The following is a 68,066-nucleotide window of genomic DNA, read 5'->3' on the forward strand; positions in this document are numbered from 1 at the left end:
AAGCTCGATTCGAGCTAGAACCCTCAAATATTTAAATTTTATATTTTAATTTGAATTGTAATTTTTTAGATTCAGATTCGGTCTACATCGACCATGAATCTTGTTTTAATATTTATAATATATATGATTTTTATTTTTATGTCCAAACCTTAATATTGAGTCTATCTACTAATCTTCATATTCAGAAATCTCTAATCCCTCATCTCACAGCCTGACCTCATTCAAGATAAGTATATATTGTTGAATTTGAATATATCGTGTTGATTGATACTTAGATGATTGTGTATTTTCATAATATTTTGACTTATTTTAAAGTATATTGTATTTTTTAATTGATTATGATGTAAAAAAAATATTTTTGAATGATTATAGGAAAGTCTAAACAATTATTAGAGTGTTTATTTGATTTAAGATTTATTTTAGAAGATGAAAAAAATATGAATCCTGGTTTGAAGCCGAAACCCTACGAATTCAAGCGAAACCCTATGAATTTTATGAATCTAGATTTAGATTTGATTTATGTGGACTATGAATTTGAAGCGAGTTGAGAGTGAAGTGAAAATTAAGTAAACGCAGCAAATTGTGATCGGTGGTGCAACACGTTAGTTGCAGTTGGCGTTGCCGTTGCTGCTCCCCAAATTGATCCCAACTAGAATTTGGAGTGCAGGGCATTTTGGTAATTTGAGAAAGCTCCAGCTAATATAAGCATGACATACGCTGACTTCACCCTTACGGACATGCTGTCTTTCGTCCACTTTATCCCCAATTTACCCCTCCTACCGTCCATCATTTACCAATTCATCTCTTGGATTAATACTAATCAAAAAGGTTTTGTTTTTGACGAAATAGACACACATAGGTGATTGGTTATTTTAACCGCTGCGGTAATTCCAATAGAGGAAGCAAACCTTTCGGAAGAGGAAAACAAGCCATGTTATTGTGTTGGTCCAACTTTTGTTTATTGTATGCGTCAAAGTAAGTGAGGGAGAGAGATTGAGTCTTGTTCACGCCACCCAAATGCTATTTTTCATTTTACATTAATTTTATTCCCCCATTACTATAAAGAAGCCCAACTTTCCCCCTTACCTCTTAACACACCCTCTCTCTTGTTCTTGTGGCTTCTTCACCTCCTAGCCATACATAAACATATTTGCATGTGATGTGTGCATGAACTCTGAAATCAAGAGATGGAAAAAGTGAAGGTGGTGAAAAATGGGGTGTTGAGACTGCCACCTGGGTTCCGGTTTCACCCGACTGACGAAGAGCTGGTGGTACAATACTTGAAGCGCAAGGTGCTCTCCTACCCCGTCCCTGCTTCCATCATCCCCGAAGTCGATGTGTGCAAGTCCGACCCCTGGGATTTACCAGGTAATTGAATCATTAATTAATCTCCACAATTACAATTAATTGGGCTAATACATGATGGATACATGTAGGCGATTCGGAGCAGGAGAGGTACTTCTTCAGCACCAAACAAGTCAAGTACCCCAACGGCAACCGCTCCAACCGCGCCACCGTCTCCGGCTACTGGAAAGCAACCGGTTTGGACAAGCAATCGTGGGTACGAGGAGCCACCAGGTTGTCGGGATGAAGAAAACCCTCGTCTTCTACAGAGGCAAGCCGCCCAAGGGCTGCCGAACTGATTGGATCATGCATGAATACCGCCTCACTACCAAGGTCTGCTTCACTCAATTCCATCAATTACTACCCTTAATTTACCAACTAATATTTCTACTCTGTCTGCCACCAGGAAACCTGGGTTCTCTGCAGAATATTCTTCAAGAGGAGGGGCGCCCCTCCGCCGCCACCGGTATTCTACGATTTCATGGCCAACTCCAGCTCCGCCTCCGCCGCCAGCGGGATTACTCAGATTTCTTCATCGGAGGATCGCGAAGAAGAAAGCAGTAGCTGCAATAGTTTTCCCTCCACTTCTACAAGGAAGCAGTGTGTATAGAGTGCTACTAAACTTAGATTTTTTTTTTTTTTAATCAAATAACCAATATCATTAATGCTACGTCTCTGTTTTCTTGCACTCCTTCGTCATTATTTGTGTTTCAAATTAAGCCACTAAACTAAACCGGTCATAATCTTTTGCGGGGTTTCAACTGTTTCACCATGCAAAAAAGCAAAACATGATTCAAGAAAGTTATGTGAAAGCAGAGGATGGGCAAAAGTTAAAGATGGGAAGAAAAGTGGAGCATGTGCAAACACGAAATCTAGCTTACATAGATTCAACTTTTTCGTTTTTCTTTAAAATAAAGGGGAAAAAAATAGACAAGTATTTTTTTACCTAGCACGAGAATAAGAACATAATCTTTGCAAGATCGGTACATATATGAGCATGGCATGGGATTCCTTGGAACCTAAAAAAGGCAATTTTTACAAGAATCGAGTTCCCCAGCAAAGAAATTGAATATTGATAATGCTATGAATTTGGGATTTGGAAATCCTAGTACCCGAATCACAAGCAACGAAATTAGGCTTCTTTTCTTGGGGGAACAGAAATAACTAAACTTTGAAAACAGAAGAACAGTAGGTGAGTAGAGTCTTAAAATTAGTGGAAATTCTTCACAAGCAGGCAAGGCAATCATCTCCCACAAGTTATTTCATTATCTAATCACTTTGATTGGCTAAGCCAACCTTTATTTCAATTCTTTGGGCCATCTATGCTACAAAGCCATATCTGATTGGACACAAACAATTAAAAATCAGTAGTATATATATTATACATGTGTGCGCCTAATGGATTTGTTGAAAAATTAGCACAAATTTAGCAAAATGATTCTCCAACATCTTCCAACTACTATAATAAAACTTGACTACTTCATTCTTAATTATAAAAATCGGACCTAATTAAGCACGGAAAAAAGTATATATATTAATGAATTGAATACAATAGTCTAGTGTGTTACGTACAAGCATCGGACATGCAAGGTCCTCCCCAGTAGTAGTTGACTCACCCTTCAGCATGCGCATATACCAAATATTTTTCTACAACTACTAGTATATGTATATCAGCCCTAATCACACAAGAAGAAGAATATTATTTATAAACTATAAGAAAACAGAAAAAATCATGATTTAAATATTTTACACTGTCGATAGCTATCATTCAATACTAGCTTAATGTTATGTGATGATTTGAGAAAGGCATACCCATATCCATATGATTGATGAGATCATGCAAAGGAAAATAGAAATAATCCAATTGAGTGACAAGTGGATGCTGGAGGGATTATGGGCGGCATATAGTACAATTAAGAGTGATAATTGTCCAGAATTATTAACCTAATTGCAACAAGGGAAGAAACATCTACAAAAAGGGCAAATTTTGAAAAATATAAAAAACACATAGAAACAGAACACTAAAGTATTAAAATTGCCGACCAAACTTCCTTGTGACTGTGGTACAAAATTATCTAAGGCCTGTTGGAGTTCTTCACGTCACCCTTTCTATAAGTTTATATCACTTTTCCATACACATTTCGTTTTCATGTCATGTCTCACAGAAAAGATGGAAGGCAAAGGTGGCATTTTTATTACAAATTCTCCGCATAACATTTTCTATTCTTTCTCTACAAAGTATAAAAATCAAATTGTAATTGATGGAATTCACAATTGATAATCAAATTCAGGAAAAATACTAGTACCATTTTATATCCCATGTTTGAATTTTTCTCAAAATTGTACCTTGAGCATGCGAAATTGCAAAGTAATACTCATACAAGTGTTGTTTAAGATTCTACTATACTTGTGAAAAAAGAGTCACTTTTCTTTTCTTGCAGCGTCAATTCTAACCAATCTGATCATCAATCGCCGGAATTGAGACCCCTTTACTTGAACTACAAAGCCCTTTAACCAATTTGACACTGCAGAGTTAGAAATTCGCAAGTGTTCAAGGTGATGAGTTGAGAAATTATATTGGGGATTTTGCATCTCTAGAAAAAAGAAAGAAAGTCGACTTTAGTAAAGTATTTGGGGGGTATAAAATAGTATTTTACCATAATAATATAATTACTAGAAAAATCGTACGGCTGACTAATTATGTGTGACGTGGACAGGGGGTTAGTGGTGGGGCACAAACACAAAGAAAAAAAAATAGTAGTATTAGCAATTTAGCATGAGCATACTAGGTGGATGGAGAGAGGGGCAATTTGGTGAATGAGAGGGATGAAGTTGCAGACAAGGAATGTGAACAATTTGCCAATTATGCAAGTTGAACAATTCAACGAGGCACCACTTGCAGTGTTTTTTGTTTGCACAAAAATATAAGTAAGTATTTTGAGAAGGTTGCTTAGAATCTCTGCAACAGAGACATCTCATTTCTTTAGCCACATTCAAATAAAACGGCCTCTTCATAAATATACAAGTCTACCCAAAGCAAATACTATAAAAGCTGTAGGCCCCCTCTTCATTTCAACTGAAGGATTTCACACGCTGCCTACCTATACCAACCAAGATGATGGGACTATTACTCATCACAGCTTCCCACAATCACAGCCAGATAATTGGATAATATCTTCAAACACTTCTACCTATATGTTTTCCACCACCATATCTGGACCCAAACAACAAATAATAATAATATTACAATCATACCACCGGATACGGGTTCAATCCCGACATAGTTAACCAGCTTCAATATCATAAAAGCGTAGTTAAGAAATTGGACCAGCATATACTAATCATAATCAACATCTCGCTATATTTTTCTGGCATAGAACTGGAAAAGATAGATGATTATCTGCAGCAGGACGGCTAAGGACCGCATAATTAGGTCAACATTATCACACTGAAAAAAAGACATGGATTGAGCGTAGAAACAATAGCTAAGAATGGTTTCCTACATCAGTGATGAAGAAACATGAATTTAGATTCGTAAAATCTCAGCGTTAACATCAGTATCCAGGAAAGAAAGGGACTGGTACCGAATTAAGCTTTCAGTCGTTTTATATCCATCAGCACCAACTTTGTCATCTCTAAGACGGACCACTTATTCAATTGGATAATAAACTTTTCTTCTTCCTGTGAGTGTAAGTGCAATATATTATCCCTTATTGAATCCTCAAATCTAAAGATTGCTTCAGCTAAAGGAGTATCTTATAGTAAAGTCCTAGCAGTCAATGCACAAAGGAATCACGACATTCTTAGAAAAGGCAACCCGATTAAATAGATACCACCTTAGTGGAAGATAATGAGAACCTACAAGTACATCTAGAGACCACAGGGATGCTACTGTGAAGGAGTATAGGAGCAAGAACCATCAAGGGCTACTCTTAACGTTTCTTTTGTAAATTACACATACACTTGGAGTGTAAACAAATTTGGATGTGATGAGCTATATAATAAACAAGAGTAGCTGTAGAATTAATGGTTGCAAGTCAAAACAAGACCCAAGGAGACAGATGTAAAATTCTACAAGCTGGTGCACATTGTTGACTTAAACTAACCTATAAAAGGAAAAACCAAGAATATCAAAACATTAGTTATGCGGTTGAGGCACAAAGATGGCAAAACGAATAAGTATTATATATTGCCGCATTACTTTTCCTAGTCCCCTTGTCATGCTTGCTTAGAGCCCTTACTCATTTCGTCTAACCTTGGGGGCTTTGGTTATCCTTGGCAATATTTCCACTACCTTCAGCCCGTGATACTTCCTGGGGAGGTGTCTCAGCGCATGCCCGCAAAACAGCTTCATTCTGAAAAGAAGATACTCAAATTAAGACTTAACACGAGCAACATACCGGTCTACCCCCAAAACCTTAAGAACGAAACAAAGAAAGAAAATCAGAACTCAAATTTACTGCAAAATACAAGCCATAACTTAGTTCCTACAGATCAAATAGGAGATTAATTATTTATTGTTCAGTGTTTAAATGAATGGTACTGAGCTTCATGTGACGCCAGTAGGGTATTTGATAGGAAAGATAAACTTTCCTTTTCTCTGTGCAGGAAAAATGAAGAAGCAGCCAGAAGTTAAATAGAGAACCTGATATTCTGGGACCGTACTTTATTTGTTTCCATACATATGTTATTAGAATCTGAATGATGTGTGGGTGTCGATTTCCTCGCCCACCCTTGTTAACTCTATTCAGAGTCACGTAGTGTCAGTTGCAGGATGTAGCAGAATTAGCATAGTTGCTCGGGCAGGCCTAGCCTGTAAAGTCAGTGTTTTCTTCTTGGGCAGAGGGTTCTTTTTAACCTTTCTGAGGATTTCCTTTGTTTCAGTTATTGATTCTGTTACTTTGAACTTCCAGTAATACCAAATGAGAGTTTAGTGTTCTTCTTTCACTGTTACTCTGTCACTAGTGCTTCTCAAGTTTATTCAAACTTGAATAGTACCAGTAGACTTCAGGCAGAGACTACTAAAGCTCAATTTGCCAACTTCTGAACATACCCAAGCACAAACATGAGATCAAAGGTTTAAGCAAAATGCTTAACTTAGCTAAGTTAAATTTCACTCAGGACAAGTACCAGGCAACATTACACATGGAACAATATACATGATTTATGCATAAAGCAGTTGGACTATAGAAAAATTTTAAGTTTAGTACAAGAAGTCCATTACAAAGCCAACTAGAGTGCATTAAATGTTTTATGGAATCAAGAAAATAAGATATGTAAGTTATTAGAAAAGGATCAAATGCTGGAAGTGGCTCATGAATCAATAGGGAGGCTGTAGACCCCCCACTCGATGCTAAAAAAATGGAAAAAATGTCAGTCCCATTTATATTTTTGTTATACTGAAATTGATTTCCATAGTTTGTATGACATTTCACCTCAACTGTGTCTTCCGTATGGAACTTCACCCTCACAAGTCCCAACTGGTGGAACAAGCTAGGAAAATTCAAAATATAATAACTGATATACAATCACTAGGTAAATAGTTCTCATGCTATAGATAATCATAATAATCACTATCGCCAGTACTATTGTAGCTATTATCGTCACTGTTGTGTTATGTAAAGATGGGAAAGCACAACCAGTTCTTGAAGTTTCCTAATTGTCTTTCAATAGTAAGCTTCATGGATGCTATGGGAGATCTGTTTTCTTTCAGTGGTAAGTTAATAGACTTTCAACAAACAGTGGTGACGAGCAGGACTTAGTTTTCAAATATCCCCAAAAGCATTGTTGTAATCACATCAAAGTGACAATAAGGTAAAAATCAACCTTATCACGAGTTTAATCAATCTGACGAACAGCTAGAATATAATTACACTCCCTACAGTTGAGTTTTTAATGGCCAAATACAGTCAGCATATAATGCCAAACGTCCATGATCATGCTAGTATGAAACAAAACACTCAATCTACAAACTCATATCTTCAATTTGAATGTCTATTATTGCAACAGCTAGTGACGTAGTTCACTCAATCTGAAATCTAATAACAGCAGACGAAAATATACACCAAATCTCAGAAGCTAAAGAAAATACTAGCAGATGATTATTATATAAAGAAAACTGCGCTACGAAATCTTATTTAAAGACTTTCACCAAACAGCTCGTGTGCATCATAAAATTAGTTCAATCACTAAAAGAGCATTCCTTTCTTCAAGAAAATACAAAACTAATCGAAAAACCATCCGTGAATTCTTTCGCAACAGCTCATTTAACGGTTAATTTGCTTCAATTAAAAGGGGGGGGGGGGGGGGGTAACTAGTTGGACCTGCCAAACGCGACGAAGGCGTTTCTTAGCATTGGCTTTACGGGTGGAAGTGAGCTTTATTCTCTTCCATAGAAGGCCGGGGGAATTGTGTTTCTTCACGAGCTCCAGCACTCTGGTTCCACAGAATGCACCCCACGCCGTCGCCATAGTTTCTTCTTTTGCACAAAACGAAAGAAATTTTTGGCTCTGGGAGAGAAAATTATTTGTGCACAGTAATAGGCTTCTCATTCGTGTTAATGATTTTTTATGGGCCCGGCCCAATGCCTTAGCGATTATCTTCTTTTTGGATTATTAGCGTCAAAAATTTGATATATATATATATATAGAGAAGGGTTCAACAGAGAAGGTAAATATTGTGGAGAATAGAGAATTCGTAAAATAAAAACGAATAGATCTATAATTTTAATGAACATATCAATGTACCACATGAACAATAATTTGCCAAGGGTTCGAATCCTGCTGGTGCCGAGTTTTTCTTTATTTTTACTAAATACGACTGTTCATTACTTAAGCTGATCTGTTCGTAAAATGAATAGATTTGTTCATAATGAATAAAAAGATAATTCTCTATTGAACTCAACCCTATATATATATATAGGGTGTGGTTCTAGAGAGAACTACATTATTTGTGAGAACGGGAGAACCATCAAATCTAATGCATTCACTGTAAAAATTAATGCATTCGCTGTTAAAATTAATGCACTAAAAAATTTTTAAAAAATGCTCCCTCCAGGATTCGAACCCAGGTTCTATATTCATCCAACAAGATGATGCATCCACCGTAGATCTTGATGATCGAATGGCTGAAAATGGTTCTCCGTTCTTTTTTTATTTATGGTTCTTTCTTGAACCTCTCCCTATATATATTTATATATAGGGGTGGGCTACCGTGAGAGCACATCTTAAAATAAGAAATAAGAGCAATTTTTAATGTATGAATTTTATGTAGAATACGTATGAATTCGTTGTATAAAGATATGAATTGTGAAAAATAATTTTTTGCTACCTTTGGGATTAGAACTGAGGACTATAAATCCATCCAACAGGATTATGAATCAACTGTAGATCTTGATGATCTAAGGGCTGAAAATGATTCTTATTTTATATTTTAAGAAAAGCTCTTATTTTAGCCCTTCCCTATATATATATATGGCCGCGCTCCATTGAGACCCCTATTTTTCGTGTAATATGAGGACAATGAATAAGACATATAATACTAATGAGCAAAACGTATATCTAACGAACAAGATGTATATACTGATGAAAAATAAAATTTAAAAATTTGTAATGAATAAGACATATATACTGATGAACAATGCAATATATACTGATGAATAATAAAATTTAAAATATTCTGCTTCCTCTAGGATTCGAACCCTGCGAAAAAAAATCTTCCTCCAGATACAATGTCAGTCATAAAATTGATAAAATAAACGCACCAGATCGTGCTTCATGTTACACGAAAATTATGTGGTCTCATTGGAGCGGCCCCCTATATATATAGGTGGGGTTAATATAGAAACCCCCCTTAAGATGAAAACTAGAAACCTAATCTAAACCATTGATTTTAAAAAAACAGAGGGCTGAGATTAAACTACAAATGCACAATTTAATTACTAATTTAAATGTAATTAAAATTCAAATGGTAGAAATGTAATACAGTAATTAATTATTTTTCACGTTCTTCTATTCCAAATTCAGTTTCACTTTAAAACTTTTATCTAGGGTTTAAAACTAGAGGAGTCATTTGTGCACCTAAATCCGCCGATTGGGAGAATTGGACGCCGATCGAAGTTTTCGGCGGTAGAATTGATTGAGGGAAAGTTTGGTCCGACGTTTGTGCAATTAAGGCGGCGATTTAGGGAGAAATGGAGAAAGGGGCGCCGTCGATCTGTAGCAGGCGGCTACGTCTGTGCAATTTGACGTCGGACTGTGCATCTCGACGGTTGCGGCGGCGATTTCTGGGCAGCGGCTTTGAAAACCAGACATCCGCGGCTGCAAATCGAACCAGACGTTGATAGATTCGAGGTGTCGTTGAAAGCTCGGCGATCGAGGTATTTTTGTCTGTCGATCTCTGAAATCAGGCAAGCGCGGCGAGTAATGTTTGAATGGTATTATGTGTATTCATGTTATGTGTAATCATGCAAGCAAGGATGAGTAATTCATGTTATGTGTATTCTTCTTTCAATCTGGAGAAGTAATGTTTGAATGGTATTATGTGTATTATTCTTTTCTTTTAGTTGTATTCAATTGCTCAAAAAATCTTCATTTGCAGGCAATTCATCAAATTAAAAAGAGGAAAGAACTCATTTTTAGAAAAAAGTCTTTGTGTTAGATAACTAATTTCATTCGATTGCTTAAGAAATTTCACACATTTCTATGGTGAGATTGCTGAAATTTTTGAAGTTACAGTATAGTTGCATAGATGCTTGCATTAGTTGACATGTAAGTTCATAGGAGTTTAAAATTATTTAAGGTCATTATCTTAGGGCTATTTGCAAAAATAGGCCACTATTTTTCGGACTTGCAAAAATAGATCAATTATTTTAGTTTTTTGTATTTTGAGGCTATATGTGTACCCAATCAGGTTATTTTGGGCCACATTTTGGCCCCAAAAAGTGGCCTATAAATGCTGAATTGAGCTCAAATGTGGCCTAAAAATGCCAAAAACTAAAATAATGGCCTATTTTTGCAAGTCCGAAAAATAGTAGCCTATTTTTGCAAATAGCCCTAAAATAATGGGCCTAAATAATTTTAAACTCAAGTTCATAGATATGGTTTCCTAATTTTTGTAGCTTAAAATTTGATAATAATTTTGTTGTTTTACAGTTAAATACGCCTTGCATAAAGAAAGCATCTGCTAAATTGGTTAATCGATGGCTTCCAGATGATACATATTAATTTATAATCAATTAGTATGTTGAAATATGTTAATTAATTTATTTATTTTTGGTAGATGACAATGGGGATCGACTTGAAGAGTTTTACAATATTTTAGAAGATAAGGTTGCTGAAAGTATTGTAAAAAGACGTTTGAAAGGTAAAATAAAAACGATTTTATATGTTATTTTTTAGATGAATTTTATTTTTGCTCCATAATATGCATTTACATTGGGTTACAAAACAGATGGAAGTGGCTCAAAAAAACAAAGGAAATTATGATGCAAGGAATGAGCGAATTGAAAGTGATGATGCTTAAGGTAGAATACAAAATTGAACTATGTTTTATGTGTTTTTATTATTTCTGTGCATTTCATTTTAAATGTTTTATGTGGTGCAGTTAACGCGGCTACAATTATCGATGATTGTGTGCAAGCCAATACAACAAAAAATAAAGGAAAGGAAAAGGCACTAACTTCTTTTGAAGACACACTACGTAAGATCTTAGACACAACATATAATTTTTTTAATAAATAATATTGAAATAATGATACTTATTTGTTGAAACTTTAGAATTTTCAGATAATGAGCCGAGAGTTATAAATGCTAAAAAGGGGCTGTCCGTAAGATCATGGACGCATTGTGCATTGATGATGATGATTTTGTTGAAGATGGTTTAAATAATAAGAAAGAGAATGAAAATGTTGGGAAAGAAGCTACTGATCACAATAAAGCTAAGAATCATCTTATGCTTTGATCACGTGGCAGCCCGTCACACTTGCACAAGTTAATATCCTCGCTGAACGACACCCAAAAAGAAGTTGTGCGACAGATCGGATTTGGCGATTTACTGCAACTGCAGATAAACGAGCTACCTAAGAAGTTAACATTAATAATATAGCATTATTTTATCATATGTGCAATAAGAAAATGATGTGCCAAAAAAAACTAATATAACATTATTTTATCATATGTGCAACATCTGCACAAATCTATGCAACTGTAAAATATATCTATGCAATTATATGCATTACAACATGTATGCAACGAAATTTCAGAAACACTACGGGAGTATACCACCCGGTTCAATCTCGCCGCTCTGGAGGTGCCAGATGCGGAGTCACAGATAAAGAATTGTGCCTATGTCAGAGGGTTGAAGTCAGGGCTTTTCTTCGATGAATAATAAATCAGGCCAGCTCGGGATTTCGATGATATCATGGCAAGGTTACCAGGGTACTTGCAATTGGAGGACGCCAGGATGGCGCGAAAGGCCGAGAATGATAAACACAAGGCTAAAAGGGCCGAGGCTGCTCCGGTGCATCGGTCCTGGAGCTGGTGTCTCCGGAACCTTGTCCCTCATCGCCAAAGGGACGGTCGGCTAGAAGCGTAGCCCGACACCTCTGTCTCCAGAGGGCTGCTGCTGAGAAGGCTGTTAAGGAGAGGGGGAGGGATGAGGCAGAGAGGGTTGCGGCTGAGAAGGCTGCTATGGAGAGGAGAGGGAGAAGGATGAGGCAGAGAGGGCTGCGGCTGCTAAGGCCGCCCGGGATGAGGCAGAGAGGGTTGCGGCTGAGAATGGTATTAGAAAACGAATATGTGAAACTTTGAAACCACAATTGAAGCTTTCTTTGGGCATGAGATTGTTTTGGGATGCTATTCCCACCTCAAATGCTCCATTAGTCACAAATAAGGCTGTCAAACCTTGCAGGTCGGGCCAAAACGGGCCAAAAAATTGATGAATTAATATATATATATATATATATATATATTACTTCCAAAAATTAATAAATTAAATCAAATTTAAAGAAAAAAAATTGAAGACAAATTCAATGAAACAAATAACAACCACTAAAATAATAATACAAAACTATTACTCCCTTTCAAGTCGAAATAAAGTAAAAGGCCCACTAAAATGTTTGAAAACTTAATCACGTTCGTAAGATGTTGAATTAGAAAAGAATCTATTTTTATAATGATTAGTAGACTAAGAGTTTAAGACTAGCAGATTAGGGAAATATAATTAAATGATGATTTAAGAATCCCAATTGGCTAATTATTACTTATTAGACTTATTTTAGTTATTATATTGGAAAAAACGCATATTTTCTATAAACTAACCGACCGGGCCAATTTGGCCCAAAAGCCCGGCAGGCTTTTTGGCTTGCGGGCCGCGTGGCCCAACGGGCTGCATGGGTTGGGCCAGATAGACCCGGTTTTTTTTACCTCAAAAATCCTCGCCCAGCCCAGCCAAAACTACGGGCGGGCCACTTTGGCCCATTTTGACAGCTCTAGTCACGAAGGAATTTTGTCTGACCGTTGAAAATATGTTTAATGATGCTTTTAAGGTATAATTTATGGTTTTTTATAATGGTTTCAGTTTATAATGGTTTTTGAACCGTTGAATTTTGCATGAGAGGGATGCTTTCAGTTTATAATGGTTTTTTTTTCCTCTGAAGATTACATGAACTTCTGATGACTATGAGGATTTTGGACTTATCTTTTTGGATTATTTAAATGAAACTTTTAAACACATTGAACTTAAACAATGTACTGATACATGGTTCATACATACAGATGTAGTCGCTGATTATTCTGCATTGCCCAAGGACGCTGATAATACTCTCCTAGGCTATCTGTGTCAGCTCAACGAACTTTGTGCTGCCTAAGGTAACTTCTCATTTACTTTCATCTGTCAGGCTAAGTAACTCCTATTGATATCATGTGGGTTGTAACACAAATGGGGAAGCGCTGAGTCGATTGTTGGTGTCTGAAAAATGGAAGTGCGTATAGGTTTCAGGCATGAAAAAAGATTAGGGCATCCTTTTAGATGCTAGAAAGACAAGGAATGACTTTAGGCATAGTTCCTATTTCATTTATTTATCATTCTCCTTGCGTTGAAACGTTTCCTTATTCATTGGTTCCATAATATGTGATGCTTGGCTTTACAATATGAATACATGTTAGTTTCTTTGATACGCATAGCCCACTAGCCCGGCCCAATTACTACTCCATCCCAAATGAGTGCCACCCACATGAGAAAGCCAAATTCATCACCAATTAGCCCATTAGGTTTAAGAAATGCATATAGTTGATATCTAAGAGCTATAGCTATATATATATATATATATATATATATATATATATATATAGAGAGAGAGAGAGAGAGAGAATGGATCCATAGAGAATGCATATATTTTTAAGAATAGAGAATTGATATTGTCCCTTAGATATAGCGGATCTTACGGTTTAGATTATTAGGTGTATTTTACATCCAGATTTAATTAAAGGTTAGTTATGTAATTTTACTATTACTCCCTCCGTCCGCCAAAATTATGTAAAAATTACTATATTTGGCGTCCGCCAAGATTATGTTACTTTCCTTTTATGGCAATGGTCCCACCATCTTCTTTAATATTTTATCCTTACTAACACTCTTTATTTACAAAAAACCCACTCAAAACTCAATCTCAACCACACATCTCATAAAGTGGTGGGACCCTTTCTCCACTACATGAAGATCATCATTAATTTTATTAAATCCCGCGCCCAAGCAATTTTACATAATTTTGGCGGACGGAGGGAGTATTTGTAACCGCTCTATCCTAATATGGAGTTGACCGAATCTTCACATTTTCGGTAGTTTGTGGACATATCCTGTGTTTAGTTTTTTTTTTTTTTTCCATTTTTACTATTTAATTATATCTACACACATGGATTTTATTATGATAAACATTTTTTTCGTCTGTATCATTTAATATTAAAAACCTGCAACTTCATTGTATCATTCGAAGAGGAATATGAACGAAGATATGTTGGGCTTTTTTTTCAGTTTATTTTTATTATCAATGTTAATTTTTATGTTCTTAGTTGTTGAATATGATACATTTAGTTTATTTTTATATTATTTTGAACTTAATAATATCATTTAATTTATGTACACAAAATAATTGTATTCAAACCAGAGCTCATTAATTTGGTAGTTTGTCATTAGATAATATTCACGGTGTACATCTCATTCATAAAAATATATACTGTATTCAAGTAATAATAAGAAATATTCATTTAATATTAAAAAATAATCAGTCATTTTAAACAAAATATATGTATTTGTCAATGCCGTAGTAATAATTCATTTCACTTTGCACGTCTCAACTACTAAATAAAATCACATTAATTTCATGATATAAATTTCCATTCAAAACCAATGCAGAAATCACAAATTATTCATTGTTCTAAATTTCCATCTTGTTGGTAGTAGGAGCAATTTCTTGTGGACCTTCTTGGATCGATTTTCTCGTTCCGGCAACATGGTCAAAATGTTAGTAAATTGCTAGAAAATCACAAACTAAAATCTAATAGTAATGAATAATTTATTTAATCTTTCGAATAAAAACATGTTATTAATGAATAAACAATTTATACATTATACATCCGCAATCTTTTCAAAATTTGTGGCAGCACTCTTTCCGACCACTCCAACATCTGGCTCGCCAGCCGTTCCTACACTGAACCACTCTTGAATTAACTCACCATGGCGAATTCATCATCTGTTGATGAAAGGCCCTTTGCGTTTGTCACGGCTTGAGCTATCTACATCACCAGTGCCATCCAGATGTATATATCTTATGTTTTCCATTGTCTACTCATTCAAAGATCAATGTAGCATATTCAATATCAAAATATTCAGTTTTTACAGTAATGAATAAAAGATAATTATAAATCGAATAAAGATAATGACGAATAAAACAAATAAATTTTTACATTGAATAAATTGTAATATCACTTGAATAAATATAATTATTAATGTACTACTGATATAAAATTCTTGGTCTTGATTCCCTCTCTGCTTTGGACCCATGGCAAAAACCAAAAACAAGTTAGATTCATTAATTATTTCTTCTTATTCGAAAGAATATTTTTCATTATTCTAAACAAACAAATCTTGGCTTATGAATAGTAGTTTCATTAAAGTATGTAGCAGCAATAATTAACAAATTCATATTCAAAACAAGATCAGTTTATAGATCTCGAGAGAACATAAAATAGAAATTGTTACATTACATGCTTTTGTCAGTTTTTGGATATTTCTTTTTAAATAATTCAGATATGGGGAATTGAACATAGTTGGATATTTCATAAAATGCCATTACCAGCAACATATTTCGAACGACAGCAACAAGTAATTTTCGACAGTGGCAACTAATTTTTCGGCACCAGCAACTTATTCACTATGAAAACGAGAGCAACAAGTAATTTTCGAATGCATTTTTATACACAGCAGACAAAAATATGTCGAACTTACCTCGTTCGATTTGCTGAAATCTGAAGCCGAGTTTGGTCTTCTTTTCTTCAAATGAATGGTGAAATATGTTCGGTGGTCTTCAATTCACAGAAAATATTGAACCCAGATGTTTTTCTACCTTCTTCGATAATCTCCAGAAGTTCTGCGACAGCGAAATCGTTGTGTTTATTCCAAATTCCAAAGCCCTAGTATCTACGAAAATTTTCGAACAGAAAGTGCCAAAAACCTGATGTTCTTCAACCTTCTTCAATAATCTGGTGATTTTGTGGCTATTCGGAATCCCAAAACCCTAGTTCCAACGATTATTTTCGAAGAGAAGGTGGAGGAGTGATTTTCGGAAGTAATTGAAACTTACCGATTTACATTTATTGGTAAATTCCAATTTACCCCTTCCGGAATTTCTAAAGCCTTTTTTTAAATGTTATTCGATTTTAATAACACTAATTGGAATAAAAGGGGGCCGTAGGATGAAGTAGATCATACGGTCCTGATTTTTTCTCTATTCTATACTATAGTGTAATTCTCCATGGATCCCTACCCTATATATATATATATATATATATATATATATATATATATATATATATATATATATATGTATCATCTCTATTTTCGGGAACTATGAATGAAATGAGTTAGTACTTTATTTTGCAAATGGAGTGTAGGCTGCTCGAATAGCCCTTTCATCTTCGTTTCTTAATATTTTTCGAGTTTGGGCTTACTCGAAAAGCTCCACTATTGATATAATCGCATCATTCTTCCCGTAGTTATAATTAAACAAACTGTTGCTTCTGTAATACATATAATTTGATACAATTGCTTTGATTATGATATTGTTTCCTTCTTTTGTTTATGCAGATGGGTGAAATTTGCCTTGATATCTTGAAGAGTTCCTATAATAGCATTGATGGCTCATTCGGAGCCCGATAGCCCACTAAAATGTGATTCTTGTACCGTTGTTTGTGGTTTCTGTTTGCTTACATGTCTGCTTCATTCAGGTTTCTTATCGCTTTGCAGTACTAATTCTCTTTTAATCAATTACTTGTAGTTGCTATTTGATTCACTTTGCAGTACTAATTCCCTTTTAATCAATTAATTGTAGTTGCTATTTGATTCATTCTTTCAAGATAAATCTTGGGACTGAGTTTGAGTTGTCGATGATGATACCGATGTTTGAGTGAGTGGAAGTTGATTATGATGAAAAAAATAACCAACTTTGACCCTATTTTGGTTTTAGACAAACTATAAAACGTTTCAATATTGATCTCACATTTTGATTTGTTGGCATATGTTTTTTTTTTCAAGATCCAATAGTTTGTTTTTGTTGTCACGGAATTTCCTGCTAGCGTTGGGAAAAGCTCATGCCACAACATTTTTCCAGCGTGATAAAATGGAAATTTTTGGGCGTGTCTGCTATGCTACAAATTTAAAAGTGATGTCATCATTAAAATGTTTTATAAGGCTGTCTAAAATAAAAAATCGAGTTGGTGATTTTATTTTGAATTATTTCCCCCCCCCCCCAAAAAAAATCATTCTTGTCGATCCCTTGAAATCAAGAGGCACACTCACGGTGCATCCGTCCTCATTAAATCTCAATTGTGATTAATAAATCATAATTGTGGATTTGTGATCCATAATTATAATGGATCCACCCCATATTTGGATGTATACAAATTTTTGCCTGCCTAAAACCAATTATTGGTCACATAGTTATCCATCCATGCTCGCTTTCTTCTTGCGTAGTCGCTTCTTTCATTTCATTTCATTGCCGTGATTCTTACATCTCCGATTGCCTGGCTATTCCGGTTGATGCTGATGCTTTGCGTTTGCCACATCAACTATTGACACCATTAATTACCCCCTTCAAAAATGGCTTAATGAAGTTATATTTACCTCCTACTAAAATTGCTTTGCATAGGAATTTAAGGTTGAGCGAAAAACCACATAAATGAAGGTAACTTTAATTTAGGAAGTCATTCTATAAATAGGAGCACCACCACTAATCTTTCACTATCATTTCATCATTTAGGAAGAAAAAAGTCTCCCAAAAGCCAAAAATGATTCAAGTAGGCGCTGGGTTACCCCCCACACATTGATAACAATTATCCAACTAAGCTAGCGCTTCAATTGGTGTATGTACAATTCGTTTAATATATATATATATATATATATATGTGTGTGTGTGTGTGTGTAACTAACAGTATTAATTTGGAGTTCACCATGAACCGAATCCAGGTCAGACCATGCTCTAAGATTCAAGCTTATAGCAAGCTCTGAGCTTACAGAGTGTGCCTTTTATTAGAATCTGTGTCCACTCTCAAGCGGGACTTTTTTTTTTCTTGAACGAAGGGAGTATATTAATATGCATAACACAAACACCATAATAAAACGAATTTTTTTTAACATATTAACATTACCTTGAGTCAAGGAGGGAGGAAAAAGAAAACATTAGCATTTCCTTTAGCAATATCGTCGATGTTAATTACCATGCATGTACACAATATAACAAACATAAATGGCTATAATTAAACAAACAAACAAACATAATTGTATACGACGAAGACCATGAAATGAGTCGAAATAAGGCCAAAAATATACAACAACAACAACAACAACAAACACAAACCGGCTGAGAAATCCACATCAGTTGTCGCAGCTCCATCTTGATGTAGGCACGCAGCTCAGGTAATGACACCAGCTGCATTTGTCGTTGGCATTTTTGCCCTTGAACAGCATAACCAATCCCACTATGAATCTATAAAATCGAGCGAATTGACAATAAAGATCAGTCATTTTACCTCATCATGAGATGCACTAGAACTTGCAAGGAAATGGTGGAATGGATAGATACATATTATAAACTTCATGCAAGATCAAGTATAAGGTATAAGGAAATCTTACCCGACAATCAACAAAATAGTGGCAGCAATCCAGAAAACGTATTGGTAGACCGTGTATTTGGATTTCAGCCTGGTATCAGTTGGGCGATTCCGGCTTTCCAACCAACCAAACTGGGAACGAGCGAAAAGCACAAATTCGAGGAGGAAACCAGAAAGAAAGCCTCCAATATGTGCAAAGTTGTCAACATGTGGAAGAATTCCAACGGCCAAGTTGATTGCAATTATGACAATTAGAGTATAAAGAGCTACCGCCTGTTCAAACAAGGAGATTCTGAGCAGTTCCATAACAACTTCTTATGGAATTCAAAGTCCTTCTCAATGGATTTCCACAAAAAAATTATGTTATCTTTATACAATATATAACACTCGGTATTCAAACATAAGATCAACTGATTAAGGTCTTTTTTCTTCGTATGGTGCGTCTAGAAAATGCTATACTTATGATGGTTACAGAACTTACCTTGTTTGTATAAATAGTCCAGTTAGTAAATAACTCTGATAACATTGCTCCAAGAAGTCCAAATAGAGCACCAGAAACTCCAACAGAGATGTTATTCCTAATGAAAAGGGAAGATAGAATGCTCCCACCGATACCTGATAACAGGTTAATCACCCCTACACGCACTGCATAAACACAAATCAGAAATATAAATGTGAGTTTCTGATATTGAAAAAGAAAATAAAATGAATGATTGATTATAGCAGGACTTCCAAATAACATGATATACGAATGCTCCGGCATACTTGGTTGCCTGGCGCTGAAAGTCGTTGAAATAAACAGGCAGTGTCACCACAGCATTCTTCTCTGTCGATCCAAGATATGCATCGGCGGTATCCTTCATCTTGGTGAGCACCATTGAGGAGATCTCTTCATATGTAAACTGTTTCTCCTCCCCTTTGTATGCTACTACCATCATAGGCCTGTCGGTGGGGTTAGGAATGACCTCGAATGGCCAAAGTTTTACGTCACACTTAACCGTTGGATCATTGAATTTGCGGCCGATCAGCCTCTTCGCATCTGATAATTAAACACCAAGATTGCGTTTACTTTGATGGATAAATTTATCCATGGAAAAGAAAGGATAACAAAAATTTATGCCTTCAAATGTCTCCTTTCTTTTCCAACATTTGACACACAAAAGAGATGTTTACCATTTTTTCTTCCTTATTTTCACTTCAATGATGGATAATATTTTAGTGGATAATATTATCTATCATTGAAGTGAAAATAAGGAAGGAAAAATGGTAAACATCTCTTTTGTGTCAAATGTTAGAAAATAAATGAGATATTTTAAGGTATAAAATTTGATTATTCATCATTTTCCATTGATAAATTTATCCATCAAAGTAGACGCAGCCCAAGAAGAAAATAGCGTGGAATTTTGCAATGGTTTTATTCATTCACAGCAATCGGTCTTCGCCATTTTACATATACTCTTTTTTTTAGGGGAGCCATTTTACGTATACTTACTTATATGTATATATGTATATAATCGAGTAAACAAACAATAATTATTCGTGATTGAGTTTTTAATTAAGCTGTTCAAACTAAATAATGTCCTAAAAAAAAGTCCAATCCAGTCATTATTCAACTTCGACACCTTTGTTGCATTTAGGTAACTTTGCAAACACCGAATTTGAACGTAAATAATATAAGAGAGACTCGCCATAAACAGTGTTGATTGGATTAGTGTAGACTTGATTCATGGTGGTGTGATTGCCTTGATAGTTGGGTATGATCTCAACGCCGTCGTGCCGCCACACTGCCACACTGTGGCGGCGAGGAGTCGTCATCGTCGCCTGAGCTTGCTTTTTTTGCTTTATCTTCTTATGATGTAATGATCTGGAAGTCCGAATTTTTCACTTGACTTCTTAATATTGTTCATGCCGATATTAAATAAATAAAGACTATGGATTCCCTCTCAAAAAAAAAAAAAATACCACTAACTCTTTTCTAAATATCGAAAAGTTTGTCGCGTGATAGATTTATATAGTTTCTTATACTTCAAATATTAATTGATTAAAATCGATATCTTCTGAAAAAATCGAAAAAATATTGATAATTTAAGATATACTTCATCCGTCCACCAAAGAATTTTCTATCTTTCTTTTTTGGAACGTCCACAAAAAATTTTTATATCTATTTTTGAACTATACCCCACAACTTATAATTACTCTTACTTTCATTTTTTCACAACTCCACTTCTTTCTAAAAAGTTCTTTCGAGGACGGAGGACGTACCTTAGTATTTAACGTATTATTTTTAAATGAATATTTACACATTCTTATTATCTATGTAAACCTGATGTCATACATACGTAGAAATTATACTTTGATTTGTGAAACTTGCGGGCTGAAACTTTATACTATTACAAAGTTTTGAAAAAAAATAATTTTGGAAAAGTTGAAAATTGGTTTCGTGTGTGTGAAAAAAAAATTCGAAACCTTTTAAAATTATACCATCATTTTTTTTTAATTGACAGAAAAAGGGAGGAATTCAGAATTCTGATTAGCGCTCTTAGCTCGATAAGTCAAACTCTCGCTAATCCTCGAATCTATCCCAAAAAATTAAATTAAAAATAGAAATAAAAAAAGCTTAAAAAGGAAAATAGAAAAGTAAAAGGAAAGGCCGAGTTCCTCGATCTGACATACTACTAGTTTTCCTTTTCTAACAGCTTTGACGTAACCAAAAATGGTGACCGCCTTCTCGCTCCGCGCCCCATTATTCCCTCTCTACGCCTTCAATTTCATCTAGGGTTTCTTTGTCACTTGTCTATTCTACTCTGACGCTTTCTCCTAATATAAGCGCTGCCGCGTATGTCGATTGCATTTGTTTCCGTGTATTCTTTGAAACCTTGTTTTTGAGGGAAAAAAACTGAACGAGATGAAGACATCGCTGAAGAAATTGCAAAAATTTGCTTCGCATAGGCACGATAGAAGAGCGCAAAAGCAGCACCAATCCGTGTCTCTAGATGAGCACGCTCGAGCTACTCAGGTACTTTTGTGCTACAGTTTGGTCCCAGAAGAAACAGGAGATAACCAACTTTGTTGTTTTGTTTTTTCCACTTTTGGGTTAATGTGCATTATTTGGTGGGAAATTGCGGGTGGCTGGGGATTTGAGAAATTTATTTGCAGGAGTCGGAGATTTTTGTTGTTTACGACTGTTCTTGCCATAACATTCCAAAATTCGAACTAGATGGATGGAACTTTGACCGGTCAATGATCTAATAAAGTATGCCAACGTGCTCATTAATTTGGAATCACAAGTTAATATCCGCAATCCGAACTATGGTTTTTGTTGCATGTTTTTGAGTTTTACTGACAGTGGTTTTATTTGAGGTATGTGGCTTCTTAAATAGTGAACGAATCAATGGCTTCTTTATTGTCTGTCCATAAATTTCAACAGATTCATTCGAAAACTCAGAAAGCCTTAAGAGGGGGAAAATGGAAAAGAAGGAAGCCGATTCTATGAATTCAGCCTTTTTTAATGTATATAAATTGAGTTTGCTTTTGCTATATACATAGTTTAATAAATGAAGTTTGATTTTTTCCCTTGACGTCTATAGCTTTCCTTCTTTATAGATTATTTGGGGAAAGACTAGATGATTAAACAACAGTAGTAGATTATCAATGTCATCTCTTTAATTGATTAATTTAGGAGAAACCTTAGCAGATGAAGTGTGGGGGCTTCTTCACATTGTCTCTTTCACTAAAGAACTATCATAATTGAGTTATTATATCTGTGAGCACATACGTGAAAATTTACTGATTTTACTCCTGTATCTCCTTTGTTATGTCTGGAATTGGTCACTTACCTTATTTATTTTGCAATAACTATGCAATTGGGTTACTCGTGTCCATGGTGATGTTGTAAGGGTATTATGTGTTTATATTGGTGGTTCATCTGGCCTTGAAATGATATACAGTGTCTTAGATTTATTGGTGGGTATTCTTTTATGTCCTTCGCCAATTTCCTCCCAAAACTTTTTCCGTTGGCTACATTCTTTTATGATTTTCAAATTTTGATGTGAAAATTTGTTGTGTGTTTATCAGGACATGATTGATATGAGAGACTGCTATGATAGGCTACTGTCAGCTGCAGCCGCAACTGCAAACAGTGTATATGGTATCTCAATGATTAGAAGAACACTTTCTATTCTTGATGCTGCACATTGACATGTTACGAATTTGAATCATCCATTAGTCTTTGATTTTGAAACGGTTTGGTTTGTATATAAAAAAAAGGCTCACTGTCTGTATCTAATGCAACCTGGTAAATTTGTGCTACTTTTTATTTAGCATTAGGCACATGGAAGAGCGCTTTAGTAGCACTTTTAGGTCCTTTCAGGGAATTCATCGAATTACCATGTTACCACTTCTCTACTATGCTTCTTTTGTTTCTTGTATACGTTTATAATGTAGAGCACCTGCAATTGAATTTTCTCCTAGAGAGCCAGGTTTTCTTTTCCTTGTGCCATCATTGTCATTTTTTGATTCATCTGTACTTATAGAAAATGCATCTTACTTTCTACCATATATTTTGCCCTAAGCATTTAAACATACATGTTTAACAAAAGTTTTTTTATTCTTATGCACAACCTCAAATAGGTTTTTTATTTTCGTCTCTGTTTCTTTGATTCTGCAATGATAATTGCCTTTTGGCAAAAGGACTAAATTTTTAATAAGTCACTAACTCTGGACATCTACTCTGTGAGGCATGCAATTTCATTATTGTATACTTGGCAACTGTTACCCTGATGGTTTATTAGGGAAATGATTATATTTTTTTTACTGAACTGAAAGAGCATGAAGTTGCATTATTCATAGTTTCGTTAGCACTCCCATTTGTTCATAAGTTCAGTTTCAATCCCTATGTAGACAAGTTCTCGTCCTTGTATGTAAATAGATGATCTCTTTTATGATTTGTTGCTTCATATGTGGTGTTTCCTTGGGAATTTTTAATGTGATAAACTTTGAATAATTTGTCCTCCTTTAGATGTTTTGGTATTCTTTCAGTTATTATAATTTACATAAGCATTTTGTAATTTTCTTTTAACCAACTCCCTGCACTTTCAGAATTTTCAGAATCATTAAGGGAGATGGGTGATTGTCTTCTTGAAAAAACAGCCCTGAATGACGACGAAGAAAGTGGTAAGCATTTCTCCTGCTTGTATATGAAAGATGTTGAGGATAATTGCTGGTCTGTATAATATGTTTGTACTATAAAGTTGTGCATATGTGGGTATTTCTGAAAGAAAACTAATATCCATTGCATATTGGTGTTTATGTCCCCACCTTCAGTTTGAGATGGGACTTGTTCAAATTGTTCCATTTCGCTTCTAGTTGAATGAGTGAGTACAAAGTCTGTTACATATTAGTAGCATCAATTGCATTTCCATTTACTAAATTTGAGTTTTGTTGTGAGAAAATGTAGCAAGCATTATTAGACTGCTAACCTTATTCTACTGAACTAGTTTCATCCTGTGGCAATGCTAGAGGATCTGTCAGATTTCTTTCTTATTGCTGTTTCTTTATAATCATAGTTATGCACTAAATTAGTATGCATGCATACTTTTCCTCGAAATAATTAATAGCCTTTGTTTTTCAGGGAAGGTATTATTAATGCTAGGGAAAAAACAGTTTGAACTTCAGAAACTTATTGATGGTTATGTGAGTTTTAATAACCTATAAATTAGTTCTATTTCCTGAGTTAAGCCTTTCTGTTAATATTTGTCTTGCATTTCAGAGAACACATATATTTCAGACAATCACAATCCCATCAGAGTCTCTTCTAAATGAACTTCGGATTGTAGAGGTATGCCCAAATAGATATTTTGCTGTGGTTTATTCTTTCCTTGTCTCTTTCCCCCTCTTGATATTACTTTCCTCTTAAAATTGTGAATCAATAGCTGCTCTGCCCATTGTTTCGGTTCAGAAATTTTTTAAGTCCAATTCCCTAATAATAATCTTTATATTATGAAATAGAGCATGGATGAATCCCCTGTTCATTATGCTTTGAAAAGTGGACATGCTTTTCTTTTAGATAGCTTAAATAGTATTCAGAGGCTTTCCTTGGATTTCTTCCCTATATTGCTAGAAGCATTCTATTAATACTTAGTTGAGCAATATCTCTTTATCTGCCCTGTACCCGTACGGCCGTACCTGGCTTGTATTTGGCTGCTTATTGTTTGTGACTGGGCCTGGTGACCAGCAGTGTTTAACAATGTAGATTATGTACTGTGGTAATTGTAACATCTAGGCTTAATACATAAAAGGCTCCACTCTCCAGAGTATGCTTATGTTTTTTGCTTTTTGCCTGCAATCCGTGCCTACAGCTGTTTATCTTGGTCCCTTTTCCCTTTTGTGCAGGAGATGAAGAGGCGATGTGATGAAAAAAGGTCCAAACTAACTTCTTTCTTTGTTTTATCTGCTTCAGAGGTTCACTTTTTCAGTCTTCTATTTGATCAATCTGTGAAAACATTATTTTTCAGAGAACTATATGATGATTTGCTGAACAAACAAAAAGAAAAAGCGAGGTTAAGGAACAGTAAAAGCGAACATTTTCATTCTCCTCAGCTTCAAGAAGCCCATGATGAATATGACGAAGAGGCAAATGTTTTTGTCTTTCGCATGAAATCCCTAAAACAAGGGCAATCCCGTAGTTTTCTAACACAGGCATCTAGGCATCATGCTGCACAGGTTATACTTTTTCCCGCATTGTAAGTTCAAGATTTCTGATTCCATACCATAAACTTATTTATGAGTGAGCCTTCACTTTCACAACAGTTGTACTTCTTCAAGAGGGCAGCAAGATCTTTGGAGGCAATTGAGCCACATGTCAGGTTGCTTGCTGAACAGCTACATATTGATTACCATTTTAGCGGACTCCAAGATGATGGACGTGAAATTCTTGATGATGATGATGATGATGATGACGACGATGATGAAAGTGATGGGGATGATGATACCGAAGATGGTTCTGAAATGCATGATGCAGAATTGAGTTTTGACTATGGACAAAATGGTCAACAGCAAGAAGTTCCTGCATCAGAAAACTCAATGGAGGTAACATCTACTGCTGTAAAGTAATCTTTAATAGTCAAAAGAAAGGAATTTTGAATTATCGCATTGCCTTGTTGTACGTGTTTGCTTGGCGGCATGTCCAAAGACTTTACCACTTACTCAATGACTTTACCTTCTGCAGTTGGATAATGCTGATGTGAAGTTCTCTCCTGACCTTAAATTGGGCCCTGCAAAGGTAAGGTTTCTTGTCCTGTGCTAATGCCAATGGCGTAGTCCACCTCCTACTTGACAGCGGCGAGATACTTTGTCTGAATAATACTTAAAATCACATGTGATGCTTTTTTACATTTGATTCTCTAAGTTGTTCTCTCTTTTTTCTTTTTCTTTTTGAACTTTTATCTTAGTTAATGGAGTTAGGAATTGCTTTGCATGAGATTTGAGACATTATTTGTTAATTGTTACTTAAGGAATGGTTTTGTGTTCTGAAACTGTGCAAGTACCTGGTCATCATGAGTTACAGTAGCATACTAATTGCAAATTCTGCAAACAGTGCTTATTCGCATATGTATATCGTGTTTGGAGCTTATAAGTTCCTTAAAAGTGTTTGGTAGAATTGTTAAAGAAAAGAATCTTATGCTGTGCGTTGACATTAATCCAGTAGATTGGGGACATGCACTTGCATCCTCCTTCCTCATGCCATCCAACTTACCCCTATGAAGATTAAATATTAGGATCTTGAGTTGTTCTTAGATAGTTAATGAGATCCTAACTTAGTACCACAGATCTTATTTTGTAGCACCTTTAAATTCTAGTTATGAATTATCCTTATTTATATCTTATAAGTCTCACAATCATATACTCCCCAAGCACTTCAACAATATACTTATAATGAGATCTAACATCTTGTAGACTCTAAAAGCATCTTATAAGCTCTTCAAAACCAGTTTGTCCTAGTGATTTTTAAACAACTTTTTTTTCTTCAAATTAATTAATTAATGATCATAATATGGTAGGAGCTATGATTCATCTTCATATTAAAATTTTGCAGTTACTAATTTTTTTTATTAAAACTTACAGCGGGGCTGGGGGCCTGGGGCAAACATATGCTTTATAAATTTATGATTTTTAACTTCCAGGTGTATGTTGTGTTTGTAAATATCAGGGTAGTTTTCTCTTATTATCCCCTTTACAGAACCTAAATGCCTGAGTAGGCATGTGATAACTGAATGAAGCATGTTAAGTTTTTGGGAGTAAATCCCTATAACTCTGGTTAGTTATAGTAATTATCCCCTTGAATGATTAGAAGAATCTAAAGGCATAAGGTGAATGAATCATGCTAGGGTTCATGCAATTTTTGTGTTTCTGATTATAGCGATAAGGATATCTATTGATTTGGTCCAGAGGAGTTAAGAACTGAAATTCTGAAGACATTTGTTTGGGTCATAAGAAAGATTGTCTTAAGTTCTTGACTGTGGATATGGATGTAGTTCACAAGTTCAATATATGTAAAGATTCATCGTTTTTCAGATAAACATATTTCACACTAAGCAATGAGAATTTAGTTTGCCGCGTGTTCTTTTTCTGTATGCACTTTGAATGCAAGGTCTTCTACTTTTATAGTTCTCTTCATTATTTTTATCAATAACCCAAGATGATGTAGTTCCGTCCATGCAGGAGATCTTACAAGCTCCTCGCCAAAATCCTCTCTCTCTCTCCGCACCTCTCTTTCAGAGAGGGGCCGGAGCGGTCAGCAAATCCGCACCTCTCTTTCCTCAAAGAAAACTTGATTCAGCTGAGCGAACAGCACAGATGGGACCTTCACCATCACGTAAGTTCTCTTCTTATGTACTACCCACTCCAGATGAGACAAAAACTCCAAGATCTGGGAAATTATTTAGTGAAGCTCCTCAAACAAGACTAGCAGACTCCAACCTTCGCCATTCATCTCCCATCAATCAGAACAAGTATGAAAGACTTGGGGAAAAAGATAAATTGTCTGGTCCCATCATCTTAGACACACAATCAGTACTCAAAGAGAGCAACACCACCATAAAAGCTAGTGTCTTGCCCTCTCCATTATCAGAAGGCCTTTCATTTACTCGACTTGATCCAAATTTAGCGTCCAATGCTAAGAAAGCTAAAAGACAAGCGTTCTCTGGCCCATTAACTGGAAAGCCATGGTCAAATAACCCAAAGTTAACAGCCAGTGGTCCCATTGTCTCATCAGCCTTCCCTCCCTCATTTTCTGGATCCTTATTGCGCACCCCGATGCCTCGGCCAACATCAAACCCAAAATTGTCTTCACATGTTTCAACCAATTTTGTGTCCTCGCCTAAGATAAGTGAACTTCATGAGCTTCCTCGACCACCAGCTCATATGGCTGCTACAAGGCACCCAAATCGCTTTGCTCATTCGGGCCCCTTAATATCGAAAAGAAATGAGATGTCTGCTACTCGTGTATCAACATCGTCTATAGCAGCATCCAGACTCCCAACCCCGCCCCAGGGATTATCACGCAGCTACTCAATTCCAGTTGGAGGTTCGATGGAAGCAGCATTGCGCATTCCTCTAAGAGGTTCTCAATTGAAGATGAAAGAAGATAGTTCTTCACCTCCCCCAGCCTTGCCAAATACCCAACCATCATCTAGGTGATTAGCCAGCAAGTCACGTAAAAGGTAATTGTAAATTTATCAGCCCAGCTACATATGCATCTTAATATTGATTGTCAAATAAGGTAAACTTCTAATTAGGTTACAGCAAATTAGCAACAGCTGTTTAGGGCAGAGCATAGGATGCAAATGGTTTCACTCAGCAAACTCTAACCAAGTATTCAAATTCATATCCATTTTTTAATGCTTGTAGTCAGCAATTAACATATCTATTATATATATGTTGGTGTTTTGACAGGAAAATGTATTTACGTGTTTGAATCTCTAATACTAATATAGAAACTAGCTTGGAAATAATAATGGTGTTCTCATATCTGTCTTTGACTAAGTGTGGATGTCTGAAAGAAATATAAGGAGGATTCACAAGAATAAATAGCTGCATAATGAAAAATGTCTACAAGCAGAGAGGAGATTGATGTAATTATCATGCTATAATTAAGTATAAATGTGCCTATAGCTTTAATTATGAGCTGGTGAATAGAAGCATTGAATTGGGATGCTGACTGCTGAGAGCCTTCAGTTTAATGAGCCACAGCTTCGCTTTTTACTTTTTAGTTGGTAAATTTTTGCATGAGTCATCTGATTTGGTTAGTGTGTGAATTGGGTGGATGTCCAGTACTTGTATATTGGAAATTTGATCAGGTTCTGCCATTTGCTATCATATCTCATATTAGACCCATAGACACATGCCAAGTGTATTAAACTATAGCTTGAATACAAACTTGACTTGTATGGTTAAGTGGAATATGATATAAATATTCCAATTGCTACATAATCCACTAGTGGTTCCCTTTTGCTTAATATAGTTCAAATATATCCTCTGGTAGACCTGGGCACTCTTATGTTCACTATTTTCCATTGGGAATCATGGTCCCATTTTTCATATCAAGCATATGATGGACTGCAGAGAATTATATATTTTCAAGACTCAAGTATGAATCAGATTTGCAGGTTTGATTCATAGCATCAACTTATGAAAAATGAAAAGTTTCTGAATCTGTTAGTTATGTATTATGCAATTTTTATTTTGGGAATGTTGTTTTTTTGCTGATGTTTGATTTTGAATTTCAACAGGTGATTTGAAGACGGGGATATAGCTGCAGTGTTCATCCGTCGCACAGACCATGTGAATAGCTTACTAGTTAGTCCTTGAAATTTTGTTAGTCATGTAAAAAGTACCACTAATTTTGTTGAAATTTTGCTTGGTTGTCGAACAAAACTCGTAATTTCGTAACATAATGGATGAGCAGTAACAGATCTTGAAATGAATAAATGGACTCCGTATGAGCAACACAGAAGCTGGTTATCCTTGTATAGAAGAAATTAAATGCGGTTTCTGGGCTTAAAGTTTGTTGAAGGAGATAAGTAGGCCTATGTAAGATTTTATATTTTTTATTCATATATTCATGTGCAGGCAGCTATTTATTGGTTATAATCATGAATTCATGAGCTTCAGAAGCGAGCCTTGGCGGAGAATAACAACTTTCCAACAGGCCCGGTGTAATTTAATTTTTATTACATCTTTTTTGAGATAATTCATTGCCTTTTATATTCATCTATTTTTACTTTTGCATTACCACTTGGTATAATTGTATTTACGTCGGTGTTAATGTACGACTTTCTTTGAGACTACGTGTATATATTTTGTTATTTTTTATTATGAAAATTATAAAAGAATATTAAATTCAAACCAGAATTTTTATTTCTGATAAAAGTAATTCATTGTACAAATAAACTTATCTAATTCCAATTTTAATGGCAAATTTCTCCGATTCGACTGCATCCGTGTATGCCATGGCCGACTTCTATTACTGATGGCTTATGATGAGCTACCTACACAAAAGTGGGAAAATTATCCGCACACAGACAAGAATGAATCCAAGAGTTCAATACCTTTCACAAAAGAGAGTCTTTGGTGCAATTACAAATATATAAATATGAATTTAGATTCGAAATGTTACAAGTCTCATCTCCCATATATCTTCTCTTAATCTGAATGGTCTCCCTAATTTATGGAAAAGAAATTGTCTCACCATTTCGCTAAATTTGCGTTTCCCGTTTTTTCATAATACATTAGATTATTGACAAATGAATGTATTTCACCCACATTCCCTCAATTACCAATCATAAGATCGAAATTAATCTAGTAATAATAACTTTTTTTTATCCTTGTGTATATCAATCTTAATAATTTACTTCCCCTTCCCCCCTTTCATCAAAATTTCATTTTATTTATAATTAATTGAATCCATTCATAATAATCAGCTCGTTGATTTATTAATATTTATCTTATTAACCGTAAATATCCATGAGATTATGGTTTTTCAGGATGTATAAAATTCCTAAATTGCATGTTTGAAGTAAAGAAGCGGTCTCCAGGAGAATCATACAAGACATTCAAGGCCTGGTTCAACTTAGAAATTAGAGTGACATTTTAAAAGTCCTAAAAAATAATTATGCATAATCCATTAGCACCCTCCAACGTCGTATTTCACAAACCCCATCAGCTCAGGCCCTTCTAATCTTGAGTTGTTCATAAAACTGCAACAAAAATATGGACAAGAAACAAAAAAAAAAAAAAAAAAAAAAATCACTCCCAAAAATGAGCATCAATTTCTTGTAGAAGTTCAAACACTTTTAGTATACATGTTGAAAAAACTAGTATCCAACTTTGCATTACCTTTCTTCTGTGAGTTTAGAGAATGAACCAGATGTAGGAATTGTACCACACAAATCATTATTGGACACATCGCTGCATCAAAAAAAGGAACCAACTCTCAATCCAATTATATATATATAACCATGAATTAGGTAGTAAAGAATAAGTTGCAAGAGAAAGGGCTGACAGAATCTTGAGGTTTGCAAGCTTGGTGAGGTCCCTTGGTATCCTCCCTGTGAGTCTATTACCATTTAGACGCCTAAAGACATGGGTGTCTCACAAGGTTAGAAGCAAAACAAAGATGATCACAACACAAGTTGGAAATTGGATTTAAACTTACAAGAACTTGAGATTGGAAAGATTGGACAAAGAAGGAGGGATGGAAGCAGTGAGGTTATTGTGGTATAAATCAAGGCTCACCAGACTCCTCAATTGTCCCAGTTCAGCTGGAATGGGCCCCATCAACTTGTTCATGTACACTTCCCTACCAATAAAATTAATGCATTACCTCCTTTTCCTTCTTAGTTTAAACATTTTAATACTGCACTAATCTCATGAATTACCTCTCAAATTTCTCCTTAACAGATACTGAAGGAAAAAATTAATAATAATGAATGCACTCACAGATACTGGAGCCTCTGGAGCTTCCCCAACTCAGGAACAAGCTTCCCTGAGAGCTTTGCATTTCCAAGATCACTGCCAAATTTAAACATTGTTGAAATGAAAATCCCATGAAGAATGTAAAGCATGAGTACTTACAGCCTAGTGACTCTATTTTGAGCATCACAAGTGACATGAAACCAAGTGCAGGGGTCCACCAAGGTAGGATCCCAGCTTTGTAAAACATTTTCTGGGTCATTCACAGCCCTCCTCAATGCATAAAGAGCATCTCCTAATTCCCACCAAAATATATAAAATCAAAAATCTTCAACCAAATGCACTTAGTGTTGTATAAAGCATGAATCTTTACCTTCTAAATTTGCATATATGGGTGCTATTAAATGAATTAGGAGCAGTAGATGGAGATGGAGAGGAATCCTCAGCGCCATGAATTCTTCAATTTTTCAGAAAAAGATTGGTGTGTTATTATGTTTTTATGTTAGGAAGAAAGAAAGGAATATAAGGGCAGGGAATCTTAATCCATGTTGGGGAATTTATAGAGCCAATAAAAGGGAGTAGTCAATTGTTGAGGCCAACACCACATAGTAGATGTTGGTTCTGTCACTGTGGGGCTCTGTGTCACACACTAGTGTGTGTTTTTTATTTTTTAGTAATTTGCTGGTGGTCTCAACAATCTCAATAGATGGCTATTTGTTTACCAATTTCAAGATTGTGCATATTCTCATTTTGCGTTAATTGGGATTTAACTTTTCAACTTTTTTTCCTATTTGAGCAAAACAATAGGGCCCTTTTTATTGTGGAGGACCAGTGGTTGAAGAATACAAAAGGATCTCTTTCAAAAGAAGCATACTTTATTTAAATATGCATTTTTTTCCTTTTACCAAATTGTGAAAAATGACTAAAGAAAAGGAATCACAGCAGAGAGCTCTGGCAGTTTGCTCCCCATTTTTTCACCCTCAGAATTAATATTCATATTCTTAAATTAATACAGCCGATGGGTAAATTTAGTTTTAACTTTGATTTTGAAGAACAGATCCACTAAATGGATATTATTATGAAATGAAATGAGTGATATGCCATCACTTGGTTTCTGATTCTTTGAATTTTGAATTACTATGAGCATTGAATATCATCTTGCCTGTTCCAATCACTTTCAATTAATCACATATCTAATTTAAGTTTCAAAAAAAAATCACATACCTAATTTACCTGCATTTTTTAGAGGGAGAATTACACCGATAGTGTGTATGCTGGACCCCCGGGGCATTGCTCCCACCCCTAGGATTGTGCCACGTGGTACATCTTTAAAATGAAACAAAAAATTTAAGGTTTAATACTCCCTCCGTCCCACGAAGCATGACACAGTTTCCTTTTTGGTTTGTCCCATGAAGCATGACACGTTTCTAAAAATGGCAAAAAATTCACCATTTATTCACATTTTCACTTTTTCACCTACTACACTTAACACACAAAATACCAATTTCTTAATTCTCGTGCCGAAAAGAAGTGTGTCATGCTTCATGGGACGGATGAAGTAGTATTTTGTGTTACGAACTTTTAACATTTTTTATAAAATGTTCTCAACTTTCGTTTTTTCTTAAAAACTCCAAACTTTCAATATTTTTTATAAAATATCTCACTATACAAAATTCGATGATGAAAATAACTCTTTTTGTCGGTGAAGTCTTGAATTATCAACTTGATAGTGTAGGAGTCATAACTTGGTTGCAATCAATTTGAGAAAAGTTATTTTTCTACTACCTAATATTAGGGTTAAGGTGCAGATAGGCCCCTCAAGTGGAGGCCCTTAGAGCGTTTCAGTCCCCTTACTAACTGTGTGTGCAAATTGGCCCCCGAACTCAAAAAAACGGTGCAGATCGACCCCTCTGACTTAACACCGTTATGGGCCGTTAGTCAAGGGGGCGATCTGCACCGTTTTTTCGGAGTTTAGGGGCTAATCTGCACCTTTTAACTTTTTAATTAATTCATCTCTCTCGCTCAAAATTTGATCGTCGTTGTCGCTGATTCAAGCTCCGGCGAGGCCGGCGGAGGGTGCCGCCCCTTTCTTTCTCTCTTGGGCCCTAAACCTCGGAGCTCGCTCGACTGCACACGCTTAGCGTCAAGGACGAGCCCTAATTCTCCTATTCCGTCGGAAATCGCCGCCGCAATATCCGGTGAACCCGCCTCCTGGCTTCTCTCGATGAGGAGTCGCCTAGCTTTTCTCGATAAGGAGTCGTCTCTTTCTCTCAAATCCGGCGAAATCCGGTGATAAAGGCCGACGATGCCCGTCGCCATCTACACTATCGGCGTGCTGTTGAAGAATGATGCCTTCAAATCAGAGACCATGGCCAACATGATCTCGATCTCGATTGGGGTCACGATCACCGCCTACGGCGAGACGAAGTTCGATTTGTTGGGGGTGATTCTGCAATTGGGGGGCGGTGACGTTCGAGGGAGAATTCGAGTTTCCATTTCGATTATGTGATTTTCGGGAGCAATGACGCCGATTTGGAATTCCCGATTTGGGGCTTGGGAACTTGATTTCGTGATTTTCCTCGTCTGACGGCGATTGACGCCGGAAAAGTTGGTCGGAGAAGATGAGATGTGATTTTTTTAATGAACGGTGTGCAGATTAGCCCCCAAACTCCAAAAAGGAAAAATGTGCAGATTAGCCCCTGAACTCCAAAAAAATGGTGCAGATCGCCCCCTCTGACTAACGGCCCATAACGGTGTTAAGTCAGAAGGGGCGATCTGCACCATTTTTTTGAGTTCGAGGGCCAATCTGCACACACAGTTAGTAAGAGGACTGAAATGCTCTAAGGGCCTTCACTTGAGGGGCATATCTGCACCTTAACCCCTAATTTTATATAACAGAATATTTTATAAAAAATATTTAAAGTTCAAATATTTTTAAGAAAAAATAAAAAATCAAAATATTTTATAAAAAACACTGAAAACTCAAAACATAAAACATTATTAACACAAAAATTAACTATCACCCTACTTTATCCACCGGCTACATAGTTTATAAGTAAAATAAATGATGAATTAAACCCAAATGATTAAATATGAGTTGAGATGAAGTCCTCGAAAATTTAGGTATAGGAGCAAAACAAGAAAACAATAGTTGGTTTCGAGGAGATTTGTCTTTGATTACTTCAGATTTCTGTACTATAATTCCATTAAAAAATTATGGCTAACATGGTTAAGTGCATACTTAATTTAAGGTGCAAAATCTTGAAAATTTAATTATGTAGGAGTCTGTGGTTGTCGGGCACATACTTGACTAATGAAGGTTGGTCTCAATCAATTTTTCTTTATTTTAAGAAACATGTTTGCTCTTTATCAAATGTACTATATTTCTTAAAAATAGAAAATGTTATTTATTCACAAATAAAATGATATAGCAAATTCCTTAGCAACACGATCAGGTAGATGTGATAAGACACGGCCTTTGAATACAGTGGGATACAGACAGATGGTGCAGCCAACCATTATAGCCCCATTAGAATTTGGCTGCAATAGTAGGTTGAATTGCATAAAGTCTAGCTCAAATGCATTTACTTTCATCATTTATTATTATTATTATTATTATTATTATTATTATTATTATTATTATTATTATTATTATTATTATTATTATTATTATCTTTTGCCTGGAATTAGATGTTTGAATTGGGACAATGGATTGACTTTATTGTCGAATTTTGTTTAGTTTAGAACCTAGTTTTGAATATAATAAATATATGCAGCTACATTGTGGTCACCCACACACTAGTATGATAAGGAAAATCTTGATTTATTTAATTTATTTTTTAAAATAAAAATAGGATTTAGTTATTTTACTATATTCTCTACGTTGTACTTATTTATTTTTTTTGCATTTTTTTTAAATTTATTTTTAATAAAAATAAAAAAATTACCAAAAAGTTACAAAAAAATAATTACAATGTAGAGAATATGATAAAATAACTAAATCTTATTTATATTTTAACAAATAAGTTAAATAAATTAAATTATTTTTTTATTTAGATAAATTGTGGGTGGTCACAATGTGACTGTTTAGCATTACTCTTTTGAATAACTGGATGGTCATCATGAGTAGGGGCTGTAGGGGAACCTTCTTAGTCCAAATTCTATCTGATTCATTTGGAGAAGAAGGAAAGCAAGAAAAGTTTATGTACCCAATGAATGTGGTAATGTATAATTCATAAAATAATTTAACTTAATCTAATTAATTATTACTTTTACTATTGTTAGTTGGGGTCATTGTCAAGATTTTGTGATTATATATGTATATATCTTATTGAGTTGGTCCCTCACCCTTATAGGTTTGTGATAAAAGAATTTTTTTTATGATTTACTATTAACTGGTATGTTTATCCGTGCGATGCACGGCAAACATTAAAATTAAATGACATATTTAAATAAATAAATATAAATATTAAATAAATTTAAAATATAAATAAATATAAAATATATTTTAAATAAAATAATCCAAGTCAATTACTCAATAAAATTCTGAATTTAAAAATATAAAATTTCAACTCTATACAAAGTGTAATAATAATTATAGTTATTAAATAATTTTAAATCATTTGATGATGAAAATTATCATTACACATATTATTATATAGTATTACATGTCATAATAAATAAATATTTTCATACAAAAACATAAATATTTTCATACACACTGAGTAAATAAAATATTTAAAAGTTTCAACTTATTCGTTTTTAATTCATTTTTGATTATTTTTATACCATATTAAATATTTTGTCATGAATTTTAATTTAAGGTGCTTATTAAATATTTTTTCATAAATCAAATTTGACGATGTTTTAAAAGAATTAAATTATATAAAAAATCGAGATTAAAATAGTGAAAATTTTGATGGGTGAAGAGAGAGAGAGAGAGAGGGAAAAAAAAAGAAAAAAGAAAAAAGAAAAAAGAAAAAAAGAGGGAACGAATAGAAGAAATTCCTTCTATAGCTAGATTTGGCCAATGTGGATAATCAAGAGAACCGATCGTTACTTTTCCTACTGATAAATAAATTATCTCAGTTTTTTCAAAAAAAAAATCGTCACTATTTCCTTATAGTTTATTAATTTTCTGTGTCTAGTTATTAATGAAAGCTTGAATGCAACAAAATTCATAATTTCATATGATTTTGAGTTTGGATGTACTTGTTTGTTTTTTAATACTTGTTTTTGGTTATTGTTTTAGTGTCTCCGACTTTTAGCCATTTTCTTTTCTTTGTTTTTTGAGGAAACTTTTAGCCATTTTCTTACACATCCTGGAATGATCTCACGTAAATTTATTAATTTAATTTATCCTATTGTTATAGGAACTCTGCAATAGATAGTGTCAATTCCATATCAACTTAAGTTGCATTTAATTTTAAGATCAAATTAATAACTTAATTATCTAAGCGTTTAAGTATATTAAAGTATATATTCTTTAACTTAAAGAATTTTATATTCGTAATTTGATTTTTTTTTGGAAGAAATACAAAATGACTCAAACGCACTAAACCCTTTTAAGTGACTCGAACACTGACAAACTAATTAGAGGGAAGCATCTTGCCAAATGATCTGTATTAATTTTTATCATCATTTTTTTATTTAATTTAAAACTAATTTGTTGTGTGAAAAAAAATTTATCGACCCAACCCTAACAAAAAATTCCGGTCTCTTCCTTGTTTGTTCATAAATTCTAATCAATATATAAAATAATTATAACCGTAAATATCATGTGAGATTGAATTCATACAAATAAATTTTTGTTTTCTTCCGTAACTAGAGATCTTGAATCTTATAATTATGAGAAGTTGGATAAGTATATTCAAATCTATAGCTTTTTCGCTTTGAAAGTGCTCTGCACTGTTCATCTTTTGAAAGTGCTCTGCACTGTTCATCTTTTGAAAAATGGGATGCGTGCGTGACTTTAAGGAGGCGTGAGTGACTTTGCGCCATCTCCGCCGCGCCCATACGGAGGAGCCAAAAAGGGGATCCCCACCCCTCCTCCTCCGGTCACACCACGGCACGTCGGCAGCAGCCTTCTCCTCCCGCAGCCGCTGATCGACTCGCTCCTCCGGCAGTACACACCACGGCACGTCAGCAGCAGCCTCAGCGCCGCCTCCTCCGCATGCCGTGGTTCACCTGGGCAAGGATGAGAGAGGCTTTCAGCCGAGACCCCACGACCGGCCGTTGACCGACCGAGCAGCCGCCGTACCGCTGCCATCTGGGCGGAAGGCCGTTTCAGCGAGACTCTACCGCTGCTCGCCTCCGCCGACAGCCGTGCCCCTGCTCGCCTCCGCCGTTGGAGGAATCAACACGCCGCAACCAGCTGTTAGACGCTGCTCGCTCGGAAATCTCTTGCCGCCGCCGCCGCTTCTGCAATCATGTCAACGGGTGGGCTTAACCTACCGGTTGTCTCCAACAATTTTACTCATAATTCTTCCCTGCCACACAAGAAAAATCCTAGCCCATCGGGACGAATTGCTACTGTGTCAAGCTCTCTTCTGCCAGAGGCATCTCAGCTGCACCGGAACCCTAGCCCGCCTATGGGGTTGGCGGGATCTGTTCAGCCTGCGTCACACCAGTTTCATGTAGATGGCTCGTCTGCTGATCAGCGCAGTCGAAACATGGCTCCTAATGCCAATCTTCCAGGGAATAATTCTTATATTGTGCCAGCAAATAACCGCTCCCAACAGAAGACGGCTGTGACGACTCTTGTCAAATCATATGTCGATATTACTGCGAATCGGACGCCGCGTCGTCCGGATGTTGCTGCACATCATTATCATGCTCTACGCCCTACAAAAGAAGGTGATCACTACTGTTTCAAGATGCCTACAGAGCTTCATTTGAAGCAGATTTCTGACCTTAATCATGCTTTGACGGGAAGGTTGTTGTTAAACAAAGGGGAGAAGCCCAAGCCTGCGTTGATGATTAAAAATGAGCTTCATAACATGTGGAATATAAGTTCGCCTTGGCAACTCATTCCTTTGGGTAAAGGATACTATACCATAGTCTTCCAGAACGCAGCGGATAAACAACGAGCTAAAGCCAAGTTGATTTGGGAAGTTTTTAATGGACATCTCCGCCTTCGCGAGTGGGTGAAGAACTTTGATCCGTTTAAAGAACTCTCGTCGTTGGCAAACGTTTGGATTCGTATACATTATTTGCCTATCGAATATTGGCATGCGGAGGTGCTGGCTGGAATTGCACGTTTCGTGGGCCATCCGCTGAAGATTGATGGTGCTTCGATTACTCGAGATTTCGGACAGTTCGCGCGTGTTCTTGTGGAGTTAGATATGTCCAAATCTCTCCCTACCACGCTTCTTTTTGATGGGGGTGACTATTCTTTTCATGTTGAGTTTACTTACGAGTACTTACCGTATTATTGTTCCAAATGTAAGATTACGGGGCATTCTCCCGATAAGTGTCGTAAAACTAATCCGCCAGTGGAGGCTACTATGAAGCAGGCTGGAAAACAACAAGCAATGGCGAAACAATGGCAGGAGGTTTCTGAGCCAGGGATTTCTTGGGGTGAATCGATTCCGGTGGGGCTACAATCTGAACAGGTGCGGGCTTCACCAGCACATGGAAATAACTTGATACGACAAGAGGTTGTCGAGGAACAGCATGCGGTGCAGCAGAAGGTCTCATCATGCGCTGCAACCCTTATTGAGAATAGGTTTGCTGCTTTACAGTCGAATGTTATGGAGCAGGTTGTGACGTCCCATGAGGAGGTGAACGAGAGGGATGACCGTTTTTTGTCAGGGCCTGATTCGTTGGAAGTTGTGCTTGTCCCGGTAACTTCGGAGCATCAACTGGATGGCAACGATGAGGATGTGGATGAGGAAATAGAGATGGAGACGCCGAATGGAGTCGTGAATCTTGCGAAGAATGTGGCAGCTGCTGCAGAGGAGGGCAATAGCTTGCGAAATGAAACTTTGCCGCTTAAGGATGCAGTGGCGGAGCAGCAGTCGGAGGTTGGGACAGATGGTTTTGTGAGTGAGCAGGTTCATTATTCGATTCAAAAGGAGGTTGTTGGAGATAAGCAGTCCAATCCTACTCCGGAGGATATTGCTAGTCGTATAAATCGGTTAGAGGACCAGGTTAATCAAGAGATGTTATTGCCCTCGGAGCCGAAGCGCGGACGTGGCCGTCCAAAAGGCTCGGGAAAAGGAAGGGAGCTTGTACATGCAGTTCCGACTAATAGCGTTAAAAACCGCCTAAGAAATGCGGAGGGTATTGGATTTCAGCAGAACAACTTCGTGGTTGATCATAGTAGCAGCAACGCGATGCGTACTATGAACAATATTCCGAACATCCGTTGGTCGGATGTAATAGACATGGAAAATGATCGCAACAAGGATGATTATCATTCCAATATTCCGAACATCCGTTGGTCGGATGTAATAGACATGGAAAATGATCGCAACAAGGATGATTATCATTCCAATATGGATTTTACTTTTTGATTGTTGGTTTTTGCGGTAACGTTTAGACTTTTCTGCGCGTTGTTGTTTTTGTTTTTCGGACTCTTTTAGAGTCTTCGTTCCTTGCTTGCGTCTTGTGCATTCAAGGGTTTTTATTTCTTCTTTTTATATTAAACTTCCAATTCAGCAGCAGAATCTTATAATTACGTGAGACCAAATAATTTGAACTTTTTTTTTTTTTTTTTTAAATTTGAGGGAGGGAGGGCGATAAAGTTTGAATCCTAAATCTCATTGTTTACAAATAGGAGTTCGCAACGCTTAATGTCTCGTTAGAGACATTTGAAGTTTAGTTAAATAGGGAGATGTCTCGAATTTAATCTCTATTACTCTTTCCCCCTACAAGTGGGGAACTTCTGCTTAAGGAAAAAGTTTGGATTTAATGCCCACTTTACTTTCCTATCTATACACATCTCGTCAACATAATCAGATGGTGTGTAACACATGTACATTAATATCGTAGAAATGCATATTCATGTGCATGTGCATGCAAATAAATAAGTGGGGTTAAGATTGAAGCCACATATCATGATATATATTTCTTAAAAGAAGTGACTTGACTATCCATGCATATTGACCACTTTGCTTTTGAGTAATCATACAAAATGAATAAAGCTAAATTCAACCACTCAACAACCCAAAAGTAGTTTATCCTCTTCTTCTACTTCTTGAGAGAGAGAGAGAGAGAGAGAGAGCATGAGATTAAATACAATGAAAATCTGACTTTATTATCTAGTTAAATATGCACCAAATTTGGCTTCCCAAACGGAGTAGCTTTCACCAAAGCTATTAAGGGTTCTCCATTATTCATGAAATCTATGAACAAGATAAATGTAACATATCGTATTTAGTTAATACAAATGTTCATGTATTTTATGCATTTGCTCATGAATTTTATTAATTAATTAATTTAAATATTTTCACCATTTTCACTTTATCCATTCTAGCCAACAAACACACACATCCCTTTTTTTTAACACCCACACATCTTAATAAAGTTGAATAGTTGATTATGAATGCAAGTAAAAAAGATGTAAGGCCCATTATATACAACTTTTTCCAACTAACCTAAAAAGTGGTACTTGACTGCAATATGTCTTCGAGGCAGATATATCATAAATAGATTTATATAAAGTAGAGAAATTATAAGTCATAGTCCGATTTGAGTCAAAAATCTCTTTTCCAAATACAATATGATTCAACTTTGAATCCAACCCACTTTTGTTCAAACTGTTTCCCGCCCTTGCAAGCCTCTACTTTCATTTCTCGTCTTCCACTTGATTGTGTCTCAATTATTTTGTTTCCATTAATATATGTTTCAAACCGTGTGGAGAGATTCAATTGGATCATTACGGAATTTCGGTTGTTTCGCAACCAAGACTTCAAAAGCTTGTCAAATCAAGAAAGCTTAGACTTAGATCGGAAAATTATAGCAATATATGTGTAAATTGTAATTGTAATATGTTATTCGTGGAAAATCATTTCAGTTGTGACTTAAATTATGTCGAGTCAATATATTGAAGTTGATACAAGAAGTGTACAGAAGAGTAACAATATATTTAGATATGGATTTTATGATGGAACCTAACTTTTTTTTTTGAGGAAGGAACCTAACATATTGAATCTATTGCTTTTGTAAATGATGATGAAATGAACAAAAATAAGAGATACTATGGAACTAGCATTAATTAGATAATGCAATTTTCCTATGTGATAATAGTACCAGCTGATCTTTGTACTAGACACCTGAGTGATTTTTTAGACATAATATCTTGAATTGTGATCTGTCACGATGGAACAAACCTTGTAAAATTAGCATGATTTTTCCCAGATTAAAAAAGAGTGATTAGTTTTTTAGAAGAAATTTTTAATCTTTTTTTGGAAGAAATTAAAAATGATTAGTTGATTGAAAGAGAAATAGTAATGTGTCGTTGATGCTTAACACGGCCCAATTTCTTTCATAAAAAAGCCCAAATAGGGAAGCCAGTATATTCCAGATTCCACAGCGCAATTGCTTTAAATGATACTGCTCAAACCATTTTGAGACAATTAAAATAGAAAAACATAATAAATAAATAGATAAGATTGAGAAAAAAGGTTTTATAGCATTTCTATCCGAAAGATTTCAGTTTTGGGGGATAATCGCATATCCATTAATGTGCACATTAATACATTATGCTTACCATTTACGGATGTACCATCGTTTCATCAGAGGTTAAGGTATAAATCCACTCCTAAACTAGACACCCTTAGAGCGAGCGTATATTTCCTATTCTTGACCTTGGCCCAAATACAACCCCAGAGTCCATAAAAATGGTGCATTTAAACCCAACAAGTTAACGGCAACCGTTAACTTGTTGGGTTTAAATGCACCATTTTTATGGACTATGGGGGAGAATTGAAACCAAGGTCGAGAATGGGGAAAGGGGAGGGAGTATATGGGCATGTTAACTTAAATTCTTTTTTTTTTTTTTTTTTTAATTTTCTAAGTAGCGTCGATGTGATTTCGATCCCAATCGGCGGCTGAGAGGGGATCTCCTCCCCTTACTACCTCGATCCCATTGCCATCGGCACATACGGCGCCGTTCCGAGGAGGATTTTCATCTTCTTCTCAGCTGGCAACGATAGCCCCAACGGGATGTTGGTGACCAACCTCGCGCCGTAGCTCACCACCGTCGGCGCCGGCACAATCGACCGTGATTTCCCCACCGACAACAGAAAATTCTCCGGCATGTCCCTCTACTCCGGTGCACCCCTCAACGGCAAAATGCACAATTTAATTTACCCGGGAGACGGCGACAATGACACAACAGAGGATGGAAGTTGTCGGTGTCGGCACTGGGGGTGAGCTCATTGGCACTGGTGCCGGTCGGGCGGTCACGACGGGAGGTGAAGCTGGAGGAGTTGAGACCGGAGGTGCAGCCAAGAGTTTTTTTATGGCGGTGAAGGCCGGACGGAAAAATTTAAGGGGTGAAATCCAGAACTTAAATTAAAAATAAAAAAAGTTAACAGAGAGATAACGACCGTTAACTTGCTGGGTTTAAATGCACTCTTATTATGAACTCTGGGGGTGTATTTGGACCAAAGTCGAGAATGAGGAGTGATACGCTATAAGGGTGATAACTTCAGGGATGGATTTGTACCTTAACCCTAAAAATAATTATTTTTTTATAAGAATTAGTTAAAGTTACTTTATTTGGACTTTGGATAAGAACCTTGGTATAAAATTGGAATTTTCATTTAGCTGAAAAATTGAGTGTAATAATTTCAAATAAAGGGATACAGAGCGGAGTATATAAATATTGAAGGAGTTGTGTATTTAAACGCTGACAAACTAGATTGCGAGTCTGCATCAATCATGTGCATTTGTGTTCGTGGCCAAGAAAATAAATGACAAGACCTAATTCTGTTGGAATTTTAAACTCATTTACTAATTGGTACATTTCACAATACCCAACTTTGTTACCTTCGTGCATATACAAAATTAACGAAATGAGTATTTATATTGATCTTTGGTTCATTCATAAAATAAATACTCTTTTCATTTCAATTTAAGAGGCTATAATTTTTTATTTGAATATTCCATTTTAATAAGCCATTTTCTTAAAATAAAAGGTCAATACATAACAAATATTTCTATATAACTCATTATTTATACCAAATGTCATTGTACTTCACACATAATTATCTCTTCTTTATTTATTTTTCTTACTTTTTAGACAAATATATCCTCAAAAAATTAAAAAATCGAGGCTCCATGAGCACAAGTACTATCAAGGCTCAATGAACACAAGTACCTTCGGGCTTAATGAGCATTTGTACCATCGGAGCTCAATGACCGCAAGTATCATCAGAGCTCAATAAGCATATGTACCATTGGGGCTCAAAGAGCATATGAACCATCAGGACAGTGAAACAATATTGGAGCTGTAAAAAGCTCAATTCCAAGGCGGTAAAAAGCTCAACTCCAAGGCTATGAAAAGATCCAATAAAAAATGCGAAGTCCCTTTATTGAGTTGCAAGTTAATAATGCTCAAAAGACAATTTGCAAGAAAGAAAATCTGGTGGACACGTAAATAAATTACTTGTTCATCGGACTTGAGGGGAGTAACTGATGTGGACATAATTATGTTCACCTGCTCGGATCAAACACGACGGGTGAAAAATATAAATAAGAGCAAAGAATCAGCCGTGACAACTTAGCTTTGGCAGACCACCCTTGACAAATTAGCCTTGACAGACCATTCTTGGCAAATTAACCTTGGCAGCCCACCCCTGGCGCCTCCAGCTATGTTAACCACCACTCGTGGCAGCCTTGTCAACGCCATCCTTGGCGCTTCCAGCTATGTCAACACCACCCTTGGCAGTCGTGTCAACGTACGCGACCCTTGGTTCCTCTAGCTATGTCAATGATTAGGGCCCAATTGTACTGTTTAATGGGCTTTAGGGCTAGGTTCACTTAGTAACTTATAAATAAAGCTCTCATGTGTAGAATTAGGGGATTCTCATTCATTATTCATTACTCAACATTGTAATTGTAAAAACTCCACAAATAGTAAATTCTCTCGGGATTCTCTTCGTGGACGTAGATAATTACGATCGAACCACGTTAAATACTTGTCTTATTTTTATGTTTTTTACTATTGTTGGGATCAATTCTACACTCAACATTAACTATAATAGTTTAGAATGTAATGAAGTGAATGAAAATGTATTGGTTCATTTTATAACTCTTTTTAAAAAATAACTTTTTGAATTAATTTTAATATAACTTTGAAGTGAATAATTAGTGTTATATATATATATATATAATATAATTTCAAAAATAATTTTTTATTATATTTGTGTATGGAAACATTTATTTATTATGACGTATAATACTCTAATAATGTGTAATGTTAATTTTCATTATCAATTGTTTAATAACTATAACTATCATTAGACTTCATACAAAGTCGAAAATTTATGCTTTCAAATTCGGATTTTTTGAGTAATTGACGTAGATCATTTTATTTTATTTTTAAAACATATTTTTTATTTTCTTATATTTATTATTTATATTTATATAATTAAACATGTCGTTTAATTTTGATGCTCGCCGTGCATCGTACGGGCGGGCGCACTAGTATAAATATATAGTACAGTTAGTATGAATTTGTATCAATCGTGGCGCGCAACATCTAGTATACCTGGTAGAATTGAGACTCTTTGTACTGTTCTACGAGGTTGCTACGCGCCACGATTGATACAAATAGTCTCAAATCGTACCAGGTGTACGAAGTATCACTTATTAGTGCTACTAGTTGAAACGCCTGATGCGAATTTTTCCAATTCATACCAATATGATTACAACTTTGTGAGCATTTTTACTCTAAGCATTTTTATCTCGATTTTTGAAAATTAGCTACAATTTAATGAAATTAAGTTAGGGACTATCTTTTAATTTCTACTATCTATAATGGTTATCTCAAATTTCGCATTTTTCCAATAATTATGGGGATTTTCGTTCGCTCCACAAGAGTATGCACATTTTTGATTCTACACTCACAATATTATAAATAATGTGAGTCTTTTTATCACGATGAATTATCAACTAATATTCTTAAAATTCATGCTAAAAAAAGTGAGTGTACTCTTTTGAAATGGAGAGAATATTAATTATTGGAAATTTTATAAGTAAATTTTTTTGAAAACTAATAATTTCATGGGAAAAATTGCAGTAATGCACACACAACCTTTAAATTTAAAATAAAATATATCGAGTTTTAATTTTTCTGATTTTTTCCCTAATTTAATATCCCCGCTAAATTAAAAAAAATTATGATACTACAACATAACACAAGAAACTCATAACATAGCTCGTACATATAATGCATTTAATGAACTCTGCATTTCAACAATTCAATGTGAAAATAAAATTCTCCCTTGCAATAAAACAAATTGCCCACTAGAAAATGAAAATTAATAACAAATTAATTCTTGAATTAATGTTTAATTGTGAGGTAAAGCTTTATTTTTCATATTGAATTATTGAATTGCATGCAGAGTTGGTAAATGCATTATATATATGAGTTTTGAGTTTCTTGTGTTAGATTATAAAAGCAATTTTATTTAGGAGGAATATTAAATCACGGGAGAATTAGAAAAATTAAAACTTGGTGCGTTTTATTTCAAATTTCAAAGGTAGTGTGCAAAATCAGAATTTGTCAAAACTTTGTGTATTTTGTAACTAGTAGATTAAAGGTAAGTAAGAAATATGGATATTTTGGAATACATGAATTTTGGAGGTTTTCTAAAATTGTCTATGATTTTTTTTAACAGATATATACGACTTTTCAATTTTTCTAATTTGGTACGCTATTCTAAATTTTCCCAAAATTAACGTTGAATTGGCAGTTGTAAATTCCAACTTGGCCAAATCAACGATTGAAAAAATGACATGGTATTGGAACACACCAAAACATTATTGTTTATAATTAAATATAAATTTCAAAATCCACAAATCATTCGTTTGAGTGGAATTGGGGCATGTTGAGGTGAATTTACAATTGAGTTCAACAAAAGGACTATCAACTGGATTGAGAGATACATTTCAAGGACATCGTCAAGCTCATTGAGAAAGGTCATATCGCAACAACATATTTCTTGTATGGATGTTGCATTTTTTAATAGCATTGTCGAGCTCGTCAATGATATATGAAATTGCTTATTGAATTTGAAACTCATATTTAATTATAAATAACGATATTTTGATGTGTTCTAATATTGTGTTATTTTTTCTCATCGGCGATTTGGCGACGTTAGAATTTCTTAAAGCCAACTCAACTGCAATTTCAAGTCTTGTGCAAAATAAATAAAAAATAAAAAATTGAAAAATTATGTATTTTTATTAAAAAAAATATATGTATAGTGAGCAATTTCAAAAAACCTCCAAAATTCATGTATTTAGAGACTAATATCTTAGCTAAGAACAAAAAAGTAAGTAAAACAATACAAAATTTAGTTTGTTGATGGTAAAGAAGCTTAAAACGATTAGAGTTAGCAGGATAGAAAGTTGGTTTCCACACAACAGCAGCAGTAGTAAAGAAAATGGAAGTTAATTCCATGTGTTGGGTTTGACAACACAATAGGCAGCTCTGGAGCAAGATCCGAGTCCTCTCCGGCAGCGGGTGTCGGTCTGGCGCCTAATGATGGCGCTGAGCCTCTCCCTCCTATAATACGTGTTCAACGGAATAGGCATGGCGTCCAGCCCCATGAGCTTCCCCACCACCCCCGGCTTGCACCAAATCACGCTCTCCCCTCCCACCACCGCCGGCCTGAAGGAGGACCGGTACATGGCGTCCTTCCCGTCCAGAGAGAACCGGGGATACTGATTCAACGCCTTTCTGGCGCTGCGCAGGATGTCGCAGCTGCTCACGCACGACATTCTGTGCGCTTCCATCTTGCTCTTTCTACCCTTCTCCTCCATCTCCAATCCTAGGATCATCTCCTCCAATGTCGGCTGCCTCTCTCTCTCCGCCATCATGCACGCATCCACAATCGAGGTCGACCTCTCTCCGTTGCACAGCTTTCTCAACCCTTTCTTCATCTTCACTCCTATAAAGTTGTTCAGCTCCAGATTACTCATTTCACCACCTCAAAATCAACCGTCATTCAATGCTTTAAAAGCACTCACATGAACACAAAAGTGTCACAAGCTTCCCAACTCCCACCTCTGCCAAAAGAAAAGAAAAGCTTCTCCACATATTTATACTAGTTTGTTGAATGCCTTGATGACTTTTCAAGTTTCAAACCACTTGCCAGATTTCATTTCAAAATAAATTCACCATTATGCATATTCAATTCTTGCCTCCAAACCACACCCAAACACGAGTCCCAGACTAAATGCAGAAACGGGTTTCCTGTATCTGCATTTATGAAGCTGGCCCAATTTCTCCTTTAGGAGAGCTTTAACCATAACAAATAAAAGAAATGGAGAGATATACTGATGTATATATAATTTCATTTCATCTCATTAGTTAGCAGCTTAGGCAAAAATATATGGGGTGCAACTGGAACTAAGTTAGTTCCAAAAACAAGAATCATCATATTCATATTCATATCCATGCCCATCACTGAGACCGACACTAACTCTATTATCGCCCTAATTTGGCACAATAAAGTTTACCAGGACAAAACGAAATCAGCTAAAATCACACGACTTGTTTCGAAGAGGGGCGTGATGGTTAGATAATTATACATATAATCTGAAGCAACAATTATTTACATACAGACAAAATTAGATGTCATCAACTATGAACTCTACTCATCCCGCTGGAGCTTCATGAGCTTTCACAAATCGGCCCTTCACTCGCTTCCTGGTATCCGCTCGTGCTTTTCTTGATTCATATCGTATGTGCTTGTCATATCTACACAAGAATGTAGTGAAAATATCAGGAAAAGAAAATGCCTAGGGATTTCCATTGCGGTGAAAGAAAATGAGAGAAAGTAGCTACCTTCTTGTTTTCTTCTTCTCCTTGTATCGTTGCATAGCATTGCCTCTATTCTTTGCCAGAAGCTCCATGTCACTCTTTGACATAGCTGCCACACTTTCACTCGTCATTAGAATAGACTGACTCGTGAACTGCATATCTTTTGAACCACCTAAGGATTCAGGTTTGGTTAAACCTGAACATGATGATGGCCTTGCTACAGGTGCATTATTGCTCTCTGATGTAGCAGGCCCCTGACTAGGCGTCTGGTTATTGGTGGCACTCTGCATTTGACAATTAGACAGAACTATTAAGATCAAAAAACTTAAGCAGAGAGAATATAAGAACAGAGATGATTTTATTTCTGCATCTTGCACCACTTCATTCACAGTTCCCATTCACAGAAAAAAGAAGATGGACCAGAGTAAGAGTTTATTGATCTACATCAAATTGCTTTGAACATGCAGTTGCAAGGTTGAGAAGATGGTAAGCATCAGTTTGTCACAGGAAAAAGGGCAACCATGAACATGTTTTGGCCACTAGCAAGAATATCAAAGTTCAAGATTCCAAGAAATTAGTTTGGCAGTCACATCCAGTTGTGGCGTAGTTTTTACCTGCACTCTTTGCAGATGTTCTAATATAAAACTAATAACCAGATGACCTTACAATGTCAAGGATAATGTAATAATTTACTAGCACTTAATCTTATTATAATGTTAAAGGATTAAATTAGAACATGTGAAAAGTCTTAAGTTCTCAACATCTACGATCCCAATTGCCAATAGCCACCACCAGTTAGCAATCTGGACTAAGATAAATGGACAGGACTGACAGCAATTTCTACTTATTAGCATCAATTATGAGTCATTAATGGATGAGCAATGGACATCAAAGATAGATGAAAGATTGCCCAAGTAAAAATGCTTACATTAAAGGGGATTATATCTTCCTGGGTGATAGAACAGTTCACTCCAGAGACATCCACCCCTCTTCTCTTGGCCAAGGATGCTTCTTTCAGTAGTTCCCCATACCTTTTCATAGTGTACACGTCACTTCCTCCAAATTCTAGTTCAACAGGGCTAGACTCCTCATGGCCCCTCAATTGTCCCAGGTTGAAGTCCCATATCTGCAGAAGCGAATGCAGCAAAATGATCAGTGCACATGAGATAATAGATGCAGTCATGTGCAGCAAATGAACAACATGATTGCTAAGAGCACACATGATAATTAGCACTGAATGGTCTTTCATTTTGGAAAGCAGTAATCAGAACAACAACCCCACCCCTCTCCCTCTCCAATTCAAAGTATAAATTGGTTGGAACTTACTAGATTTCCTACGAAAACTAGTTCTTATCAGCATACCAAATATGCAACTTAGCAGCATCAAATATCATCATAAGTCTGAAAATTGGTTATCAGATGCCCACTTAACTGGAGAAGGTGAAGAAGCATAAGCAGAAAAAGGCAGCATGCACGCATCAAAAAGCATAAGCTTGGAAGAGAAGTACAACAAACTCGTCACTGATTAACTAAGACAGACATTAACTAAACAAAGAGAAAAGAGATTTTAAGAAAGGTCTAAGTTAATGCGAAAATGCATTTGAACTCAGCATGTGGCGAATATGCTTGCCTGGAATATCCTACCAGCGTTATTTCTGCCCAAACATTGTGGACTAAGAAAATTTACAAGCAAAGACAAGAACGACTTTCATTTTAACATTATGTGAACAATGACAAGTGGAGTAACATGAACCTCCAAATCCTAAAACAAGAAATACATATTTGATACATGTAAGGAACGAGCCCTAAAATAGAAGTTCAATAATCTTCCACAAGCACTAACGAATTTCGCAACATTTTAATTCGAATTCTTGAAGTCCAAGCATCCAGCATACTGGAATAGGTTAACATATTGCAAAATAGTACACAAGTCAAAGAATAACCCATCAAAAATGTTTTATCAGATATGCCCGGAAATAACAGAACTGCAGTAAAAACAATGCTCTACAGAAAAAGTAAACTTGTCCGAAGAAAACATTTTCAGTAAAAACATTTATAACGAATATGAGAGATGCAGGTGAAGAAAGCAGATCTAGAAAATACCTGCGCGCTGTGATCACATGCAGTGGTGTTCCACAACATGTTGCGTTCCTCCTTCTGATTGGCCGGCGTCTGCAACATTAGCAACGACGTAAACCCTCCGCCCTGCGGCAATTCCTGCTGCTGCTCTTGAGGTTGCTCCTCATACTGTCCGCAAAAACTCTCCTGTCGCCACGCACCGCCGCTCGGTGTCCCCGGTCCTACATCCTCCCCATCTCCGCCGCCGCCATCCGCTATCAATTCGATTAGCTGCTTCAAAATCACCTGCTTCTGCTTCCCGCAGCTCGGATTCTTCTTCTTCTTCACCAATTCGCCCCCGCAGTCGGAATAAATCATCGAACTCGCATTCGGCACCATGAGCTCCTCCAGCAACCCTCCCCACTCGCAAGACGCTGGCTTCTTCTCCTCAATCTCCAAACCCCAGGCCGCCGCGAGCTCGAACGCCGACGGACAGCCCGAGAAACTGTCGATAGGGCAGCGATCGTGGGCGGCGGCCACGAGGCGGCTGCCGTGCGCGTCCCAATCGCAATCCTGGCAGAGCACGAGGCCGTCGGTGGAGCAGCGGAAGGACGCCGGCTCGGCGGCGCAGTTGTCGCAGATCTGGGAGCGGAGATGCTTCTTTGAGAGGGCGTTGGCGCAGTGCACGTGCTGGTCACATGAGAGGCAGAGCTTGGCGCTGTCCGCGCGGCAGTAGAGTATCGCCTGCCGCTCGCCACAGAAATCACACGAAACCATCGCAGAAATCACACGAATTACAATATCTGATTGATGGATTAAAGAGCACCAGATAGTGGATTTTGGAGTATTAGATTTCTACCAAACCTTCCAAACAAGGAAACAAAATGAAGGGACATATGAATTGTATTTCATGAAATTGGTAGATTTAAAACGTTGATTTGCTTGGGGAGAGTGTTGGTGGGCAGAGATTTGCAGCTAGAGGAGGATGATGAAGAAGCTCTAGTTATTTATATATAATTAATTATTCACTCAACACTGTGGACTTGATTGATAGTAGTAATAACATACTCCTAATAAAACTTCTCAGCTAGATTGAAGATTATTTATTTACTTCAAATTTTATATACTTGGCGTATGTATGGTGCGATGCGGGATGCTAACATTTACACGGGAACATTTTAATTTCCAAATAAATCATCATAAAACACAACACTAAATTAAGTAGTAGTAATATAATACAAAAGATTATTACTGTTTTGACAAAAATTAAAAAAAACTTTAAAGACATGTAAAAAAGTTTTCACAACCCCTAACGCATAATGAATTGAAAATGAAATAAGTATTTGAGCAATTAATTAACGGTAATTTGTGTGCGCGGGTGGGTCTACGTTTTGGGGAGTTTGGCGGATGTACGGAGTGGACCACTTGTAAAAATATCTTACCTTTTTGCTGAGCTGGCGCGGCATCTTTTTTTGTTTTTCCTTTTCCTTTTCCTTTTACCGACATCCAAGAGGAAATCAAATGTGATTTGCCACCGGCCATACCACCTATCATTGTTTTTTTTTTTTTTTGAGGCGACCTATCATTTTAAACATTCTTTTTTTATCACTACCATTTTAATCAACGAGTAAAATCCGCTTCCAATTATGTTGCATGACCGCCACCTCACACTTATTTTTCTTTTTTCGAAGAAATTGTTAAATTCTTGATTTAATTGATACTTTTAATTAACTGACTACCACTCTAGCATTACAAATTCGTACAAAATCTGACTATTCCTTTCTAGCATATGCTAATCTCATATATGTGTTATACATACTTGTTAATGCTAATACTATAGTATAAAATTGCGCAGATTCATGTTAAAAATATCCATGTTCTTTAGACTTTGAGTTGTAATACAAAATGTTCATTTTATAAAAACAATATACCTTTATAATTATATCTTCACTTCGCCCAACCGATTTGATATATGTCTTTTTAACACTATTGTTCATGATAATAATATTGTAGTATAAAGTTGTGTAGATTTATATTAAAAATGTCCACATTATTTAGACTTTAAGTTGTAATACAAAATGTTCATTTTGTAAAAACATTGTATTTATGTCCAAATTGACTAAATTATTATTCATGTCTCACTTATAAATGTATTTGAAAGACAAAAAAATTACATATTTTTACAATTTCGTACCTTTTCAACAAAAACAATGGAAAAAATAATTTGATATTGACTGAAAATCATGTAAATTTACAAATTCACATGTCACACTCGAATGACACCAACTCAAATTTACCTTGAAAGCAAATTTAAAATTGAAATATTCGACAAGCTCAAATTTGAGCTGTCGACTAGCTCTCTCTTTTTTTTGTTATTTAATTGAAGAGAGCGATTAGCTCACATTATTATTTATATTTTTAGTTATATTGTTTTAAGGAGAACGACTAGGTCAATTGATTAAATGAAAATATCTTAAAAATTGCCCAATTGACCAAATCATTAATATTTGATTACTTTTTGAATTTCAAGAACATGGGCCCCATTTATATTTAAAAAATTTGAAGCCGGTAATACTTTAAGGGGGGTGTATTCGTTTAGGACTTTAATAGATTTCTGCATACTTTTAAAATCTCGGTGTATTCGTTCAAGACTTTTAAAAGTCTATGAAAATTTGGGTGTATTCGTTCAAGACTTTTAAAAGTCTATAAAAATCTGGGTGTATTCGTTCAAGACTTTTAAAAGTCTATAAAAATCTGGGTGTATTTAAAAATCTATGGATTTTAACATTGGACTGATTTCCATGGATTTCATTCAAAAAATACACATAAACAAATTCGAGCTCGGACCACGAGAATTCAAATCTTGAGAGTTTCCAGCGCTCGCTAGGTTCCAGCAGACGCGGCTGAAGAAGCCAGCGCCAGCTGGCACTCAGCGGTCGCTGCTCACAAATACTGAGTCCAGCACTCGCTGGGTACCAAATATCTGATATCGATGTTTTTTTTTAATCAGAAAAAGATTAAATTTCACGAACTTGGCACCAGAGGTACTAAACAAACTTACAAAAGGATAAAGGAAATGTCTTTCGAACACCAGGAAGAGAAAGAGATCTCACCATCAAACAAATTGAAGATTTTATTCCAACTCCACATTTTCGTCTTGATCTCGAGAATTATAGTCTTCACATCCCTTTGTTTGCCTTCGAATCTCCTGTCGTTGCGTTCCTTCCAGAGTTGCCAAATACTCCCTCCGTCCGCCAAAATTATGTCACAATTACTATATCGAGCGTCCGCCAAGATTATGTCACTTTCCTTTTATAGCAATGGTCCCACCATCCTCTTTAATATTTTATCCTTACTAACAGTCTTTATTTACAAAAAAACTCACTCAAAATTCAATCTCAACCACTCATCTCATAAAGTGGTGGGACCCTTTCTCCACTACATCAAAATCATCACCAATTTTATTAAATCCCGTGCCCAAGCAAATTGCCATAATCTTGGCGGACGGAGGGAGTAGTACACATCCACAAGGCCAAAAGGAACTTCTCACTCCTCTTTCTGGAACCCAGATTTGCGAATGAAAGAAAATGAGCGTCGACTTGATTTGGGCTCACCGTTGTCATCCCTAGCCACTTCTGCACTTCAACCCATATCGCAGCTGATTTTGGGCATTGAAGGAAAACGTGGTTGGTTGACTCATTGGGCTGGAAACAGGCGTTGCACATAGAATCAATCTCGTCCAAAGCTATGTTCCTCTTCTTCAGATTTTCACAAGTTGGGAGCCTATTTTTCAAAGCTCTCCACGCTGTTAGTCTTGCCTTCTGGGGAGCATGTGTTGTCCAAATCTTGGCAAATGTCTCCGTATCTTTGGATGGCGTTGTGTTCGGTTTCGTGGCTGCCAAAATTGAAGAGTAGGCAGATTTTGTAGAGAATTTCCACTTTGGTCTCACTCCATCTCCATTCATCTTTACCACCTGCATCAGGAGTCACACTAGAAATAACAGTAATGAGGTCGTTAGTGTTCTCCAGTTCCCCATCAAACAACTCTCTCCGTCATTTCAAATCCCAAATCCAGACCCCATTCACCCAAGACCCAAAATCACTAATAGAAGCATCCTTATTTGCTGTAAGTTGGAACAGCCTGGGAAAGAGGATCTTTAGCGGTTTGGAGTCAGCCCACCTATCAGCCCAAAACATTGAATCCCGATCGTTTCCTATCTTCTGACTAATACACTTCCAAAACCAGTTACCCGACTGTGCTCCTCCTAATGACAAAGTTTTTGACCACCACCCCGTCCCTGATTTTTGGCTGCCCGACGTCCCCAACCCCCCTTCTCCCCACTCGACTTCCCCATAAATTGACTTAACGACCCTAGCCCATAACAAACTCCTCCCTTCTAAGTACCTCCAAACCCATTTTAACACGAGGACAACATTGAACAGTTCAATATTTCTGAACCCTAACCCCCCATCACATTTACTTAAACATAAATTGTCTCATTTTAACCATGGGATTGCACTGGAGTTCTCCCTCCCACCCCATAAGAAATTGCGAAACAAGAAGTTCAAGGATCTCACAATGGTTTTAGGCATCAACGCAAATGAAAGCTGAAAAACAGGAATGGCTTGCAGTACAGATTTTATCAAAGTTGCACGACCTGCCAGCGAAAGTTTCCTCGACTTCCAGCCTTCAATTTTCTTTCTCACCCTGTCGACTAAATGGTTCCACTCCGCAATGCTTTTATTCCTTCCCCCAACTTGAATACCGAGGTACTTGAAAAGAGTCGTACCAACATTGCAATTCAGCTCTAACGCCATCCTTTCCAGCTTGCATCTGTCCACCCTAAAACAAACAAACTGTATTTATTAAAGTTTACCTTCAGCCTGGATAACAGTTGGAATAGCCTCAGAATTTGTTTCACCACCACGGTATTTCCTTCGTCACCATCCATAATAAACACGGTATCGTCCGCATATTGGAGATGCGAAATCCTTACTTTATCTTTCCCAATCAAAGCGGGTACCAGTAGCAGTTTGGCTGTCGCCCTATCAATGAGAGATTGGAGTCCCTCAGCCGCAATGAGGAAGAGGAAAGGTGAGAGCGGGTCGCCCTGTCTAAGACCTCTCTCTAGCCGAAATTCCCCTGAAGGAGAACCGTTGGCCAGAACATTCGCCGATGCAGAGCTAAGGCATCCTCTAATTCACTTCCTCCAGGTGACGCCGAAGTTGAAGCGATCAAGCATCGTGTCAAGATAGTCCCACTCCGCTGAGTCAAAGGCCTTTGCAAAGTCAATTTTGAAGATGATTCTCTCCTTACCTTTCCTCTTGGCCTCGTTGATTGCTTCATTCAAAATCACCACTCCATCCAGAATGTACCTATTGCTAATGAACGCACTTTGATTGTCGGATATGATTGTGTCCATAACTGTTCTCATTCTACCTGCTAAGACCTTGGCAATAACCTTGTAAAGACTGCCAATGAGAGAAACATGTCTGAAATCACCAAGATCACGCGCTTCCTTCTTTTTTGGTATGAGTACAATGAAAGAAGAATTACTACCTCTTGGGAGTTTCCCGTGCTCATGGAATTCCTCCGTAACCTTAATAAAATCTTTCTTGATAATCTCCCACGAAGCTTTTCAAAAGTTGAAGTTGAATCCGTCCGGCCCCGAACTTTTGTTACTATCGCACTCCCAAATGGCAGTTTTGATTTCAGTTTCTGTGAACGGTTCGATCAAGTTCATTTTTCGCTCCTCTGTCAGCCTTTGTTTCACAAAGTTTTGAGGGACTAATGGCATGACTCGACTTTCTCTCTTGTAGAAGGATTCAAAATGACTCTTGATTCTTTCTTTGATTGATTTTGGGTCCTCAATCCGCCTGATACCCTCCTTTAGACCTGATAACTCGTTCTTCTTTCTCCGCCCTGTGATGACTCTATGATAAAAACTTGAGTTCAAGTCGCCCTCTTTAATCCAGCTTGCGGTTGCTTTCTGCTGTAATAAACTCAACTTGTTCTTTGATTGGATGAAGATGTTAGCTTTTAACTCATTCCTTCTACAGATCTCAGAGTCCTCAAGGCCGAAGACATCATCAAGGGTATCCCATTCGAAGAGCTCCTCCTTCATGGTTTTAATCCTTTGATCGATGTTTCCAAACTCATTCTTATTCCAATCTTTGAGCGTTGCTTTCACCTTCTTGAGCTTTTCTTTGAACACAAAACAACTCCATCCCTGTGTCTCGTCTTGATCCCACGCGGCCTTAACCAACTTCTTGAAATCGGGGTGGGTCATCCAAGCGTTGATGAAGCGGAAAGGCTTCGGTCCTCAGTCCACTACTTTAGTGGATAGGAGAATCGGACAGTGATCCGACAAGGCTCTTTGCAGCCCTCGACCAGAGGTTGACGGCCAGGTTTTAATCCAACGCTCATTAACTTAGAACCTGTCAAGCTTGCTCTTGCATCTTTCGTTCGGTTGGTACCACGTAGACTGTCGTCCTTGGGTTTTAATTTCTACTAACTCGCTGTTGCGGATGAAGGAGTCGAAAGCCCTCATCTCTGGACACCGCAAATTATCTCCAACCCCCACTCTTTCACCTGGCTCTCGGATCGCGTTGAAGTCCCCCGCGATACATAAGCACACATCATTACTTTGATCCACAATGTTTCTCAATGTATCCCAAAGAATAAACTTCTCTTTAGTGTCTGTGGGAGCATACACATTGACCAGACAACACATGGTGTCTTCCACAAGCCACCTACCATTCACTACAACCGCCCCCTGGAGGTCCCAACTACTTGAGACAGCAAACACTTCCTTGTTCCATGCGCATAAAATAGCCCCGAATCTGCCCGCCACATTCCTCACTGCCGTCTCACACGTATTTGAGCCCCACCACCCATTGCAGACTTTAACCGAAAAGCTTTCCATCTTAGTCTCTTGTATAAAACAAAGATCAATTTTGTGGTTCCTAATGAATTCTCCGATCTCTCTTTGTTTGACGGTATTCCCCAAGCCTCTTATGTTGTACGACAGTAAATTCATTGATTAACTAACCCTCTCTCTCCAAGCTCCTCACTGTTGTTTGCCGCTTTTACATTTTGTGATAGTTGTGCTGCCATTTCCTCGTCTTGGAGATAGCTTGTAAGTCCCAACTTTTTACCCAAAATCCACGCCTTCATTCCATCATCGGTTGCCTGAACAATTTCTTCTCCCTCCACGGATTCTCTTGACCTTCTGTCTCTGGATGAATCGGCCTCTGTTTCTGTCGGCCCCCCCCGACTCGAGTTGGGCAATGAAGTTTTCCCACCTCTCATTTTGAATCTTCTTATTCACCGTTCTCCACTTTTTCTTGTTTTTCCTAATTGCCGCTTGATCTTTCTTTTTCCTAAGTTCTCCATTTAGCGTTCTTCATCTCTGTTTCCTCAAGGAACTTCTCTTCACTTCCTTGGATTCTCTCGAACTCAGACTCCTCGGCACAATTGGAATTCGTGAGCAGCCTCGGGCGCTGTACTGGAATGCCGGAAAGGTTAAGGGTCAGCTGTCTCTCTTCACAAATGAGTTGAGTTCCAACCACCAGAGACTCAATTTCATCTGATACCGATGTTGATAGCAATACTTACTAGTTTTATCAATGTAATCATGTTTTTAGAAATCCCAAATAAAGTTTATTGAGCTATATTTTTGCATGACAGTAGACGTTGACTAATATTTTGATTTTTCTCTTTTAATGTGTAATTTATTTTATTATTTATCGTATTAGTTGTACAAATAATTTGGTATTAGCGTTCGCTTGAAGCCAACGGATGGTGGGATTTTTTATTTCAAATCCGTAAAAATCACGTCAAATTCTTGTTAAAATCCGTCCAAAATCTATGAAGATTCCTATTTAGAATACAAAATACAGGAAGAATCTGTGTGAAATCCATAGACTTTTAAAATTTCTAGATTTTAAAAATCTACAGAATTCCTGAACGAATACACCCCTCTAAGAGTGGGATATCTCAAATCTCACCCTTTCCATGGGATAAGAATCAATCAAAATTAGCTTGAATGATAAAAAAAAAAATTTTGATCAATTAAAAATCTATTAAAAAACTGGGGCTTGCGGTACCAGGAGTACCAAAAACATCATACAAGTGGTGCGTACTCGTTAGAGCACCACAAGGTAAAAGGAACATTGGACTCGACCACATGGAAGATTTTGTTCCAGCTCCAAAGCCTCCCTTTGACCTCATTAACAAGGTTGGACACCTCCCAATTCTTGTTCTCAAACCTACTCTCATTCCTATACTTCCAGATCAGCCAAACAGTCCCGATCCAAAGAGCTTTAAGGAAGTTCTTGTTTCTCTTACCTCTTCCTCCTCCAATGAAAGACATGAAATGATGTTCGACTTTTTGTGGTTTAGCCGTTTTCATTCCGATCCATTGATTGATTTTGTCCCACACGCGGTCGACTTTCGGACAATGGAGAAAAGAATGTTCAGTTGTTTCCTCCCTCCACACACACGCATTGCACCACTGTTCTTCGGCTGGGATGAGGACATTCCTTTTGAGAATGTTTTCGCATGTTGGCAGCCTGTTACAAATGCTTCTCCAAGCTGTCACTCTGGCTTTGTTAGGGGCCGGTGCCGTCCACAGTTGTGCGCTAGCTTCAATGTGTCTCCCAAAATGATCACCTTCCGCCTTTGCGCACTCCTCATAGGCCTCTTTAGAAGAGAATTTTCCCCCCGCTGCGTCCTTCCAGCTCCAGCCGTCCTTGAGGTCTGGGCAAGGAGAAAGCGCCCCAATGACTGACCGCAAATTTTCCTCCATCTCTTTCTCCCTCTCCCTCAGCTCCCTTCGCCACTTAAGATCCCACACCCACCCTTCATCCGTCCATTTCCCAGCCTCCTCCACATTACCATCTTTAAAGAGGCTAAGATTAAAAAGTCTAGGGAAGAGGATCTTGAGGTTGCTGTTCCCCACCCACGTCTCACCCCAAAAACTAACCTCTCTACCATTCCCCATAATCCTTTGAATATTGCCACTAAACCACTTTTCTTCCTCCCTCCCCACCCTCCCAACAATTTTCGACCACCATCCCTTCATCCCGCCCCTTTTCTCCACCCTCCACTCCCCCCCTGCCCTCTTGACAAATCCCCGTACAAGGATTTAATCACCCTGACCCACAACGCCTCCCTCTCGACCAAGTACCTCCACACCCATTTAAACACCAAGACCTTGTTAAACCATTCAATGTTTCGAAAGCCCAATCCCCCTTGAAGCTTGTCGACACACATGTCTTTCCATTTGAACCAAGCAATAGACCTAGACACGCCACTTCCCCCCCACAAAAATTTTCCAAAAACGGAGTTGAGGTCGTGAATTACCGATTTAGGAATGAAGGAAAAAGACAATTGAAACACTGGGATGGCTTGAAGGACCGACTTCACAAGAACGATGCGCCCTGCCAAAGAAAGAGATTTCTTCTTCCAACCTCTGATTTTCCTCAACACTTTTTCCACCACGCAACTCCATTCCACACTGCTATTCATCCGTCCCCCAACCTTGATACCGAGATAATTGAAAGGAAGAGATCCCTCCTTACAGTTGAGATAACCTGCCCACCTCCTTAAACACGTATTTTCGACACCCACTGCCATCAAGTTGCTCTTGTCGAAGTTGATTTTGAGCCCTGAAAGGAATTGGAAGAGAAGAAGGATCCTTTTAATAAAAGTCACATTCCCCTCGTTAGCTGCCAACAGGAAAATTGTGTCATCTGCATATTGAAGATGTGACACAGAAATTTTATCCATCCCCAAAACAGCCGGAGACACGAGCTGGAGATCAGTAGCTCTCTCCATCAAGGCATTTAACCCTTCGGCGATGACTAAAAAGAGGAAAGGGGACAACGGATCCCCCTGCCTTAGACCTCTTTCCATTTTGAAGACACCTGTGGACGATCCGTTCACCAGCACGCTGCCTGACGCCGAGTCGAGGCATCCCTTAACCCAATTACGCCATTTCTGATCAAAGTTCAAAAGACCGAATAAAGCATCAAGGAAATCCCATTGAACGGAGTCGTAAGCTTTAGCAAAGTCGATCTTGAAGAAAATACGACCAATCTTCTTTTTCTTTGCTTCCGCAATTGCTTCGTTGAGAATAACCACACCATCAAGAATGAACCGTCCTTTGATAAAAGCGCACTGTTTGTCCGAGATAATAGACCCCATCACCATTTTCAGCCTCCCTGCAAGGATTTTTGCAATGATTTTGTATAAGCTATTGATCAGGGAGATCGGTCTGAACTCATCCATCTTCTCTGCCCCTTCCTTCTTCGGAATTAGAACAATGAACGAAGTATTGCTTCCTTTGGGGATCCTCCCGTTCTCGAAAAACTCTTTCAGAACTTGGAGAAGATCATCCTTGACTGTCGACCATGCATTCTTCCAGAAGGAGAACGTGAACCCATCTGGACCAGGACTCTTGTCGCCACCACAGCTCCACACCGCTTCCTTAATCTCCTCCAAATCGAACTCCCTGCACAGCCAATTCCGCTCTTCATCAGAGAGTTTTTTCTTGAGGAAATCGTTGGGGAGGTTTGGCAGAACCCGTGTCCTTTTTTTGAAGAATACTTCGAAATGTTCCCGTACTTTGGATTTGACCTCCCCTGGATTAGACACCCACTGATTTCCAAAGTATAATCCCAAGATTTCATTCTTTTTCCTTCTCCCAAGAATCGCTCGGTGATAGAATCACGTGTTAAGATCACCGCTTTTGAGCCACCGAACCTTGGCTTGCTGTTGCAAGACCCTTTGTTTGTCTTTCAGCTGTAGGAAAATATTCGCTTGGATTTCATTTCTTCGAATGATTTCGGACTCCTCAATTCCATACTCTTCATCTTTGTGGTCAAGAGTTTGCAATTCAGTCTTCAAAACCTGTATCTTCTCATCAATATTCCCAAAAGTGGATTTATTCCATTCTTTCAGTTCCGTTTTCAATTTCTTCAATTTTTCACTGACCACAAAGCATCTCCATCCCGTCATTCCGTCCGCTGTCCACACTTTCCTAACCTGTTGTTCAAACTCCGGATGTGACACCCACACATTGAGAAATCTGAAAGGCCTTGGTCCCCAATCTTCTGCTTTTGACACCAAAACAATGGGGCAATGATCCGAAATGGTGCGTTGCAGACCACGTCCCATCGACCCCTCCCATTGACGCAGCCACGCGTCGTTAACCAAAAACCTATCCAGTTTATTTTTGAATGATAAAAATAATCAAAGGCTTTGAGATATTTCAAAATTTCAATCCATCAAAATAAACAAGTGATTAACCTTATTATTTTTATCTATTGAAACTAATTCTCCAAAATAAACGCCCCTAAATTGAGAGCTTAGAGAGAGAAAAACTACATCATTAATTTACAATTCTCTTTTAGTAAGCAGCTACCTTCATTAATCTACAACTCTCTTTGAGTTTGCAGTGACCTCCACATACAATTACTTACCAGAGAGAGAGAGAGAGAGAGAGAGAGATCTATTCTTGGTGGCGACAATGGTGTTGGAGAGAGAGTGCAGGAATATGACTTAGAGCATCCGCAATGGGGGTTCCTTGATAGCCTACTTGATAGCCTACTTGATAGTGTTTGTGTTATTGAGTAGGTAATGCTGCATTGGGGTTCCTTAATAGCCTACTTGATAATATTAGTTTTGATTTTATGTTTTTCATTTAAATTTTATTGCATAATTTAAATAGCATATTTTTGTAATAGTTAAATACTGGATTAAACATAAAATTTAAAATTACTTAAAACATAAAAAAAATACATAAAAATTTAAAAACACCTAAAAAAAATACATAAAAATTTAAAAAACATAAAAAAAAACTTAAAAATCACATAATTAAAAGCCTAGGATAGACCACGACGCCTGAGCACGTCGGCGACCATGGACGCGTGCAATGCACGTTGTGCGTCCGTCATGTGCGTCGTATCCGTGTTCAGGAGCTGCATATCGAGCTCCCTCTCCCGGATATCGTTCCTCCGCTGATACTGGGCGGTGAATGCTCTCATCTGCTCGTCAGTCCTCTCCAACCTCTCCACTATTTCTGGTGGAGGATCCGAGCTCGTATGCGACGCTGCTGCCTTCCCTTTCCCTTTCGCCGCCGCCTTGTTGCCAATGGGCCGGGCAGAAGAGATCTCCTCGCCCGACGCCGAGGTGGTGAAGCCGCCCTCTTCCGTAGTCTTTGTCCTCTTGGAGGCATGCACGTCTCCAAGGAGGTACATCGACTTGAACTTGGGATTGTTCCGGAGAACTCTCCACGCGTTCTAGAAATTGAAGGAGGCCCTGTGTGGGCTTCGAGCCTTGAAGAGGGTTTGGGCCTTTTCACGAATCATATCATCCGAATGACCGGACGGCCAATTGTTGCGCGTCTCCACCCAAACAGCTTCCCAGAGACGCACATCCGCGCTCACCCGGGACCAGTGGCCTTGAAGTTGCTTGATCTTAAGGTCGACGCCGAGGATGGGGTTCACACGTTCGCGGATCCGGCCCCAATATACCTCTCCCTTCTGATCTGTCCCATGGATCGAGTCGTTGGTCTCCTCCGCCCAAATTTGGACGATGAGATCCGTATGCTCGGGAGCATACGTATGACGGTACCTAGCGGCCTTGTCGTGCTTGATTTTGGTGGCTATTTCCTTCCTCCGACCGCCTTTCTTTGGTGGGGAGACACTCTGTTGTGCACTGACCGGTTCCTCCTCGGGCGGACTCTCCTCCAAGTTGATTCCTCCCATATCGGGATGATAATCGGAGGAGAGATCGGGGCACCAATTTGGATCGTAGAAAGGGTTGCGTGGATCCATGACGGAGAAAATTGTATTGTTGATAAATGGAGGAGAAGAAAATTGGAGAAGAAGAGGTGTGAAGATTGTGGGGAGAAGGTGGGGTAATTTAAAGAAGAGAAGAAGGAAAAAAAAAATTGAAAACGGTCGGTCAAATGTGCGCAAATCGAGGAGGTGCAGTCAAAATTCGAATAAAATTCGAATTTTCCAATTTTTCCTTTTTTTTTTAATTGGGCGCGTGCATTGCACGCGCCATCCATTCCCCCCTATCGAGCATACCCGATAACTCGGGTACTCCTCGAGGAGCTCCCCCCCGCATCGCCCTCCTCGACCGCCTCCCTCTCCTCGAGTACCCACTCGAGTATCCGCGTTGCGGGTGCTCTTATTCTCACAAGTTTGATATTAAACACTTATATAATTGAATAATGGTATTATAGCTTAGAGTATGTTTTAGAGCTTTAAAATGAATTATTAATTTATTTTTTGAGTTGAGCATGAATTATACTTTATTCGATACGTTGAGCATATTGGACTAATTGAGCATGAATTAAGTGTTAATATTTGACGAGTTGTTTATTGGTCGAACTAAACATGTTTTTACCTATTAACATTTTTATATTTGTTTGGTAAATTTGAGTTTGTTGAAATTAAGTGGATTGTAACTAATTAAAAAGTGCATTAGCTCGTAGTCGGTCGTGATTGTTAATTTGTTTGAACTAGCTGAATATCATGAATAGAGCGACTACCTAGTCATCACAAGCTGTGGTTATTGATTGCTATTTTTAAGTAGGATAACGAGTATTGTAGATCAGATACATTAACGAAACTTGAAGATTAACAGCAATTACAAGGTGAGGGATGTTTCCAAATTGATGACGGTGAAGCCTTGCTGGAGAGGTTTAAGGACTCGTGTTTGGGGCACTTTACACCATATTGAGTTCATGTCTCAAGTATGGCGAGTCTTCCTTCAATCCAACCGACGTGCGCCGTGTAGATGCTTTTCGCCGATTTTGTCGTGCCCAACAAATAACTATAGCCGTCAAAGGATCCACTATTACTACTATTTTCTACAACTCATTTTCCACTCATTAAAAACATATTTCAATTTTGTGAAAACTGTGTTGTTCACAAAAAATTTGTCACAATTTTCTTTTTAATTCATCCACAATTTTTTTTGTCATTTTCATTTATAATAATATGGTCCACGCAACTCCACTCACATTTAAAGTGAGATTCTTACTTCGTTAACTTCATTTATATTTTATTAACATTCGTATCGTTCATAATATAAATTCTTTTTACATTTCAAATTATACAATTTTTTTTGCTCATAAAAAGTTGTTACTTACATTTATAATAATACGGTCTATACAACTCCACTCATATTTGAAGTAAGATCCTTACTTCATTAACAACTTCATTTACATTTTATTAAAATTCGTACCATTCATAATGTAAATTCTTTTTACATTTCAAATTATACAATTTTTTCCCACTCATAAAAAATAAAGCTAAATTTTATTAAAATTCATATTCGCTACTTTGTAAAATTATTTAAAACATAATTAAATTTTATTAAAATTCAGTATTTGGAAAAAATAAAGCTAAATTTTATTAAAATTCATATTCGCTACTTTGTAAAATTATTTAAAACATAATTAAATTTTATTAAAATTCAGTATTTGGTAGTTTAGAAAAATGTTTCATGGTTAAAAGGAGTACAATTTATATAATGTTTCGGCAACAGATCTAAAAAATCTTAGACGACTATTGAGGAAATTAAATGGTGTAGTGTGAATTTTAATAAGCCTGCGTAGCTATAAAGTTCACTTTTGTCCGTATTTGCTATAAAAGTCAAATAATGCATAATAATTGCAAAGCTAGTAGCTTCCTCCACCCCATTTATAAACTAAAAGGTTGATTGCAGTCTTCAAATTAATATTTGGATAGGTCCTGATGTCGAGGCTTTCATAGTGCAATTTTTAAATTTATTTATATAATTTATTAAAGAAAAAGAAAAAAAAGGATTAATTGTAGAGTGTGTATTGGCCAAACAATAGGTGATCGATGCTTGAGACTTGAGATCCTTAGTTCGAATCTATCATCGTGCGTTTTTCAATTTTTTTATGTAATTTATTCGAAAAAAAGGTTGATTACAGATTCGAAAAAGATAAAATCATTGTAAACTTCTTAAAATGTCATTGTATAATAAGTAAAAGTAATTTAAAATTCAAGAATTAATTCAAGATTAAACGAGATTTTTTTTTTTGAAAAACTACACTGCATGCAGGTGGAATTCAACCCAAAACCTCTCACAAACCTCTACACCACATAAAGATGAAAGAATAAACGCATGTAGGCGGGACCACTATCCACACAAGGGTAAAAAAACTAGACAACACACAGGAATGATTGAATTCAAGACCTCTCACAAAACAGAGTTTTTGGGTAAATCACTATTTTACTAGCAATAAAAACTGCAACGAATACAGTGTAATTGTAGCACTAAATAACAAGTAGAGTATCGTATCCTCAGGGACCGCAAAGCGAAAACACTCTAAGTAATCCTAATAAATCTCATGCAATATTCAGGCAATAGAAAAATATGATGGAGAAAATAACTAGACTCAAGACTAAAATAAATTTAAGAAATAAAATCAAACACATGCATTCAACCTATTAATTCAATTATTATTTTTAATTCAGTCCTGATGAAGATCGCAATCATGATCATAATCTTCTCTAACGAACAACTATGAAAGTAGATTAATAAATTCCTTATCACATTCAAGTATCAAAAGAATAAATTAACTCTCAAAGGCTCACAAAGAATAACTTCCTATAGCCAACATATGACATTAAGTCTTAATGTAAAACTATATCACGCATTCTTGAATCGGCTAAACAATTATCACATTCAAGTCTCAAACTGAACAGCTAAATATACAAATTTATCTATAAATTATTGATAAGGTAATTCACAAGAAATCAAGCACCGAGAATCATAAATCACAAGTTGGAAGGCAAATTGATATCAATAAATCAAATACACAAATTCAATAAACTATGTACAAACCCTAAAATCAGAAACAAAACATAAATAAATACTCCATTCGTCCCATGAAGCATGACCCAGTTCTTTTCGGCACGAGAATTAAGAAATTGATATTTTGTATGTTAAGTATGGTAGGTGAAAAAGTGAATAAAGGATATATTTTTTTGAGTAAATGGGCTCACTTAGCCCTTCCAACTTAATAAAAGGAAAAAATATCCACTCAAATTAAAACATGGAAATAGTAGCCTTTAAGACTTTTTTACCCTTATTTGAATTTTTAATAATTTATGAAAACTGAAAAATTAAATCCTATTTTGTTCAATTAAAAATATAATTAAATCAAATAAAATTACATCACAAAATTACCATATCAAATTTACCACACCCAAAATTCACAATCAAACCCTAACATCTCCCCATCGCCTTTGAGTTCTCACGCCGCCGCCGTGACGTCGACGTTCGACGCCGGCCGCCCGCTCCGCCGCCGTTCCGTCATTGTCCAGCAGCCGTAAAACCCCACGGCTGCCGCCTCTCCTCTCCTCTCCCGATGGGACGTCGGAACCGGCGCCGTCTCTCAACGGCTACCACCTTTCATCTCCTCTCCCACTGCGTCTCCTTTCCTCTCCCGCTGCGACGTCCGAACCGGCCTTGTGTTCATGGTTACACGGAAATATACTTGTTTACACACAAAAAACGATAGTTACACACATTATCAATAGTTACACACTTTATTCGAGTGTTACACACAATTTCGGAAGATAATGTGTGTAACAGTGCAAGATTTGCACTGTTACACACATTATCAGCCGAAAATTGTGTGTAAACGTTAAGTTTGAACCATTGCACACATTTGTGGTCGATAATGTGTGTAATGAAGCATTTTGAACGGTTACACACAATTTCGGAAGATAATGTGTGTAACAGTGCAAATTTTGCACTGTTACACATATTATCTTCCGAAATTGTGTGTAACACTCGAATAAAGTGTGTAACTATTGATAATGTGTGTAACTATCGTTTTTTGTGTGTAAATAAGTATATTTCCGTGTAACCATGAACACAATGCAAAAATCACAAATCAAGAACCAACAACAAGAATATTCACTAATACTAAACCAAATCAACCAAATCTCGTTGCTTGAACATCATTACAAAGGGGATTAACACATCCCTCTATTATCAAGATTTACCCAACAAAATTTCAAAACACCATTTTTTCAAAAACCTCTCGACAAATTCCGTGCTATGAGAGATTAGGAGGATGTGACTTACCGGAAACGAGAGGAACAGAAGCAACACGGCCTTGGAGACCGCCTCACGAGACCGCCGGAAAGAGGTCGCCGGAAAAAAAGCCGCCGGAGACGGTGGTAACTTGGGGAAGAAGACGGTAACTTTTTTTTTACCCAAATATGATTTAACCCAAAATCTAGGTTTT

General features: G+C 36.9%; 5 protein-coding genes across 13 annotated transcripts; 2 read left to right on the forward strand and 3 right to left on the reverse strand.

Annotated features, from left to right (window-relative positions):
• Positions 1 to 1,058: 1,058 nt before the first annotated feature.
• On the forward strand, positions 1,059 to 2,032 carry LOC130991177 (NAC domain-containing protein 83-like). Its single transcript, XM_057915262.1, is given in 4 exon segments — positions 1,059 to 1,368; positions 1,437 to 1,550; positions 1,553 to 1,677; positions 1,751 to 2,032. Coding segments are annotated over 4 exon segments (624 nt in total). The 5' UTR covers positions 1,059 to 1,187; the 3' UTR covers positions 1,955 to 2,032.
• Positions 2,033 to 5,343: 3,311 nt separating this feature from the next.
• On the reverse strand, positions 5,344 to 7,946 carry LOC130991179 (uncharacterized). Its single transcript, XM_057915263.1, has 2 exons — positions 7,668 to 7,946; positions 5,344 to 5,699 (listed from the first exon to the last, which is right to left on the reverse strand). Exons 1-2 carry the CDS (start codon positions 7,893 to 7,895, stop codon positions 5,595 to 5,597), a joined length of 333 nt encoding a protein of 110 aa, XP_057771246.1. The 5' UTR covers positions 7,896 to 7,946; the 3' UTR covers positions 5,344 to 5,594.
• A 13,303-nt stretch (positions 7,947 to 21,249) lies between these two features.
• On the forward strand, positions 21,250 to 29,711 carry LOC130991180 (uncharacterized protein At2g33490-like). 7 transcript variants are annotated; one of them, XR_009091094.1, is made up of 12 exons: positions 21,372 to 21,741; positions 22,800 to 22,872; positions 23,823 to 23,897; positions 24,355 to 24,416; positions 24,493 to 24,561; positions 25,116 to 25,144; positions 25,238 to 25,445; positions 25,533 to 25,811; positions 25,951 to 26,004; positions 27,444 to 28,444; positions 29,346 to 29,389; positions 29,513 to 29,711. XR_009091094.1 is itself a non-coding variant. In XM_057915264.1 (11 exons), the coding sequence occupies exons 1-10, from the start codon at positions 21,631 to 21,633 to the stop codon at positions 28,419 to 28,421; spliced, it is 1,938 nt and encodes a 645-aa protein (XP_057771247.1). In that variant the 5' UTR covers positions 21,250 to 21,630; the 3' UTR covers positions 28,422 to 28,444; positions 29,513 to 29,711. The 7 variants fall into 7 exon arrangements, 5 of the variants coding, with proteins under 5 accessions (XP_057771247.1, XP_057771248.1, XP_057771251.1 ...); XM_057915264.1 differs by lacking the exon at positions 29,346 to 29,389 and having other exon boundaries at positions 21,250 to 21,741; XR_009091093.1 differs by having other exon boundaries at positions 27,444 to 29,389.
• A 406-nt stretch (positions 29,712 to 30,117) lies between these two features.
• LOC130991181 (leucine-rich repeat protein 1-like) lies at positions 30,118 to 32,271 on the reverse strand. Of its 3 annotated transcripts, none has more exons than XM_057915272.1 (7): positions 32,068 to 32,271; positions 31,857 to 31,989; positions 31,722 to 31,793; positions 31,438 to 31,581; positions 31,285 to 31,356; positions 31,119 to 31,190; positions 30,118 to 30,271 (listed from the first exon to the last, which is right to left on the reverse strand). In XM_057915272.1, the coding sequence occupies exons 1-7, from the start codon at positions 32,144 to 32,146 to the stop codon at positions 30,268 to 30,270; spliced, it is 576 nt and encodes a 191-aa protein (XP_057771255.1). In that variant the 5' UTR covers positions 32,147 to 32,271; the 3' UTR covers positions 30,118 to 30,267. The 3 variants fall into 3 exon arrangements, with proteins under 3 accessions (XP_057771255.1, XP_057771254.1, XP_057771256.1); XM_057915271.1 differs by lacking the exon at positions 30,118 to 30,271 and adding an exon at positions 30,759 to 30,979 and having other exon boundaries at positions 32,068 to 32,267; XM_057915273.1 differs by lacking the exons at positions 30,118 to 30,271; positions 32,068 to 32,271 and adding an exon at positions 30,759 to 30,979 and having other exon boundaries at positions 31,438 to 31,576; positions 31,857 to 31,995.
• Positions 32,272 to 48,264: 15,993 nt separating this feature from the next.
• LOC130991182 (zinc finger protein CONSTANS-LIKE 14-like) lies at positions 48,265 to 52,075 on the reverse strand. The gene is made up of 4 exons (XM_057915274.1): positions 50,800 to 52,075; positions 49,625 to 49,822; positions 48,721 to 48,980; positions 48,265 to 48,633 (listed from the first exon to the last, which is right to left on the reverse strand). Exons 1-4 carry the CDS (start codon positions 51,529 to 51,531, stop codon positions 48,531 to 48,533), a joined length of 1,293 nt encoding a protein of 430 aa, XP_057771257.1. The 5' UTR covers positions 51,532 to 52,075; the 3' UTR covers positions 48,265 to 48,530.
• Between the last annotated feature and the right edge of the window lie 15,991 nt (positions 52,076 to 68,066).

Source organism: Salvia miltiorrhiza, chromosome 7, assembly GCF_028751815.1.
Source record: "Salvia miltiorrhiza cultivar Shanhuang (shh) chromosome 7, IMPLAD_Smil_shh, whole genome shotgun sequence".
NCBI classification, from domain to species: domain Eukaryota; kingdom Viridiplantae; phylum Streptophyta; class Magnoliopsida; order Lamiales; family Lamiaceae; genus Salvia; species Salvia miltiorrhiza.

What these genes read in the sequence shown, in the direction of transcription:
- LOC130991179 (XM_057915263.1), bottom strand. Translation starts at nt 7,895, where the DNA reads ATGAGAAGCCTATTACTGTGCACAAATAATTTTCTCTCCCAGAGCCAA. An exon ending in GCCTTCGTCGCGTTTGGCAG is followed by an intron (nt 5,700 to 7,667) that starts GTCCAACTAGTT and finishes TCTTCTTTTCAG; the next exon opens with AATGAAGCTGTTTTGCGGGC.
- LOC130991180 (XM_057915264.1), top strand. Translation starts at nt 21,631, where the DNA reads ATGAAGACATCGCTGAAGAAATTGCAAAAATTTGCTTCGCATAGGCAC. An exon ending in AGCACGCTCGAGCTACTCAG is followed by an intron (nt 21,742 to 22,799) that starts GTACTTTTGTGC and finishes TGTGTTTATCAG; the next exon opens with GACATGATTGATATGAGAGA. An exon ending in ATGAACTTCGGATTGTAGAG is followed by an intron (nt 24,562 to 25,115) that starts GTATGCCCAAAT and finishes CCTTTTGTGCAG; the next exon opens with GAGATGAAGAGGCGATGTGA.
- LOC130991181 (XM_057915271.1), bottom strand. Translation starts at nt 32,146, where the DNA reads ATGGCGCTGAGGATTCCTCTCCATCTCCATCTACTGCTCCTAATTCAT. An exon ending in CTTTCCAATCTCAAGTTCTT is followed by an intron (nt 31,357 to 31,437) that starts GTAAGTTTAAAT and finishes CCATGTCTTTAG; the next exon opens with GCGTCTAAATGGTAATAGAC. An exon ending in TCTAAACTCACAGAAGAAAG is followed by an intron (nt 30,980 to 31,118) that starts GTAATGCAAAGT and finishes TTTTTGTTGCAG; the next exon opens with TTTTATGAACAACTCAAGAT.
- LOC130991182 (XM_057915274.1), bottom strand. Translation starts at nt 51,531, where the DNA reads ATGGTTTCGTGTGATTTCTGTGGCGAGCGGCAGGCGATACTCTACTGC. An exon ending in CATGTGATCACAGCGCGCAG is followed by an intron (nt 49,823 to 50,799) that starts GTATTTTCTAGA and finishes TCGCTTCTGCAG; the next exon opens with ATATGGGACTTCAACCTGGG. An exon ending in GAGAAGAAGAAAACAAGAAG is followed by an intron (nt 48,634 to 48,720) that starts GTAGCTACTTTC and finishes ATTCTTGTGTAG; the next exon opens with ATATGACAAGCACATACGAT.